The following is a 72,089-nucleotide window of genomic DNA, read 5'->3' as shown; positions in this document are numbered from 1 at the left end:
TTTGAGTTTTGTACTAACAGTTGTGAGGTTTTACCACATACTTGTGAAAATAGTACCAAAGCGAATAAAAAAAACTGTAAAGGTCACGGAAGAATTAAGAAGTTGGAATAATAATTAAAAAAAAACAGGAAAACAATAGAGCATTCTCACAATAAAGAGAAACAGGAACAGGAGGACCGCTTCTTAACCTTTGTCCCAAAGCTGACCAAAGCTAATAGTCTGACCTTTTTACTCATACATTTACAACAGTTGGTGTGTAGCAGAGAAGATAGAGGCTGCCTTGTAACCTTATGCTCATGAGTTCAAATCCCCATTCAGCCTATTGTAGTTGGCCCAACATGAAGTAGTTTTGCTCTCTTGTTTTCCAACTCTTGACCTTCTACAATGTACATTTTTATAATATTTTGCCATTTTGCGGAGGAACCCGCATCGCTGCTTGCAGCTATATTTAGGCTTCCTCCGGTAGGAGGAAACCTATTGTTTTTATTAGTATTCCTTTTATTATTATATTTCTCCGCTAAATGGCCCAATAGCTCAAAAAGTCCTGGACCCGATTTTTTCCAATTTGGCCCAATGATACAACAGGTCGCTCATTACTCCCAGACGGCTAGTGGCCCATATGCGCCCATAGGTGGCGCTACAAAACAAGCCCAAAGTCTACGTGATTTCCCCAGCGCCCCATTACTCCAAAATGCCTGAAAATTGGTATACATGCCTTATTTCTCATGGGGACAAAAAAGCCTCAAGAACCCATAAGGTCCGCCATGATAGATTTTGCTGTACTGTCCAAATGTATTACAACCTTCAAAACCCTTCTACTCATAAACCATAGACCCAATCGACTTGAAATTAATTCCAGATGTGTAGAATACATGTCTTTAGATAGGGTGACATGGAATAAGAAATACAATACAAAATGGCTGAAAGAAGTGTATTTATGTAAATGTCCAAATTGCCTCAATATCTTTTTTGTTAATAAATCAAATATAATTTTGACTGATTTTTTTAAAACCTAATAGGGTTCAAGACGACATCAATCTCTAGTACCATAAACAATTTCACCTTGGTATGTCGATATATGATTGAATTCAATTGAATTGCTCCACAGTGCGCGCGCTCCAAATTCTCACAGACTCATCCTGCCCCTTGACACTAGGGTGACCACCTGTCCCGCTTTGCGTTGTGTCGCACAGCATTTTCACAACTTGTTCCGCACGTCGCATATTGAAAATGCTGTGCTATACAGCGCAAAGAGGAACAGGTGGTCAACCTACTGACACGCGCGAGCTTGGCGAGACGCACACACATCCTTTTTGGAAATGGTGTGCTGACCAAGCCCCACCCTCACCCTCATTTCGCTTCCAATCACAGCTCGCCGTTACAAATATAAATTATTTTTTGGCGGCCATTGTTGTTTTCAACTGGAATCACCTGAAAGCCGTGTTGGACGCAGCCACGTTCGGTAAGTCCTATTTTTACACATTTTAAGCTAGAATCAATGATTGGGTTCGTGAAAGTACACTACTCTTGAATTATGGTGAAGGTTTGAGCACTTTGAGACCTTTAGATCGTGAGTTTGAAGTGACGGAAAACCGAACTTGAAAAGTAGCTAGCTTTTTCCCTCTGTGTAATTACTGAATCATGTAGCATCTCGGCGAATTCATCAGAAAGGTAGAGGAGGGCAGCTTTTAGGAGAACAAGCGATTCCCCACAGACCTGTCAGCTCAGAATTTTAATTTGGCTCGTGAAAGTCTTTGTAATAACTCTATGCGCCAGGGAGACCGCATAGGCTTAGGCGGCAGCCATGTTTTAGTCGCGTCATGTTCATAAGTTCACCATTTTACAGTTCGGTCGACACCAAAAATGTCGAGGAGGGCAGCCTGTAGGAGATTTGGGAATTGTGCTTTTAGCCAGATGCTCCGATTATTTTTGTGCTTTGTGGAAAACTTGCTAGTGGAGTGAGACTGCGTCCCAGGGGTATGTTGTTTTGACTTGGCCTCAGAGACATACTCGGCTCGCTCACTAGCAGTGTGTAAACAATATAGTATTTCACTCAATTCTACTCCTAAAACCCCAGGGAGGGCTGCTTTTTGTAGACAAGAGCCTGCTGAAGATATCCAGTATATAGGATCTTTCAAAACAAGCCTATTTCATTCGTCATTTGCCTGAGAAAGCGACTTACGTTAGCCAGGCTAGTTTCACTCGGTCAGCCTATTTAAAGGTCTCTGACAGTCAGAATCACTTTATCACTTAATCACTTTACAGGCAAAGGTCGAGCTGGTCTTTTGTCAGATGTGTATATATTGACCAGTTTAGAGCTAAATACTCTTGCTAGAGCCTGTCTTTTGAATGACTTTGCATGGGTTTCCAACACATTTGGATTCAAGTTCAAGTATTGCCACTGCATTTCACAGTCAAAACTGAAGTCTGTATCAAGTGTAGATGGAAAGAGCTTAATTTTTCACCACAGGGACTCTTTCTTCACATTTACAGGACAGGCAGAGGCCTGCTCAACAGAGTGCAACAGACCGTGCTGAGAGCAACAAGAGAGGATGATGAGTGTAACAGAGGATGCACGTTGCGAAAGGCTTGAAAACATAAATTAATATAAAAAAAAAAAAAATGTTGGCAAGTGACCATGGTATAAGCGGGATAATGCCCTTCGAGGTGTCCAATATCACCTGATAATCCACTGCGCTTTGGACGGTTCACACCACGCATCGTCCATTATAAGGTGATATTGGACAACTCGTCGGGCATTATCCCTTACTTAAAATGGAATTGCTATACAATTTCCGCATTTCTCGGTTTGCATTTTCCATTGACCTAGTTTAACACAGCCCGTTTTGTACTCGTTTTAATCTGACCCAGGGCTCCAGACTAACTTTTTTTACTAGGAGCACAGTAGCCCCTGACTGAAAATTTTAGGAGCGCAAGCAGAAAATGTAGGGGCACACCTTACCATTGACCTGCAATGCATTAATTAATGTAAATGGAGAGGGTACAATTCAGTGCCAATTTTAGACCCTTTTAAGGATGCTCAAGCACCCCTAAATTTAATTAGCCTGGTCCTAACCAGACCCTTGTACACTTCATTTGTACAGAGGGTCTGGGATCGCTCCATTGACAAACGTTAACTTCCTTGAAGGCGGGTCCTCTGTTGAAGTTTAAAACTATTGAATCTGCCCAGAGCCACTCTGATTTGCCATAACCAATCGCAAGCGTTCGCCTTAGCCAACTCCTTCACCACTACTGTGACGGAGCTAGCTGCCGTAGCTGGAAAATCTAACTTTTCCCGAACCCCGGGGGAGGAGGGCCACAACATCATGGCCACCAACAAAACTCAGCAAGGAATGTTCTTGCTCCGGCTTTAACCTATGGATATTTGGCAGCGTTGCTACAACCGCAGAATAGCTTCGCTCGCATCTTTCTCCGCCGCCATTACTGAACTGCTCAAACTAGTGCACCACATTAACGTCATCGTTCTCAGCCACTCCCTCTGTTCGATGATTGGACCTACACATTTTTTTTCTTCTGAAAACCGACTTCAAAGTCTAACTCCCAGACCTAGTACAGAAGCAAAATCCAAATTGAGCGGAAGTACGTAGTAGGGCAGAGCCAGGCTAAAATTAATTCTCAGCACCCCTAAAAATAATATATATTTTTGTAAATATATTGTTTACTATCATTTGATGCTGGTATTTAATGAAGAAAGGGACATCCTTAGTTTTTTCATTCAATATTTTGCACAATAATACATAAATGTATTAATTGTTATCCAGTGAAATTTGGGATTTATATTAGCAAGGTTTACGCTTAGCACTGTTGCAGGGCACTGTATTCATGTCATTCTCATTGGGGGCTGAGCACCCCTAAAGGTCTGATTCTAGAATTTCTGGGGAAATTGTGGGGTGTACCTGCGTCGGTTGCAGATGGGTCCGTTTTTTTTACTGTCATTTTTACAACTGATATACAGCGACGCACCATATAAGCTTGAGTTTAAATACATTATTAATGTGACATTACGTACTGTACATGCAAGTCTTAGTTAAATGACTTAAATGTATGATGCACTTTTCAATCAGTCCTCCGACACCACAACACAATACTTGCTGAGTATAACAGCGCAACAGCTCAAACACAGGCAGGGATACAGTAACAACGCTAGTGCTAAATAAGTGTTTAGCCTAGGCTCCATAACGCCGGGTAAGAAGGGGTTGTGAAACTGCTCACCAAAAGAACGAAGGGGAACCCACTTGTCTGGCAGATTAAGACATCGCGAAAAATAGCCAAAAACTTCCAAGACTTTTAGCTACGGTAATAATGCAGAAGGAACGCTGATATCGCTGTCTTACTAGAACGTCTTATCTATGCGTCTTTGCTAACGTGTGCTGATATTGTGCACACCCAAGCTGTGTCTACTACCGCGCACTTGTGCACTTCAAGCACTGACTTTCAGTGCTTAGGGCGCTTCACTCACAAAACCAGCAGAATTCAGTGCACTGAAAGTACCTGGATGGCGCACTGCAAACGGTCCAAAAAAGGTGTACAACGATGGACACTTCTCGCCCTAAACGGGCGCCATCTTGGCTAAGTAGTGGAAGAGGAGGAGCCCTTTCGGCAGCTTTTTCCACTTGGGGTGGAGAAGCGCGTTTATTTTGGCAGGTTTTGCGGGTGTCGCGAGCAGATTTGTGTCCATCACTTCCGCCAAGTGTTTAGCGTAAGTGTCCCATTTCAGACTGCACTTATCAGCGACGGAGTGCACTGAATATGTAAGTGCACTGAAATGACAAGACAGTAATGTGTGACTGTAATTATTATGGCAGGGGTCCCCAAACTTTTGTCTGCAAGGGCCAGATAATTTTCCTTTCTTTAATGTGGGGCCGGGTCGGAACAGAAAACTACTTGGGCCGGAGTAACTACCAGTATTATTGTGGAGATTTTATAATGATTTTAAATGTATTTATTAGTGCTGTCAAACGATTAAAATATTTTATTGAGATAAATCGTATTAATGTCATAGTTAACTCGCGATTAATCCCAATTAATCGCAAATTTTTGTCTTTTCTAAATGTCCCTTGATTTCTTTTTGTCCCAATTTTTTTTCTCATTTTAATGCTTTTATCAACATGGAAAAGTGGATCGGATTGCTTGGTGCAAATGTTTTTTTCAATTGAAAATAACATTGCAATCGCCTGGCTTTGACGAGGGGGCGGAGAATTCGCATCAGCTGTGTGCTTTGCCATCAAGTGGTATTTCTGACTGGACGTGCTGCGATGATAGCTCAGTTCACAACAACAAAACACATAGATCACTTTGCTCTTGTCAATGGGACCATTTGGCAACTTTTTAATAGTAAACTTTGCATTCAGAATCTTATTGGCATCCATTTCGGCGTCTGGCCCTCGCCATCTACTCAAAGCGTAAAGTTAGACAATACTCTTTAGCCGGCTCGCAAGCCCAAAAAAGTGTGTGCGGCGTGCCTGTTGTTTTGTTTCCGGTGTAGCTAGATCCGGTGTGGTGTTGTAGTTTTTCTAACATCAGTAGTTGTTGCAACAGCACGTGAAAAAGACTACAACAATTGCTGGGGCAAAAAGAACGTTAATCTCGCGATAAAAAATGTACGCCGTTAAAATGGGTGTGCGTTAACGCCGTTAATAACGCGTTAAACTGCACTAGTATGTATTATGCTAGATTAGTTTATTACTATGTTATGCACCGTACATTCGTACATATCACAGCATTATTAATATTGTAAAAAACTTTTTTCTTATTAAACTTTTTTGCTATTGAAATCCAAACATCTACTTAATAAAAAAAAATCTTTTTTTTTAAGACTGGCATTGTTCAGAGGGCCGGTCCAAATGCGTTGGCGCCCGCGGGCCGTAGTTTAGGGACCCCTTGTTTATAGGGTTATGAACACACCTCTTGTCATACCACTTGACTCCCTGCTGTTGACCATTTTCTATATATTGAACATCTCCCTTTCTAATTTTACAGGTGAATGTGAATGTTGGCCCGCACAGGCCCCGTTCCAAGAGACTGAAAATGTTGAAAGAGGGTTGCACTGCTGTACAAATTGTCCAGGTATAGTACTACATTGCCTTCTCTCAGGTGTGCAGAGCAAGTAAGGTCAGCACAAAGCGACCTGCTGAATATCAACTAAACCGTTGCCATCCCACATCTTCGCCACATTACATAGAGAGACTATAGAGAGCATCCCGAGGAGCTGCATCACGCCCTGGTTTGGGAACTGCACCGCTTCGAACCGCAACTCTGCAGAGGATAGTCAGGACAGCCACGAAGATAATCGGGGTTTCTCTTCCCTCCCTCACAAACATACCTAAAACTGCATCCGCAAAGCCACACGCATTGTGGACAAACCCATGCACCCCACAAACTCCACTCAATATTTTCGCATATGGATGCTACCTCAATAACTGATGTTCACATATGGTATTAGTATGTTATGTTTACATTCACATATTGTATATTTAGGATGTTCCCTATATTTTTGCTTATCATATATGTAATTCATGTTCTGTGTACTTATATGTTATCTTATGCCAGGTTGCCTTGCGTTGTCCTGTCCTAAGAATTTCAGTGCCCAGTCTTACCTTGTGGTGTTCTGTGCACCTGACAATAAAAGACTTGAACTTGAAGTCCACTTATTTGTGTCTAGGGGAATTTGTCACAAATTGATTCTCGTCTTGTTGGACCAATTTTATTTATCTAATTCTATTTAGTTGTTGTAGTTCTGGCAGAATATTGTTTCGTTTCATCGTGTAATGTAAGGGTATGATGATAAATGCCAGTTGACTTGTCAAGACAACAGACCCAGATATCCCAAGCCCATCATGATCCTGGATGTCCATAGTAGATCCTGTGTAAAGGTCCTAAATATAGCCAGTACATCACACAACTCAAACATGCTGTACATGTTTGAGTTGTGATATGATATTCCTTGATATGTAACGTGAGAGTGACGTGGTTCTACCCTCTCCTGGACTTATACCTGAAACAAATTCAAGGATGCTGTGGTAAAAATTAAGAATTGTGTTTGTGTGGGTTTTTTATAGGTTGTTGCGATTTAGGGGTATAAGTTATTACTGTCATTACTGTTCCGAATTTGAAATATTCACATAAGTGAATACACAGTGATCAAATATAGTATAGGATCGTATGTAGCTGTCGACAAGCTAACTTGGCTATAACCGATAGTGTGGGCTACCATGTTTTTTGTTTTGATCAGTATTCAATGCATTGTGGGTGTCAACGAGATAACCTACTCTTCGCACAAAAAAATAATAGGTGCGCTCAACATGGACTGCGGCTGCATGAACAGCCGACAGTTCTCGAAGCGATCTCACGGTACTTTGATGGCGACGTCACAGTGACGTGTCCTCGGCGCCGTCTCAAGTCGGACAAAAAGTCTACCAGAATTCACTGTTTCAAGTCAGCCGCCTTCAGCGCCGCATGAAGTCGGGTCATGTCGAACGCACCTAATGAGGTGTACGGGGTCAAGTGGTACATCATCAATGGGAGTCAGATGGCTGAGCGGTGAGGGAGTCGGGCTAGTAATCATAAGGTTGCCGGATCGATTCCCCACCGTGCCAAATGACATTGTGTCCTTGGGCAAGGCACTTCACCCTACTTGCCTCGGGGGGAATGTCCCTGTACTTACTGTAAGTCGCTCTGGATAAGAGCGTCTACTAAATGTAAATGTAATCATCGAAGTTCATCTTTGTTGCCGTAACACAAAAAATCCAAGATGGCCGCAAGTAAATACGAGACGAAAGACAGACGAATGTTGGATGTTTTAGATGCATATTTGTGAATGTATATCTATTATTTTCGATCTATGGTTGGTTGTACAATAGTAAAATATGTTAAAAGTGATAGCCAAGTCAAGGAATGCGGATAACATTATGGTTTACTAGGTGGCGTGAGTAAAAGTGTGAGTTATTTTTGGTTAGCGGTTAGTTAACATTAGCTAAAATACGTTGTCTGATCGTCTACATATGTATAATAAAGGTAAACTTTCTCAAAATATACAGAAAATTGAGTCTTATGTTCATAATATAAACGTAGGCTAATGTTGAACTGTCTTATGAAGTTTTTAAGCAAAACTGGACGTTCTAAGGACGCGTTCTAATCACACCTGTGTGATTGTATGCTCCTGGGCCCAGCCAGAACTGGGGCCTGTACTACGAATCAAGATCAACATGCTCTGGATTACTTTCAGTTACCCGGGGCCTGTACTACGAATCAAGATTTGGCGTTAGCGAGGTAACTTCAGAGGCCTGTTCCATAAAGCGAGTTTACCGAATAAGCCAGACTTATGTCAGTTAGTCGGACTCATTTCTTGTTCATTCGGTTCCATAAAGCTAGCTCAACGTAGTTCGAACTCGGTTACTATGGCAACTTAGGCTACGAAACTAGTCTGGTCAGGGTCAGACTAACTGTCAGGCTTAGCGTGACTTGGTGCTTAACCAGACGTCCCTGTAACACTGACCCAACGGGAAGACGATGATTTACCACGTATATTCTCATTTTCTTATTCTCATCAGTTAAACATTGATAGAAAATCAACGTAAATAGCCTACATAGGCTACAACATTTAGCCTTATGCATTAAACAATTATAAACAATGCTTTGATAGGCTACACTGTAGCCGTTAACGCTAAATGTATGGTTGTTAGTTTGTGATTTCAAATGTTTAGGCTTCAGGCATAGGCCTACATCTCAATCTAAATTATCGAGTACAATTATCATAGCAATATAATTGTTAACAGTAGCCTACAATTGCAAAACGAACCTAAATCCGCCCTCCATTTCCCTGACACAAAACCCATGTCAAAAAGTTAGCACTAGGCTACTGGATAATATTTTTATTAATAGTAGGCTATTTATTTTAAACAATGTCAAAAAAGTCCATTTAGATGAGTTTAGAGGGTATTTTTTAATCAACGAAGGTCTTATCATTCATGACGTCAATCATGGCGTGTCATTTGACTTTGATTGAAGCGGTGGATGAGGGAGCTGTCATTGTACACGATTTAAAGGGACGTTCTTTCTGGAATAAGTTATGTGGCCGTGTGTATTGCTTTTGCCTTGGTGGATTGTATGATCCATGTTTTACCTCTCGGGCTGTTAAAAAATAGGGTGCACGCGCAATTAGCTTGACTACGTAAATCTGACTTGAATTAGTAGGACTGCGTGAGCTGAAATTGGCCTTTATGGAACCGCTTAAGCCCCACTTGACTAATTAAACTTATTCAAGTCTGGTTTAGGACTTTAAGTCTACCTTTTTTGAGCGGCCTTTATGGAATAGGCCCCAGGTTCAACCCAGGATTTTCTGTACTGCGACGGTGGATCACTTGTTACCGGGGTATATCGTCATGGAAACACATGCTGAACGCCTAACCTGGTCGGGAGCAGGTTAAGTTGCAGATCAGAGATCAACCAGTATAAAAACCCCGCGCACTAACTCATTCTTGACGATCATGTCGTCACCGTTCATAGAAGATCCTGTGGAGCTTGGTGCGCTCAGAAGAGCCAGAACATTTGTCAACGGATTCAAAAAAGCTGTGGGACTCCATGAAGGCCATTACAAATATGAATACCACCAAGAAACGCCTCAGTACTGATGATGATCTGGGGAAGGCAAATGAACTGAATGACTTTTTTCTCAGATTTGATAGCCATGACTTTTCTGTGGAATCTAATAATATCTTAGACACTATTTTTACTGATGTTAGCTACAGGATTATAATTGATCCACTCAGGATTCAGTCTATTTTCAAACATGTGTGCACTAAAAAATCCACCGGCCCAGATGGCATTTCTTCACTGCTTTTAATGGCATGTGCAGAAGAGCTCACTCTAGCTTGGTGCCCCATCTTTCAGCGGTCTGTGGATTCACACACTGTTCCTGCTCTGTGGAAAAAATCCATCATAGTTCCTGTAGCTAAGAAACCGTGTCCAGTTGATAACAATGATTTTAGAGCTGTGGCCCTGACTTTGATTGTAATGAAAAGTTTTGAGAAATACATGTTATCTGTGCTTAAGGCAGAGGTCAACTTGGTACTTGATCCATACCAGTTTGCTTATAGGCAGGGGAGAGGTACTGATAACGCTTTTAACAGCATCACCCACTCCACTGTCAAGCACTTGGAATGCCCAAAAGCATATGCACGGATTTTATTTATTGATTTTAGCTCGGCTTTTAACACACTTCAACCCCACCTGCTCATCTCTAAACTAAGGAAGATGAGTGTTAACCCTTTTTAAATTAAGTGGTATTTTTCCTTTTTAACCAATTGGAGTCAGCAGGTCAGAGTCAATAACACCCTCTCAGAATGCAAATCAATCAGCACAGGTGCCCCATAGGGTTGTGTCTGCTCCCCGGTTCTTTTCACACTTTATACTAATGACTGTACAGGCAGCCACCCAGGGAACCTCGTTTTTAAATTTTCTGATGATACCGCCATCTTCAGTCCACTGCACAAAGATTTCAGTACCTCAGCCTATTTTTCTGAAATAGAAAACTTTGTGCAATGGTGTGATGCTCACTACCTCACTCTGAATGATCTCAAAACTAAAGAGTTGGTCTTAGACCCAAGATCAATAGGGGATCATAGCCCTGTCATTATACACGACTCACCCATTGAGCAGGTCAACTCTTATAAATATCTTGGAGTTCAATTAGAAGACACTTTTAGTTGGCATATGCATGTTGACATCTTGTGTTCCCGTCTACAGCAGAGACGGTGGCTGTTTATCAATCCGAAGAACGCTGAGAACGCAAGTACATTCTTTTGAAGAACGTTCTGGCAAGCGTCCTTGCGAGAATGGTCTTGCAAGGACGCAAGGACGGAGAATGAATTGAGATGGTTAGGGTTTTCCTGGACTCGCAGCATTATGATAACACTGACTAACTACAAAAACTAGATAACAAAGCTAAAAAATGGTCCGTCTACCTGTAATTTTACGTTTTCTGTAGCCCTTGCTAACTTACAGTAACTGTTAACTACACAGTAAAATTGGCAGTGTTGATCCAACACTTAAAGAGTCAATTTCAACACTCTTCCAGATAACATACGCTCCCGACCTACAGAGTCAAAAATACTCTTACCGTAGTGTTACATTTTTAGAGTTAATCCAACTCTGATAAGAGTTAATATTAGTGACATATAACACTGACAAGTGTTACTGAAGTTTAACACTATGACGAAAAATAACACTGATAGTGTTATTAAAATTTAACACTAGGTTTTTTAAGTGTTAATCAGAATGAACTCCTATTAATTTACTCTTTATGAGTGTTAGACCTACTTGACACTAAGAGATTACTCCCTACAGTGTTGATTTTTAATTGACTCCTACCAGTGTTAAAACATATACTTGCGTATTTACTCCCTGTTAGTGTTATTCTTATGCAACACTTATTATTCTACCTTAACATGTCCAGTTTACACTTAAGTTAAGGAAAAATAAGTGTCTGCAGGAGAAAAGCAAAACACAACAATATATACATGTCTTAGTACAAATTTATTGAAAAAATTAAGTTTAACAGACACTTTCAGGTGAAAAACAAATACATTGTTTTTAAGAGACGTCCTCCCTCCTACATACTCAACATGTATATAACACTTAATAATTTTTCGGCCTTGGGCTGAAGGAGGAATCAGGTGGAGGAGGAGGATAATTGAGGAAAGGTCACTGTCCCATCCTATACACAGAAGACAGAAAGAAAGAAAACAAAAACACATCTTAAAGCTAAAGCTGAACCAGGAATAAACCGGGGGAATCACAACAGGATTCATTAGATGAAGTACAACAACCTACCAGAGCCAAGAGACGCCTCATCCTCTTCTCTTTCATTTGATGTAGCTTCTGCACAATAAATCAGTTCCTTAAGGTCACTTGTTGTAGGGAGGGCCTTGCTCTGCTGGATGATCTTTTGTTTAAATGTAGTAGGCCACCTATATGGACAAATAATTATTTAAACCAATTTTCAATTCCACAAACTGGATTATTTCATATATTATTATCATTTATAAATAAAATATAGATTTTGAACCGACCTTTCCAAAAACTTTGCAGCAACATCTTCTCCAAACTGCAAGATGAAGTCTTGCTCAACCTGCAATAGATACATTACATAGCAAAAGTTTAGAAAAATAAAAATGACAGTTCAGGTTATTTGTAGTGATGTGTGCTTTAACACTTAATTACCAGGCCTTTGACATCTTGGAAGCGTGGAAATTCAGTCAAGACGTCTGAAGATTTCTCTTCATCGAGGACGATCTGACGACGATATTCAAATGTAATCTTCATCTTTTGCTTGACAGAAGCCTCATCAGAACAATACTTCATGAATGACATGGCCTCCTTGCATTGCTCTTCTGTCAGGGTCATCTCAGGACTTAATGATACGTCCCTTCTAGCTTTCGGCCCTCCACCAGTCTGACGAGGAGAAGCTCTGGTCTCTGATGTAGCATTGCTCCTCTGGATTGTTTTGAGCCTCCATGCTAAATAACCAGTGCCACTTTCACCATCATAGAAATGTTCCTTTAAATTAAAACAAACAATAATTATTAAGTAGAAAACTATACTTGTGTACACCCACCACAGTCAATATATAATTGCTTATTGTATTGTAGTTTCTGTATATTTGTTGGAATGCATAACAATACTTACGTATCCATTTTTGGAATATGGATCCATCAGGTACGGGAACATGGAAACTATGCCTTTGGCATACATCTCTCTGACATGGCGTGGCGGTGCCATCCTGCAGAGGGTAAAACAACACATAACAAACAAGTCTAACATTGAAGATTTAAAGTTTAAAAACTAAGTCTCTAAATAAACACAAAACTAATTGATGAGGGCAGTGAAGTGTGAATGAACAGCCAAAACTGATTTTACAAACATGAGTCCAGTAAAGTTTTTCTTACCCATGAGCTTCAGTCATGTTGGCAGCAAGGATGTTCACCATCTGTCGCCGTGAAGAGTCAGTCAGACTTTTTGTCCTGTTGTATTCTTTCACAATACGGTCTCCACCTGCTGTCTTAGCCAGGGCTGATTCAACCAACTGTGAAACAACACAGGAAATACAATAAAAAGTGAGCAATCCTCAAAGGAAAATGCCACATGAAACATTATACACGTCAACATACGCGTTTGGCATCTTGATCCTGTTTCTGCCGTTTTGCTGACGGACTTGAATCCTCCTCCTCCAGAATGATGGTGTCATCAGAGGTGCAAGATACAAGTTCCAGTGCTGCATCAGACAGTGAACTGCCTGTTGCTCCCTCGAATGCTACACGGATAGGAGAGGGATGAGAGAGAAACAAACACCTCCCATTTGTCAGTTTTCCACAACCTACATTTTTAACTGAGTCTAGCTCAGAGAATAGTCAGAAAGAAAAAAAGTCATGACAGGAACTTACTGTGTTTGAATCTGATTGTAAATACACCAGCGTTTGGCTGCTGTGCAACATCTTCAAAGACGTCTGCGTCCACCTCATCTCATCATACACTGTGACGCCTTCAGAGGGTGGCGGGATCGAGAACTTCGTGAAAGCTTTTTTGAAAAATACACAAACAGAGGTTTTAAACCCTTAAACATGGTCACTGTGTAGGGCACCTAATGTCATCATCATTATTATTTACATACAATTTTAAACTTAATACAAACTCCACTAAGCTGACCACCATTGGTTGCTGTCACCAGAGTTTCCGTTGTCCGGTAATTACCGGACAAAAATGGGGAGGACCGAAAATTCCAAATGTCTCCGGTCAGAATGACCAATGGAAATAATGATCTCTGCACAATTTGAATTGTGAATAAATATATTCAAATAAATATACTACAGTGGTCATTTATTTAGTTAATTCATGTAAAACAATAACAGTTTTGATTGTAGTGTAAAATCGCCGTTATGAATATAAATTATTTTTCGGCGGCCATTGTTGTTTTCAACTGGAATTGCTTGATAGCCGTGTTGGAGGCAGCCACGTTCGGTAAGTCCTATTTTTACACATTTTAAGCTAGAATCAATGATTGGGTTCGTGAAAGTACACTACTCTTGAATTATGGTGAAGGTTTTAGCACTTTTAGACCTTTAGATCGTGAGTCTGAAGTGACGGAAAACCGAACTCGAAAAGTAGCTACTGTAGCTCTAGCTTTTTTCCTTTGTTTTTAATTAGTGAATCATTTTGCATCTCGACGAATTGTTCATCAAAAAGGTTGAGGAGGGCAGCTTTTAATAGAAAAAGCAATTCCCCACAGACCTGTCGGCTCAGAATTTTGATTTGGGGCGTGCAAGTCTTTGTAATAAGCTGATGCGCCAGGGAGACCGCATATAGGCTTAGGCGGCAGCCATGTTTTGGTCGCGTCATGTTCATAAGTTCACCATTTTACAGTTAGGTCTACACGAAAAAAGGTCGAGGAGGGCAGCCTTTGTGTAAAAAGTCGAATTTCCAGGTCACATTACCGGCACCAATTTTTTCTAGCGGAAACCCTGGCTGTCACCCTATAAAAACAATTACAAAAGAGCTAGCTTGCCAGACAGCAAGACTAATATTTTCAATCATTAGAATATTTATGGCATGAAATGACAATATCCACTTTTCTTTTGTTTTTACAATATAGTATGACTTACCAGCATTCAAGAATTCTTCAAAGTTTGGCTCTGTGATCCTGACATATCTTTGTTCCGTATTTATTTTAGTTTTTATCAACATGATGGAACCTGTAAAATCAGAGATTACTATTGTTGGCTTAGACTGCAATGCCAACAATTCGGTTTAATAACCGATAAAAGTAAGTTTAACTTACCAAGACTTATCATTGATGAATGCCAGCTAGCTAGCTTAAAGTGGTTGCTAATTATTAGCCTCACGAGGCAGGCACATTTAAGATAGCTTTGGCCTTGGCCGTTAGCCCTTTGTAATTCGGTATTTGACGACATACAAACAGCTCATACACCACCTTCTTGTAAAATTATGTTTCGACTGCAACCCAAAAAAAATGGTTTAATAACTGATAAAGTAACTTAAACTTACCGAGACTTATCCTTGGTGACGACCACGGTAAAATGGCGATGTGAACGTGGTGGTCGTGAGTTTGGAAGAATGAGATGGGGGCGGAGCTTTCCAGAAAAGGCTTCAGAGTTGTTTCTAAGGAACACCTGCCTTCAACTAGTTGTCAGTCACTACTCTTGCTTTTGTTAAAATAACTCTGATAGAGTACATGTGCCTTAACACTGTACATTTTACACTGTAAATTTGAACTCTGAAATTTAACATTCACACTGGCTGATATCTTACTCTTGGTTTGTTGAAATTACTCTCACTGTTGTTGTAATAACTCTGAAGGAGTACATATTTTTTGACAATGCCTTTTTAACTCTTGGGAATTTACTGTGTAGTGTCTGCAATGCACTGATATGCTACTAGCTAGGTTATCGACAAGTCGGAGCAAATTTACAAATTAGCCGTTTCATCAATAAAATAAGAACATTTTCAGCGACTGAACTGCCTGTTTCTCGTCACATTTTAATTCAGATGCTGATTTACACGTCCCGTTAGCTGAAATATGAAAAGTAAAAAATTACAGTTGTGAGGTTTGTCCGCCTCGCTTGACATCTTGCAATGACTTCTGGGAAATCAGAAGCGTTCTCGCTGGTCAAGTCACCATCAGATGCATCCATAGAGTTAAGGCTGTTTATCAATCCACGTTTTTTTCCGTTCTTGTGTTCTTGCTAACTCGTTTGACGTCATCTTTTATTGCCCAAGTACGGTTCCAATCCAAAGAACACAAGTCACCAAGAACGCCAAAAATACCTGGAAATGTTCCTGATCCGCCCTTTTATCGAGGATGCATCGGATAGTGACTTGACCAGCGAGAACGCTTCTGATTTCCCATAAGTCTTTGCAAGATGTCAAGCGAGGCGGACAAACCTCACAACTGTTATTTTTTACTTTTCATATTTCAGCTAAATGTTAGGTGTAAATCAGCATCCAAATTAAAATGTGACGAGAAATAGGCAGTTCAGTCTCTAAAAATGTTCTTATTTTATTGATGAAACGGCTAATTTGTAAATTTGCTCCGACTTGTCGATAACCTAGTAGTAGCATCTCAGTGCAGTGCAGACACTCGTTAACAGGTACAGTAAGTTAGCAAGGGCTACAGAAAACGTAAAATTACAGGTAGCAGACAATTTTTTAGCTTTGTTATCTAGTTTTTGTAGTTAGTCAGTGTTATCATAATGCTGTGAATCCAAGAAAACCCTAACCATCTCAATTCATTCTCCGTCTTTGCGTCCTTGCAAGACGATTCTCACAAGGAGGCTTGCCAGAACGTTCTTCAAAAGAATGTACTTGCGTTCTTCGGATTGATAAACAGTAGAGCTGTCAAACGATTAAAATATTTAATCGCGATTAATCGCATTAATGTCATAGTTAACTCGCGATTAATCTCAATTAATCGCACATTTGTATCTATTTTAAATGTCCCTTGATTTCTTTTTCATCCATTCTTTTTTCAAATTGTAATGCTCTTATCGACATGGAAAAGTGGTTCGGATTGCTTCGTGCAAATGTTTTTTTTTAAATTGAAAACAACATTGCAATCGCCTGGCTTTGACGAGCAGGCGAAGAATTCGCATCAGCTGTGTGCTTAGCTGTGTGCCATCAAAATTATATTTTCGACTCCACGACGTGCTGCGATGATAGCTCATTCCCTCCGGCTCAGAACACACTAATCACTTTGGTCTTGTCAATGGAACCATTTGGCAACCTTTTAAAAGTAAACTTTCCATTCAGAATCTTATTGGCATCCATTTCGGCGTCTGGCGCTGGCAATCAACTCAAAACATAACGTTAGCCTACTACCAGAGAAAGTCTAATATCCGTAAACGGGCTCTGCTACGACTGTTTAGCCGGCTCGCAAGCCCAAACAAGCGGGTGTGGCGTGCCTGTTGTTTTGTTTCCGGTCTAGCTAGATCCGGTGTGGTATTGTAGTTTTTCTAACGTCAGTGGTTGTTGCAACAGAATGTGAAAAAAAACTACAAAGTTTGCTAGGTCAAAAAGAGCGTTAATCGCGCGATAAAAAAATTGACGCCGTTAATTTGGGTTTGCGTTAACGCCATTAATAACGCGTTAAACTGACAGCACTAATAAACAGCCTAAGCTACTTTTGTCTTCCAAGATGGCGTCCCCAATCATTTCTATGAAAAGTGCTCAGTGGCGCAGTGAAGCAAGCGAGAGCGCGAGGCTGGACGCGGCCATCTTTCCACTTCCGTGTCTTCCTGTCTAGCTTTAAACAGTGGCTCTTTTTTTCCCTAGTTCCAAGAGCTCATCGGCCAATGTTAACTTTTCTGCTCGTGCCCTCTTAGTATCCGCGAGCACATTTGCAGGCAACTTTCATTGACTAAGCAAATAAATGGGTTGCTAGTTTACCCATTTCGGATTGGTTTTAAACTTAGCAAAAATCGGGAAAACATTTTCTATGAAAAAGCTAGTAGTATGAGCCAGGTTCGAGAATAAAACAGAAATTATTGGGGGAGATAGTTTTGTAAATGTTGAATGGAGTTAATAGAATAAAAACGACCGGAAGAGTCGGAAACCTAACCGTACATGCAATACCACCTACATCCACCGGGGCCGTTGCTTCAAGCCGAGGGGCGAGGGGTGGGGGCTTGGATGCATCCTCGATAAAAGGGGCGGATCAGGAACATTTCCGGGTATTTTGGGCGTTCTTGGTGACTTGTGTTCTTTGGATTGGAACCGTACTTGGGCAATAAAAGATGACATCAAACGAGGTCGCAAGAACACAAGAACGGAAAAAAACGTGGATTGATAAACAGCCGGTATTTCCTAAGCAGACTGAGGGTATATGGGGTGAATAAAATAATTTTGGTTTTATTTTACCAGGCAGTGCTGGAGAGTTTAATTAGATATGGGATGTCATCCTGGTATGGCAACCTCACTGCAAAACTGAAAACTAAACTCACTCGTCTGGTGCGCACGGCCATGAAGGTCATTGGAAAAAGCAGCTACCAGACCTCGCAGTCTATTTACGAACAATCTGTTCTTAGTCAAGCCCAGAGAATAGCAAGGGACCCTTCTCACATTCTCCATTCAGAGTATGACCTCCTACCCTCAGGGAGGCGAGCGACATAGAGTCCCTTGCTGCAAACTCAACCGTTTTAAGAACTCATTTGTTCCAACTTCCTGGATAAAAGCATCTGCCAAATGACTATGTAAATGTAAACTGTAAACTTCCATAAAACTTCTCAATGCTGCTTGAGGCTGAAATCTATGTAATAATTTTTATAGTGCCTTTATTACGGTGATCTTTTAGCATGTATTTTTATGAGGTGTATGTATGTGTTATGTTATTGGATATGTGCAATACTGTTATGTAACTGTTTGGCTGAGGATGTATTGTTTGTTGTTACTGTGACTGTCAAGGCATTTATGACGCACCATAGAGACCAAGACAAATTTCCCTGAGCGGGACAATAAAGTTCATCATATTTAGAGACAGAACATTTAGAGACCGACAAAACCCTTTCGTGTTCACTCATGTTGATATGTTATCCCTATTCACTGGGGTGTCTCCCCTTAACCCTTTTGTCCTTGGGTTGCTTTGACCCATTTCCTAATCATTTCCATATCAGAAATTGGGGTTTCTTTCAACCAAAACCTTTCAAACCAAAAAGAAATAAGCGCAGCTAGTTCAGGCAGGGCAATCGGAGAGCGCGTGTCATTCATTTATCGGGGACGTAAGGCGTCTTACTCCACCTTTCTTTACTCCGCCCACTACCACACCCATGTTAAGTGCATATCCATTGGGCCACGTCCGATAAGGCGTCTTTAAAAGACGCGCGGAGAGGCACACACTCAGCCATTTGTTGTATGATCAGTGCTGCTGCCACCCTCCACCATCCCCTTCTCCCCCATGCTGTCTGTATGTTCTGTCCGCCAGGGGGATTATATCTCTATTGCTCCCTGAATCATATGTCATGTCATGTACTGTATGTGTTGCATCGAGGAGGCAGGGTGTGCTTCCCTTAGATCATCCACTCCGCCAAAGTAGATCTACATGTCCATGTCATGTAACAATAAATGCTCAAATCTAATACGTGATTGTCTTGACTGAACAATGGGTGTCTGTACAAAGCTCCTCACAAGTGATACATAAATGATCATTTTACTACTTTCATTGAATTTTAATGTTTCATTAACTTTTATAGCATTTTTCAAAAATAATAAATAGGACATTGACAGAGAGAAGTGGTGAAAACCCCCACAAAAGATTCAAAAGGCACAACAAAAAGCAACAAAAAGGTATAAAAAGATCAAATCGTAGACAAAAGTTTGACAAATATATCCTCATGTGTTCTCCCTCCCCTAGGAACACAGACAAATATGTCAGTGTAACTAAGTTTAGTGTCATTCAGTCATGTACTATCTCTTCTCATATTCCAGTTTTTCTGTCTCCAGCCTTGTTTTTTTTTTATTAAAAGCCACTTATAATCGAGCTCCAGGGTTCTTTTATACAGGGCCCTCACATTGTCTGCTCCAACCTGAAACAAATGAAGAACATTGTCCCTTTGCAAGGCACACTTGGAGAAAGTTGAAGGTATCCATTTGACGACTGTGGTTCATTGCTTAAACCTTGTGTCTTTGTCTTGGCCTTGAATTGGAGGCCCTAGGCTCAGGGGGAGGAAGAAGTTCCTCTTCCTGCTGAGTTTAACACCATAGCAATTTAATCAATTGAGTCATATTTGAAATGAGTACTTTAAGGACTTGTGTCTTATCTTGAGACCACCACCATTAGTAAGTCATTACAGACACTTCAATCACAGCCAACCGTTTACACACTCTCACCATCTGTGTTGCAAGTGGTAGATAAAACTCAAAAGTGTACCCCCAAAATGAGCAGGCAGACACAGTTTCCTGATCATCTAGGACCTCCACTTGAGAAAGTAAATGGTATATTTGATCAATGGTATATTTGATAATTGAGCAACCACATATGGCATACATACATGGCGTATGACTATTAGTTTCACTGTTACCTCTGTATGGCACAGCGGGACAACTGGAGAGGGCCAGCTCCTCAGCAGGAATGAAGTCCTGAAGGAATGAAGTCCATGAAGTCCACCCCCATCCCCCTTTGAAATAAATGTATTTATTTATTGATGTCGGTAATGGATTCAGCTATATCATTATATAATGCTATATTTATATATTTATTGCCATCTTTTTTTTCGTAATTTATTTCGTAGCCATATTTATTTATGTATGTATTTATCTATTTATTTACCTATTTATTTATTAAATTTTGACTAACTAGGCGTTCCATAGGAAACGCTCAAACCAATGAAAATCGATTTTCAGAGCCGAAATTACACGAACTCTCTTCATTCGGGTACGTCAGTTTCTGATTTTCTAGCCCGTGGTGTCCCAAGAACCGGGACCACGTTCCTCAATATTTGAAGAGTTGGGATAAGACTGGGTTGGTATACCAGGAGGTGGCAGTAACAAAACGACGAGAATGTATACCACGAATAAACCAAACACAAGAAGAAGAAGGAAAAGAAAGCCTGTGTGCAAAGTTAGCTAGCTGTGTAACCAATTTGTGAAACAGAAGATTCGCCAACTCAACTATGTCAAAGTGCGTCCTTGTTGGAGTTAAACGTGTAATTGACTATGCTGTCAAGGTACTTGTATTATTATTGAAATAATCAAACATATTATTGTAATTTGGGAAATTTCCATTTGCTGGCTAGTAACATATTGGTGAGCAACAAGCAAGCATGCTAACTAGTGACTTAAACTTGATTTAGCAAGACTAGTTCGATAGTGCTTGTTCTTTTGTCAATTGGTAGCTAGCAAGCTAGCAAGCTAGCAAACTTGCATATTCGCAAATAATTCACCTGTACACTGGCTTGCAAGTCAACATACTAGCCTGTGGAAAAAGACCAAGGTCATTACCAAGTTGAACAAACCCTTTTGTACGGAGGTCAAACATACTGCCATAGTTAACTGGGCATGTGAGCTCTACGTTCACCTTGCGCTCTTTGATAGAGGAGAGAGCCTTTTTTATTGTCAAACTTGATTTGATCCCAGACTGCTTTTGTGAAGGTGTTTTTAAATTGAAATAACGTAGCCTAGTGCTATCTGCTTGTCAAAAAGGAACAGCAAAATCTTCAGTGTTTCCCACAGGTTTTTGTGATACTATGGTGGGGTGAACCTCGGCCCCTCTAGTAGGGGGTCCGGGGGGCATGTTCCACCGGAAGGAAATTTGGTGCGTTTTTAAAGTTAAATCGATCAATCTGGTGCACTTTGAGAGCAAAATTGAGATGAAAGACTGTGCTTGTGTGAATTTTTCGCACTGTTGCTCAGCAAGTATCGTGTTGTGATGTACGAGGACTGATCGACAAGCGTAGCATACATTTAAGTCATTTAAGCTAAGACTTGCATCTACAGTACGTAATGTCACATTAAATAATGTATTTAAACTAGTGCTGTCAGTTTAACGCGTTATTAATGGCGTTAACGCAAACCCAAATTAACGGCGTCAATTTTTTTATCGCGCGATTAACGCTCTTTTTGACCTAGCAAACTTTGTAGTTTTTTTTCACATTCTGTTGCAACAACCACTGACGTTAGAAAAACTACAATACCACACCGGATCTAGCTAGACTGGAAACAAAACAACAGGCACGCCACACCCACTTGTTTGGGCTTGCGAGCCGGCTAAACAGTCGTAGCAGAGCCCGTTTACGGATATTAGACATTCTCTGGTAGTAGGCTAACGTTATGTTTTGAGTTGATGCCAGCGCCAGACGCCGAAATGGATGCCAATAAGATTCTGAATGGAAAGTTTACTTTTAAAAGGTTGCCAAATGGTTCCATTGACAAGACCAAAGTGATCAGTGTGTTCTGAGCCGGAGGGAATGAGCTATCATCGCAGCACGTCGTGGAGTCGAAAATATAATTTTGATGGCACACAGCTAAGCACACAGCTGATGCGAATTCTCCGCCTGCTCATCAAAGCCAGGCGATTGCAATGTTGTTTTCAATTAAAAAAAAAACATTTGCACGAAGCAATCCGAACCACTTTTCCATGTCGATAAGAGCATTACAATTTGAAAAAAGAATGGATGAAAAAGAAATCAAGGGACATTTAAAATAGATACAAATGTGCGATTAATTGAGATTAATCGCGAGTTAACTATGACATTAATGCGATTATTCGCAATTAAATATTTTAATCTTTTGACAGCTCTAATTTAAACTCGAGCTTGTGTGGTGCGCCGCTGTATATCAGTTGTAAAAATATCAGTAAAAACAACCGATGCAAGTGGTACACCCCACAATTTTCCCAGAAATGGTAACCTCTCTAGTTACATAATAATTGCATTGCAGGTCGATTTAAGGTGTGTCCCTAATTGTTTTGCTTGCGCTCCTAAAATCTTAAGTCTGGGGCTACTGTGCGCCTATAAAAAAAGTTAGTCTGGAGCCCTGCACCATGGGGCTAGGGCTGCAACAACGAATCGATTTTAAATCGATTATTAAAAGTGTTGGCAACGAATTTCATTATCGATTCGTTGTCTTGCGATTATTATGTTTGAGTATAAAAAAAAGAAAAAAGGTTTAGTCGAGCACGGAGCAGAGTGGAGGTAAAGAAAAGGCCATCGGAGAGACGTTGTTGAGTAACGTTGTTCTGAAGCACATGGCGGAGAAATCAGTACGACTTAAGTAATCTAAGGTGTGGGTGCATTTCACACTAAATACGTCGAAAAGGTGTGTTAATTGGCCGAGGTGAAGTTAGTTTCATATTCGACATTCGTTTCACATTCGGAAGACGCGACTTTGCTGCGTCGCGTTAGGGACCGGGTAAAAACTACCCATACCATTTGAAAAAATTTCGACTTACAATATTTTAATGACTATAAAACCTCAAACAGACACCAGAGTAAATGTCTGGTATACTTCCACAGCATTTATCAAGTTTCAAGTTTCAAATTAAATGATAGAAAATCACTAATCTTTGAAAGTAGCTTAATCCTTGCAAATCTAAATTGTTTTCAAAGTTGTGTCCAAAAATCTTATATATACACCAGATTATTCTAATAAGGTCTGGCCTACTTCAACAGCCTTTCAATTTTCACAAATGTTTCAAACAAAACTCAAATAAATTGCACATCTCTGAAAATAGCATTAAATCTGTGCTATTATTAATAACGTTTTCAAAATTGTGTGCCTGTTTGTGCACATTCTGAAGATATTTTGCACTGTGAATTTGCACTGACAGTTCTGAATAAAGGGTTGGAAATTCTTGCTTTTGTTTTTTTATCCGATTCATCGAAAAAAGAATCGACATAATAATACATTTCTAAAATAATCGTTAGTTGCAGCCCTACATGGCTAAAAATAATATTCCTTTAGGGTTAAGGGTTAAGTGTATTTTGATTGTAGCCTATTGACAGGATTCACAGTGACGATCTAAGTAGGGCTGTCACTATAACTACTTTTTATTGTGAGATATAGTGCACCAAAATTAATTGCGATGAACGATATTATTGCACACACGTCAATTGTAATTTTCAGTCCATTTTATGCCACTGATTACATAATGACACCCCCCCCCCCCCCCCCCCAGGCGAGTTTTCACGGCTGTTCGGTTATGTCGCTTTACTCCACCATTCCTTATTGTTTACAACGTTAACAGGGCTACTTGGTTGGCGTTGGCTTTTCAGCTTGAGATATACAAGGTGTGGCATGAGAGTGTGTGAAATGGTTGAAATGCGTGTGTCTCACGGCCAATGCTAAGAGTTGGCAGCCCTGTGTTTGTCAAAAGTTTGCAGCATATTTGTAAATGCTGTTTTTTCGACTGTGTTTAATGGCTGTATCTCTTTGGCTATATAGCGAGTTACGCTATCCGTGAGTGTGCGCCATTTCGCGCTGTCACGTTCATATTTGCACTGTCGAAAAAAAGGCATCTGTAACACAACTGTATGGAAGACTCCTTTCCAGCTGCAGTTGTTGTTCACAGGTTGAAAAACTGGGTGGGATAGTTGTATATTGCTAGGTGAGATGTTAGGTTAGTTGCTTATTTTCGTTTCCACTGTTTTTAAACAAAGTCGACATACCGACTCGTTCATGTTAATTGGCTCTCATCTCATTCGGCTTAAAGTCTAAATGTTCCCACACCGGAGCTGAAGATTGCGGCTTCGAAACCAAGTCAATTTTTAATTGTTCTTCCTTACTAGCTGTAGATGTCACGAAACAGAACACCTTATAACACAGTGAGTTCACGCCTTCTCTTCACCTGTCAATGTCTGCTCTGTGTGTGTGGAGACGCTAGTCCCGCCGACGCTTTCGACACAGAAAGCAGACAAGATGACTGAGGCAGCGGGATCGACTAAAATGTTGGTGACATTCGTTCTTTTGTAAAAATGTATATAATCATAATTTATTTTTGTAAAAATGATCAGTTGCAATATATCGCAGCACCAAAAATTATTGCGCTCATTTCCATAAACCGTGCGATAAGTCAATATATTGACTATCGCGACAGGCCTAACCGTAGCTGAAGATTGCGGCTTTGAAACCAAGTACATTTTTACTTGTTCTTCCTAACTAGCTTTAGATGTCATGAAACAGATCACTTTATAACACAGTGAGTTCACGCCTTCTCTTCATCTCAATTCATATTTATTATTGGTGGTAGGCTTTTCAACCAATGTCTGATTTCTCTTTCGTCTTTTAACTGAGAATTCAGGATCCGGATTTGTTGCTTGCTGTTTCTCCGCCATTTTTTTGCCTCTAGCTCAGTTGTTTACAATACCTCTGCCTATCCTGATTTAAATTGTTGTTTGTTGAAATTGTTACAGTAACGCGCATTGAGTGAAGGAGCAGAGTGCGCGCAAAGCACTCCCAGGCAGTCAGTCTCACTATAGCCTCGCGCAGCACCACTACTTTCCTTATTGAGGAGTTAGCAACACTGCTGGAGAGAGGCAAATCATACAAAGTTAGGCACATGTAAAGCATGCTAACCAGAGCTATTCCAGAACACTATTGGATACGGCACCTTTGTCACTATGGAAAATGATCTGCCTAAATGAAGAAAATAAATACTGTTTGTGTAGTGTTCAATGGTGTTATATGTCTTGTTAGGTCGAATCCCAATACTCCCCCTTACCCTTAATTTACCCCTAGCCCTTGGCCCTCGAAAGTAAGGGGTAAGGGCTACATAGCCCTAGGAAATGGGACGCCACTTGGTTACAGGTATGTCGTCTAGCACGTATCGATATCTCCAAAGTAAGTAGTGTTGTGCACTGATATTAAACGAAATTCGCTGCTAATGGAGTTTACTTAAAACTGTAGACATGCTAGTCAGAGAAATGCGGGACTGTTGTGCAATTCAACACTGTAGCATTAGCGTACCAAACTAGCGATTTTTAGAAACGTTTCGATTTGAAATATGGTTGCAAGGGAGGGTTTTCACCGACGCTTCATCAGACCGGAAGTCGCCATCTTGGAGGCACTCCGCATCACAACAAAGGACTGGCACTGAAGTATATCCCGAACGTCGTCAAGGAAAATTGTGAATTATTGCCGTGTTTCAGGTTGTACAAATAGGACAGATCGTGAAAAACATTTGGTATAGACTTCCAAAAGTTATTAAAAACCAGGTAAAGGAATGCCAGAGATTGTCAGAGGAAAGGAGGCGCTTGTGGGTTGGCAAAGCTCAACCAAGATCTACAAGGGAAAAATCTGGACAACATACGGATTAGTTCGGCACATTTCTTGTCAGGTATTGTGAAATGTTTATTTCAGCGGCTCAAAACACATTTTCTATTTTAATGATAATATAGTAAATAGTAAAAACAATTACTGCTTTTATTGTTTTTACTGTGCGCTTATTTTACTGTAAAGCTGACATTGACATAATATAATTCATATCAAACTACTGCATGTGTATGGGTTCGGCAAGAAAACCAGGTAGTTAACAATATCGGGATATCCAACTGAAGGCAGAATCACCGGGTCGTCACGGATCCAAGTAGAGGGAGCTAACTGGTAGGGATATGCACCGCCAATAAATCCTAATTTCTCAAAATATCGACCCTTTTCTTGTGGTCCAAGTCCTTCCCTATATGCCATTGGATCTTGGACGCGTTTTGATGACATTTTCGGTCGTTGAGACATGGCTACAGTTGTAGTACTATACGTGTCGCGTATGACACGATTTACTTCCGCATTCTTCGATTACAGTGGAAGTCTATGGAAGTGACAACTGTATAGAAGTACAAGTATAGAATATACGTTCTTTGGTTGTACTCCGTTCAGTTGTTTACACCGAGTGCCTCCAATGGTGGCTAATATCGGTACCACCCAGAACGTGACGTCGGTGAAAACCCTCTATATATGTTCAGGACTGTGTATAACACAAAACAAGACTGTCATAATTTTGTAATCAATTAATTAAGCCGAAAATATTACATTTATCGGACTCTCTAGATGATCTGGCCGCCATTGTTGCCGGTCGCGCAGGATTCACATTCACATGGTTTTAAGGGGTGTATACCCCTTAGTCTTAGCCCTACCCCTAGCTCCAAAAGAGTATTGGGACACCACTAGCTCTCACGGGAACGCGCAAAACTAAGGGTAAGGGGGAGTATTGGGATCCGGCCTTAGTCTTCATTCCCATTTAAGTTCCACAAAAATCTTGTGTTTGCATTTTTAATGCGTTTTGAGGTGAATTTTCAGGTTAAGACAGAGGGGGATGCACTTCAAATGACACTTGCGCTTGTGCTGGTTGAGTAGTTTAGCTTTTAGCCTCGTTTCTATGGAACGCCGAGTTAGGCAAAATTAAATTAATAAATAGGTAAATAAATATATGCCTATGAAAAAAAATTCTGAAAAAAATAAAATAAATATATAATTATATGGATGAATCCATTGACCGACATCAATAAATAAATACATTTCAAAATGACGTTTTTGTAAAGACAACATTTATTTATTTATTTCATGGGACTTTTATTTCCTAATGCCACATTTATTAATTTTTTGAGACTTTTTCACACCATTTATTTCCACACCACATTTATTTCTGTGCTGTATTTATTTCTGTTCTCACATGCAAACGAGAAGGGCGTCGTTATCTTCAGACCAACGCAGCTCCACACAAGGTCGAAGGTAGATAGGCACACCTAGATTCGATAGATTATGGAAGACATTAGTTGTATCAGAGATCCAGGGGCGGACTGGCCATCGGGGATACCAGGGGAATCCCCGGTGGGCCGACGGGGTTGGGATGGTCCAAAATACCGGCCCACTTCCATCACCAACCATCTGACATCTCCGGCACATCCAACTATTTTCCATATTACACGGCTGAACACGTATAATTTGCTCGAAGACCTTTAGTAATCTAAAATCACTGACTGACTGTTATACTCCTCCTCGCAATGTATGTATTCACACTCATGGTGCCTATTTTTTCTGTTCTGACATGTGTTCTAAAATGTGTTTTTACGGACTTCGGAAGTTCAACGCAAGAAAATATATATATGATGTAATTTCTTTGTCAATAATGTTAAGTGTATGGGTATTTTCCAGGTAGGCCACTCGATACGTCTGATGCATTGAGTGGGCAACGCGCTGTGTACTAAGTGGGCCGCGCGCCTTGTATTGAGTGGGCCGGTCTGACTAACTCCCGGGCCACTTTTTTTCACCAGTCCGTCCCTGCAGAGATCGCATGCTGGCCTTATAGATCAAATTGATCAGCATGGCTTGTCAGGATGTATTATTTTGGCACACGTAGATTTTGTAGAGGTACTTGGGTGGATAAGTGCTCTACACAGAACATAGATATTGAAGTCTTAAATAGCACCTAGGAAGACGTAGTGGTGGCAGTGATTGTTAGCTTTGCAGACGAGTTACACGTCACACAAGCTAAAGCAATGTTTACAAAGGTAACTTCAGCGCTACGTCGCAGCTATCAAAGACCAAGTCCTCAAACATAGGCTACTATAGGTCACCGCCATCACTCCCATTGGGAACCAATGATAAAAAGGCAGAGACGACACAGACATTGTGGGCAAAGCTTATCTACATTGTATGCTTTTTGGCAGTGCGATGCCACCGTCACCCCCCATACAGGTAGATCTACAGCTATCCCCTTAGCACAGGTGCTGGACACCCACAGTGTTATCGCCCTGGTTTCCAGACCACCTGGTTTCCGTAAGCATGCGAGCTGTGCGTTCACCTAACAGCAGCAGCTGCTGTTGGCCTCACAACATTCAACATTTTTCAAGTCGCATCTCATATTTGCTCTTGTAGGCTAAGAAAATAAAACAATTGCAAGCTGGCATGAAGTGGGATTCGATCGCACTAGAGGAAAAATACATGATTGTTGGTCCGTTGAAGCTATTCAGGACCATGGATGAAAGGAGCTTGTCACACATTTATTAAACCAACATTTTGTATGGCCTGGGTTCATCGAAAACAGCTGGTTCTCGTGGGCACACCAGAAAATACCCGAATGTGTAGGCTAATCGCATAGACCTATTTGGGCTTGTCTTGAGGCAATAGCCAAATTTCCCACGATACCACAGCCCCTTATGAAACTACATCTTACAAATTAGCCTACTTAAATCGTCACTGTGAACCCAGACAATAGGTTACGATCAAAATACGCTAAACCCTAAAGGAAGGATTCTTGTGGCTTTCTACACTTGCCGTCTTGCACACAAACACGGTGCTTGATAAGTCTCAAACCATTTAAGACTTGGCACCAAGTACCTCTACAAAATCTACAATGTGTGCCAAAATAATACATCCTGACAAGCCATGCTGATCAATTTGATCTATGAGGCCAGCATGCGATCTCTGACACGACTAATGTCTTCCATAATCTACCGAATGTAGGTGTCCCTATCTGCCTTTGATCTTGTGTGGAGCTGCGTTGGTCTGAAGATAACCACTCCCCTCTCGTTTGCATGTGATATCGGAAATAAATACAGCACAGAAATAAATGTGAAAATATATGTGGAAGTAATTGTGGTGTGTAAAAGTCGCAAAAAATTAATAAATGTGGCATTAGGAAATAAAAGTCCCATGAAATAAATAAATGTTGTCTTTACAAAAACGTCATTTTGAAATAAATGTATTTATTTATTGATGTCGGTAAATGGACTCATCTATATAATTATATAATGCTATATTTATTGCCATCTTTTTTTATTTCAGATTTCTTTTCAGAGCCATATTTATTTATGTATGTATTTATCTATTTATTTACCTATTTATTTATTTAATTTCGACTAACTCGGTGTTCCATACGTTTCCCTTAGGGGAAAAATTTCTAAAAGACAACAAAAAGTGCTTAACTTTTTCAAATAAGTTCCACAAGTAGCCTGTGCTGTTTACATGGTCATGGTCACATGATGGACTGTTTGTCTCATTTTTGGACTTTTTTGGTTAATTTAATCCAATGGGTAATTGCTGCTTGTAAAAACGATTGTTGCAGTGTTTTTTTTGTTTTTGTTTCACACCCATGCAGTGCATGTTTTGAAATGAAAATATACATTGCCCTGATGTACAAGCAGGTTTTTTTTGTCAAATTATCTATGTAGGCAGTGTGTGTTCGGTTTTTCAGTTTCCTCCAATCCCCGTTTTGAGTTGCCGGATCCACCCCCCTTCTGCGCTCCGGAACCTCCCACTTCTACGCCGGACATACAGAAAATACAGAGAGAACACTGAAATTATGATGTTTTTTTCTTCCCCCTGGTTTGCTAAATAAACTGAACTGAAACTGACCCCAAAAACCGGACCGAACCGTGGGCTTGTTGAATTGTTGCACCCCTAGTGGGTATTGACACAAATAAATGTGAAAGGTTAAATTGATTCAGTTGTTTTTGTCTTTAGGATAGAAAAAAAAACAGAAACTTTGAAACAATGTTATATTAACCTAAATTCGATGTGCAGGTTCCATTTAGACATTGTAACACAACGTTAATCCAACTAATGCCTGTTTTCGTAAGAACAATGGTGATCAGTGCTTAGTGGAGCTCAGCTCAACACTGTGATATGTGTTTCTCGCATGATCCATAGTGCCAACTCAACATGTCTGAAAGGTATCCATCACAAAAACATGGTGGCAAATAACTTTTTAGTGATCCCAAAGCGCTCATCCAAACAACATCAACTGCGGCACCCGCAAAATTACAACTTTGCACAGTGCCAGTTCTCAAGCTAATCATTCCACTAAAATCCCACAATAAAACGTCCACACACACACTCCTTGCACAATAGTATAGATAACTAAGTGTGAAGGGAAGGGGAAAAAGTTAATGGATCTAAATACTCACAACACATACATTCTTGTTTCTGCATGCTCTCCCTCTCTGTGACCCTGTGACATCTGTTTCTCGTCTCCCAATGACGGTTAACTGTCCCCTTCCTTCACTCAGATCCGTGTGAAGCCGGACCACAGTGGTGTGGTAACTGATGGTGTGAAACACTCCATGAACCCCTTCTGTGAGATTGCTGTGGAGGAGGCTGTCAAACTGAAGGAGAAGAAGCTTATTAAGGAAGTGGTAGCTGTCAGCTGTGGCCCTCAGCAAGTTCAGGTGAGTAAAGGGCTGTGCGATATAGCTGAAAAATGTATCACAATAGAATGTATTTATAGTGTTGTTATAAAAGGTTGCGTCTCTGCGTCTTTTCAGAGAGCCAATTGCGATTTCTGGTGAGTTTTTGGGCAACAGTGGTAGACTGGCACACAAACAAATTATTTTAACTTAAAACTGGGAAAAAATTATATTTACAAGCGTGTTTGGAACTGTGGATGTCGTACCAAACGGTTCAATATTATATTGAAAGTTGTGGCATCCATAATAAGTGTGTGTGTGTGGGTGGGGTGGACGGTATAGAGATAAACTGGTATGCATTTGGTCTATGGTATGAATTTTGACTATACCGTGCATCGCAGTGTTTCCCACGTAATTAGAGTCCATCTGTGGTGTTAGGCAGGGCGGAGTCAACATTAGGGTCTGTGAAAGAATTTGAGGGTTCGAGAGTAATTCGATTTACAATAGATTTTATGTCTATTGTTAAGGAAACCCTGAGGCTAGCTTACAGCTGGCAGAAAAGGTGTTAGGTCAAGAGGGGGTGAAGGATTTAGAGGTATGTCTGTTTGACTTAAGGCTTCTGAACCACTCCTTGTATGACAGTAGACCCTGAGGGGTGGGTGGAGCATCTTATTCTAGTTACTAGTACATTTTGTAATGCCGAGGGAAGCTGTGGTGCTAAAGAAAAGAAAAAGGCATTGTTCCATTGTCTTTTGCAGGAGCGAAATAAATGACAAAACCCACTGAGTTGTGCCTGTTCATACCCTGAACACATCTGTCACGTGTGTTACTGACAAAAACAAAATATAAAAAGCTTCAAGTAGAATCTAATATAATAATCATATATTGTTTCTTCAACTTATTAAAATATCTGACTTAACTGCTTTCCTTGGCAAAGCATTGCAAAAGTTGGAAAAATTCAAGTCATGCGACGCACCTTCTGTACCCCATCCAAATCCAGCAGAGTGCGATTAGGGTTGGGTACCGAAGCCCGGTTCCACTATGGTTCCTACACAACCGGTAGGAATCGTACCGGATTAGAACACAAATTTCGATTCCTCATTTCGGTTCCACTTAATGTGTCGACTGAAATATTTTCCCTCAGTCGCTCCAAAACGGACATGAAAATATCACACTTTCTCTGTAGTCTACCGTTAGCTAGCTACCGTAAATGTAGGCTACTTTTAAAATGCCATATTTTTCCTCTGGGCTCACCAAAACGGCCGTAAAAGCATATTAACCATTCACTGCACATGATCGCTAGTAGACATATTACACTTGCTCTGCTAGTCTATCATTAGCTAGCTAGCTTTTAGTGCATTTAAAATGACTAAAGCGAAGCGGTCGAAAGATTGGCTGTATTTCAGGACAAGACCCTGTAGCCTGGTGGTGGGTGAAGCGGGACAGCCTCCCCAATTTGTCTGCCCTTTCAAACTCACACCTGTGTGTACAGGTCTCTTCAACACCATCTGCATCCTGTGCAGGACATGCCATAAGTCAGGAGAGGTGTCGTATCTTGCCAGAGAAGGCAAATATCCTTATTTTCCTTACTACGAATTCCGGTGCGTTAAGGGCTTAATTTAATATAACTGTGAATGCCTTTGTTAATTGCATTAGTTCATTTACTAAACAAAGTTCACTCAAGCTATCATACAGCCTCCTACCTCTTGTGCACATTAGTCCAAGCGCTCTGTGACGCGTATAGCCTAGTGCAAGCTCAACATGGCAAATAACTTAACTCAATAGAGATGCTGTGGAATGACCTTGAGAGCTGTTCATACCAGACATCCTACAAATGTGTTGGAGTTTTGTAAAGAGGAATGGTAACAAATGTGTCCTGAACGCAAGTCCAGAACGCAGGTCTGATCCAGAGATTAACTCCAAGGGTTTACTTACATTTTCCTCTAGCACTGAATGTTTAATGGGAGTGTTCAAATGCAATTATCACAATAATTTGCATTTAATTCATGGGAATTTGTGAATAGACTATGTAACTGCACACATTTATAATTGATAAGTGATATACGATGTAAGGCTAAGGCTCAAACAGCAAATACAATTTTGTCAAGTAGCCTCCGCTCCATTAATTTTTTATTTTTTTATTATTTTTTTTTATTTCACCTTTATTTAGCCAGGTAGGCTAGTTGAGAACAAGTTCTCATTTACAACTGCGACCTGGAACTCCATGGAACTCAAACAAACAATCTTCTTATGCTCTCTCTCCGATTGGAGGATGAGCAACTGAACAGTGACAGGACATCAATCACTCAGTCATGACAACTGAAAAAACCAAAGCGAGAGTACAGCGGAGCACTTTCTCCTCTCCACTCAGCCTGGCAGTGACGAACAGGGTTTAGGATAGATCCTCCAGATAGCTCATGAGAAAACGTACATTTAACTTGCTAGCTAACGTTAAGTTAGCTATATTTTTGTTCACAATGTAATATTTGTGATGTTGATGGCCAGCTAATTATTGTTATTAAATGAATCGTGAAACAATGTTCCAGTAGTCAAGTAACTTTAGCTTGAGATAGAGCAAGCTTGTACTCAAGCTAGACTAGGGAACTCGGTGAACGTAACTTCAGTAAAGAAAATAAATATTCCTTTACTTAAGCTATGTGTGAAAATATTCATGTGTATTTTCAGATGAGTCTATTTATGCCCCAACAATTTGAAAGAAATAAACGCTAGAGGAAACACTGCTGTCATAACATTATGACCACTGACAGGTTATCGTTATCATGGTACCTCTCAGTGGGAGGGATATATTACGTAGGAAAAATGGAAAAGCATGATGATTTTTGCTACTTTGACAAGGGCCAAATTGTGATGTCTAGATCTTGTGGGGTGTTCTTGGTCTGCAGCGGTCATTACCTAACAAAACTGGTCCCAGGAAGGAAAAGCGGTCAACCGGTAGGTAAACGACAGGGTCATGGGCTCATTGATGCACATGGGGAGCGAAGGCTGGAGTTACTGTAGCTCAAATTGCCGTAAAGGTTTATTCTGGTTCTGATAGAAAATATGTATCAGAACACACAGTGCATCACAGTTTGTTGCGTATGGGGCTGCGTAGCCGCAGACCTGTTAGGTTGACCCCTGTCAACTGCCGAAATCGCCTACAATGGGCACTTGAGCATCAGAAATGGACCACGGAACAATGGAAGAAGGTGACCTGGTCTGATGAATTGTACATACTTCTTACCCAATTATTTTACATCATGTAGATCAGTGGTTCCCAACCCTGGTCCTCAAGGACCCCCTGTCCTGTTCCCTGAGAAGGGATGTCCTGTACTGCATGTTTTAGATGTTTCCCTGCTCCAACACACCTGATTCAAATGAATGGGTCGTTATCCAGCTTTCCAGAAGCCTGCTTATGACCATTAATTTGAATCAAGTGTGTTTGTGCAGGGAAACATCTAAAACATGCAGTACAGGACATCACTTCTCAGGGAACACATGGCACCAGGATTCACAATGGGAAGAAGGCAAGCCGGCAGAGGCAGTGCGATGCTTTGGGCAATGTTCTGCTGGGAAACCTTGGGTCCTGCCATTAATGAGGATGTGTATTTGACACACAAAAACTACCTAAGCATCATTACAGACCATGTACACCCTTTCATTGAAACGGTATTCCCTGATGGCAGTGGCATTTTACAGCAGGATAATGCGCCCCTGCCACATAACCAAAATTGTTCAGGAATGGTACATAAAAAGTTCAAATTCAGTCAAGACAATCACGTATTAGATTTGAGCATTTATTGTAACATGACATAGACATGTAGATTTGACTTAAGCAGAGTGTTCAAGTCAAGTTCAAGTCTTGTATTTGTCAGATGCACAGAACAACACAAGGTTAGACTGGGCACTGAAATTCTTAAGACAAGACAACGCAAGCAACTGGCATAACATAAAAGTACACGGAACAGATTTACATCTATGCTGAGTTTAGATAAGTGAACTTCCTAAATATACAGATAGCAATAAATAAACGACTATACTAACCCTAACACTAAAACTTCCTAAATTACAGATAACAATAAATAGTATGCTATACTAACCCTAATGCACAAAAAAAAAAAAAACTGTTCAACCCTATAACCTATTCTAACCTAAGTGAAGTACAGTGCAATAGTGCAAATTTGCAGATCAGTGACTATGTCAATGACCAACAGGAGCCTGGTGGCGAGGTACAGTAGTGCAATGTTACTGAAGAGCAGTAACGAACACTTAAATGACAAACAAAAAGCTGGGTTTTTGCGGAGCTCTTGTCGACGCGGCCATCTCTTAGGCGCACCGGAAGCCATTTCTATGTGTTTTCTATGTGTGAATGTGTGTCCTTTTTGGTTAACTGCCACCTGGGTGTTACCACCCTCTGGATACATTAGGTCCAGTGAATTTACTGTCTGACATTTTGTGTGTTTTTGAGATCCCCAAACACTATTGTGTGGAGTGTGTTTGAGCCTTGACTCACATTGTTCTGGATTCTGTTAGTCCACTTAAATGGAGTGATTTGTAGTGTGTTAATCCAGGTAGTGTTGCTTTCATTGGGGATTGGTTTGTCAGACTGTGTTTACTGGTTACTCGTGGCCTGTATACCGTGGTGGGGAGCTACTTTGATGGCAGTGTGTGAATGTATGTGTGTGAATTATTGTTCTGTAATCTCATTCAACATCAGCGACCAGATATTTATTAAATAAACCGTACTGTATTTTGCTATATGTCTGCCTCTGCATAGTCATTCATTTGATTAGCCTGCGTCCTGTGGACCTTCGTAATAAGTGACAGTCAGGGTCTGTCACGTTTGGCAGACCCTAATAATGGGAATTATGTGCCATTATGGCAGACAAATGCGATGTCTGTAAGTGGACTAACAGAATCCAGAACAATGTGAGTCAAGGCTCAAACACACTCCACACAATAGTGTTTGGGGATCTCAAAAACACAAAATGTCAGACAGTAAATTCACTGGACCTAATGTATCCAGAGGGTGGTAACACCCAGGTGGCAGTTAACCAAAAAGGACACACATTCATACAAACAAAGGTAAACAAAAACCCCAAAGAAATGTGTTGGTTGTGTGAAATATAGAGTGGCGAATATAGAGTGGTTGATCTAAGGGAAGCACTCCCTGCCTCCTCGATGCAACATATGCATACATGACACATGAGGCAGGGAGCAATAGAGATATAATCCCCCCTGATGGATAGAACACACAGACAGCATGGGGGAGAAGGGGATGGTGGAGGGTGGCAGCAGCACTGATTATACAACAACCGGGGTGAGTGTGTGCGTATCCGCGCGTCTTTTAAAGACGCCTTATCGGACGTGGCCCAATGAATATGCGTTGCTAACGTGGGTGTAGTAGTGGGCGGAGGAAAGGTGGAGTAAGATGCCATACGTCCCCGAATGAATGACGCGCGTTGCCCGATTGCCCTGCCTGAACTAGCTGTGCTTATGGGTTAACTTGAAATTAGTCCAATCCATTAAAGACCCACCTCACAACTTACAGGACTTAAAGGATCCACTGCTTACATGTTGGTGTCAGATACTACAGCACACTTTCAGAGGTCTAGTGGAGTCCATACCTCAACGTTCAGGGCTGTTTTGGCAGCAAAAAGGGGACCTTTTAGCCAGGTGGTCATGTTATGACTGATTGGTGTAAGGGGGACCTACACAATATTAGGCAGGTGTGTGTGTTTAACTGTATATATAATGTTGTCATGGTACAAAAAATACATCACATATATCATTGTGATTCAGTTTATAGGGTAGTGTTTTGTCTATTATATGCAGGAAACTATCCGTACTGCCCTGGCCATGGGGGCGGACCGAGGGATACATGTTGAAGTTACTGGGAATGACTACGAGACACTGGGCCCCCTACAGGTGTCTAAGATCTTTGCTGCCCTGGCTAAGAAAGAAAACGCTCAACTTGTCATCTTAGGAAAACAGGTGAGAGATGCTAGGAAGTAGCTATGGTTCCTACCGGATTTGTCCACACAATTTCTCTTTTTTTTTTACGTTACTTTCATTTCCACATAACAATATATTCTGTTCATGTGTTGTTTTCCTGCCAGGCAATTGATGACGACTGTAACCAGACAGGTCAGATGACTGCTGCCTTACTGGACTGGCCCCAGGTCAGTGTTGTCCAATTGGCTGTTTTAGCTTTCATAAGCAATATTCATGAAGTGAATTGAGAGCAGGAGGATTTTAGTAAAACAAGGAGGTTCATTTATTCAAAACAATGACATTTGTATAAACTTATGACCATTGCCATCATATTGAATCAGAATGTGCTTTATAAGTGAGAATGAAACAATAAGATATGTGAATATGTACATTTGAAAGCCAATTTGAAGGCAGTTTAAATAGGAGGCACAATTCTGGAAGTTGTGGTGTTTCCAACCAACAGATGACATTCTTCCGTTATGTCATGACATGACTTAACAGATGCAAATGCATGAGAAACAGTGGAAATGTTCTCTTTAATCATAAGATGTTTTGTGAATGGGAATTACCTTGCCAGAGAATGTAAACAGAAGGTTTGTTAGACGTGTTATCTGAGGGTGGATAAGAACAGTCATTCTGACATTGCAGGGCACTTTTGCGTCTGAGGTGGCACTGGATGGAGACAAGGTCAAGGTGGTGAGGGAGATTGATGGTGGACTGGAGACCATCAAAATCAATATGCCAGCAGTAGTGACCGCAGACCTTCGACTCAACACCCCCAGATATGCCACTCTTCCCAACATCATGGTAAATAACCTATTAAACACACACACACTTAGGATTGACTCTTCTCATCCCTCATGTGCCTTTGTATTCCTTTTGCAGAAAGCAAAAAAGAAGAAGATTGCCAATGTGAAACCATCAGACCTGTGTGTGGACCTGACTTCACGGGTGGAGGTGGTGAGGGTGGATGAGCCACCACAGAGACAGGCGGGGGTTAAGGTGGACACGGTTGATGACCTAGTGGGCAAACTGAAAGAATCGGGGAGGATATAAACAGCATAGGCACACATTGAGGAGTGAGTGTCCAGCCTGTCCACATGGATTTAGAGTTAAGTCCATCAATATTTGGAAAATGACACACTTTTCAAAAATTTGGCTTTGTACGCCACCACAATGGATTTACAATTAAAGAACCAAGATGCAAATTAAAGTGCAGACTTTCAGCTTTATTTCAAGGCGTTGAACAAAAATATTGTATGAAATGTTTAGGAATTGAAAAAAAGATATATACACAGTCCTCTTATTTCAGGGGCAAGTAATTGGACAAATTGACAAATCATAAAGGAAATTTTAATTTGTGAAACTTTGTCATGAATCATTTGCAGGTAATGACTGCTTGAACCCATGGACATTACCAAACATTAGGTTAACTTCTTTGTGATGCTTTGCCAGGCCTTTACTCCATCTGTAAAGTGAAGTGCCATCGAATCAACTTTGCTGAATCTTCACAGACAATATATCCCTATACACTTTAGAATTCATCCGGCTGCTTCTGTCACATCATCAATAAACACTACTGTCCCACTGCTATTGGAAGCCATGCAGGCCCATGCCATCACACTGCCTCCACCGTGTTTAACAGATGATGTGGTATGCTTCAGATCATGAGCCGTTCCAAGCCTTTGCCTTACTTTTTCTTCCCATCATTCTAGTACAGGTCGATCTTAGTTTCATCTGTCCAAAGAATGCTATTCCAGAACTAGGCTGACTTTTTAAATGGTTTTAAAAAATCATTTCATTTCTAATCTGGCCTTCCTATTCTTGAGATTTATGATAGGTTTGTACCTTGTGGTGAACCCTCTGTATTTGCTCTCGTGAAGTCTTCTCTTTATGGTAGACTTGGATGATATCATATATATATAAGCGCTCTGGATAAGAGCGTCTGCTAAATGACTAAATGATATGCCTACCTCCTGGAGAGTCACTTGGCTGTATTCTGTGAAGGGGATTTTCTTCACAATGGAAAGGATCCTGCAATCATCCGACACTGATGTCTTCCTTGGACGTGCAGCCCTTTTTGTGTTGCCGAGCTCACAAGTGCATTATTTTTTCTCAGAATGTACCAAACTGTTGATTTGGCCACTCCTAATGTTCCTGCCATCTCTCTGATGGATCTCCTTTTTTTGCAGCCTAATGATGGCCTGTTTCACTTGCATTGAGAGCTCCTTTGACCGCATGTTGTAGGTTCACTAGCCTGACGTTGTCATACTCATAATTCTAGTCAGAATATGAGTCTGAAAACTCACCGTTGGGCTGTGACTACGGGGCGTGTTTCAACCGAACTCGTAAAACAAATGCCTCTTCGCTCAATTGGATAGACCTACAACCAATCAGAGCAACGTAATATGTTGTTTGTTGAAAACGAATTCAACCCAAGCGCTCTTTCGTGACATTGTTGATTACGTTACTGTTGATCATCTGTCCATCGTATAAAGCCCGCCCTGGCAATTTTATTGGTCCGTCCCGATTCTGGTTTTCTGTAGTTGTCCTCAATACGAAACCCTCCAGACCCTGGCTGGCAGCCAGGCTATAGGTTCACAGCAACAGCTTCCAAATGCAAATGCCACACTTGGAATCAACTCCAGACCTTTTACCTGCTTAATTGATGAAGACATAACAAAGAATAGCCCACACCTGTCCACGAAACAGCTTTTGAGTCAATTGTCCAATTACTTTTGGTCCTTTGAAAAAAAGGGGGCTACATATTATAGAGCTGTAATTCATAAAGCCTGCCTGCAATTTGGATGTGAATATCCTCCAATTGAAGCAGAGACTGCACTTTAAGCCCATATTAATTATTTAACGTGACTATGTTTTGGTAAACAGTCAAAATCTCGGAGTCAGATGGCTGAGCGGTGAGGGAGTCGGGCCAGTAATCAGAAGGTTGCCGGATCGATTCCCCGCCGTGCCAAATGACGTTGTGTCCTTGGGCAAGGCACTTCACCCTACTTGCCTCGGGGGGAATGTCCCTGTACTTACTGTAAGTCGCTCTGGATAAGAGCGTCTGCTAAATGACTAAATGTAAAATGTAAATGTAAAATACAACTTGTGTCACTGTCTAAATATTTATGGACTATATGTAAAGATTTGAAACTTGAATAATTTTGTCAGATAATTTATTCTAGATCAATGCCATGGTTGATTACATTTTAACATGCATTCTTCTTCCCTTGCAGGACTTGTCTGTTTGACCAGAATGCTTATGAAATAAGAAGTGTCCTCTACCGTACACCAAACCCATCTGTGTGTAATACTTGTGTACCGAATGGTGACGTGAGAGAAACACTGTCCAAGAGGGAGAGATGATTTATGTGTATTGTAGGTTATGGGATTGTGCCTGTGAGCCAGTCATTTTTCTTTAATTCATGCATGTATTCCACAATCAGCTGAGTGTCAAAAGGGCAAAGTAATTACTCATACGGTTTGTGTATATATAAATATGGACCTAACCATGTAGTGAATGTGCATTTCAAGTGTGAATAAACCATTAACTTGGTTGCATTGCAAATGAGTTTGGACAGTGTCTTTCAGTCCCTAAGGAAAATGATTAATGACACACAAAGTTGACTTCTTACCCTCAGCGACTGTATTTTATGTTGTAAAAAATCTACCTTTACATAAAGAAAACAGACATTTCTTACCTACATTGTTTGATGTGTTTTGATGCAATATTTGCAATGAGGGCAAGTTTAACAAGAAATTAAAGTGAATAATTATGTGGAACCGCAATTTGGCTGACTTAAATCAACAAGGCTGAATTTATTTTTGGGTAAAGATACACCACCAAGTAGCCTATAGATGGTTTCTAGGGGGGTGTTCCATCAACGTTGGTTAAAGGTCATATGGCAGGTTTATTTTTCCAACGAATTTGCGCTATGTGGTTGTTGATAGTAAACATTTAAACTGTTACCCAACAACATCAAATACAATGGATGTCACAAAACTAACTCACAAAAGTAGCTACTTTTTGCAACGATTCTTCTTTCCCCGAATGTCTAATATGGGCTCTACTGGTACCATCAAAACTTGGGACATCTTATCGGAAATGTGTTTACAACGTCGGGGAAAATAGTTAATTAGGGATGATCTTGGGGGGGATTTTACAGGTGGGACTGGCAAGTTAGCCCATAGCTTGTCTATAGCTAGCATGATGTCTTCTATTTCTAGATCTAAACTCCTCAAAACATTTCGGAAACGTTATTTCGGTTGATTATTCCTCCCCTTCAGTAACAATATTCAACATTATACTGTAATGACCAGCCTTGGTCCGAAAGCAACAGGCATGCGACGACGTTACAGAATTGTTTATTCAAATTAACGCAAGCTACTGTTTGGCCGTAGCCTACGCCAAATCAACTAACAGAATCGTAGTAGGACACACAGAACAATAGCGACGACTCTTGAAACCCAGGCATAAGAGAGAGAGCTAAAAGGTTAAACCTGGTCCTAACAATGCCCCATCCTTTCAGCCCCCCCCCCCATGGGGGGGGGGGGGGGGCATGTCCCTCCACCTACCACCAGGATGCCCTGCAACCGAACATTCTGTGCATTCCTGTGATTGGCAGATAGCAGGTTGATCGGCATGGTAGACCCTGCGAACACTGAACAATGGCCCCAAAACACAACAGCCTAACGTGCCACACACATCTGTCTGTGCGGGTCGCTACAATACCATGGTCTGGGTGAATGCTCGATTCTGATTGGCTGCAGGGGTGTCCATCATCGGGTGATTACTGACACCTGCTGCGTCATTGCAGCAAAACTGTCTTTTCACAGTTCAAAATTATTCCGCTGGCAACATAGTATAGAGGTCCGGGGGAAGATGTAGTGAGTGACAGGAAACCGTGTGCACCGCCATTTTGGCAGCATTCGGCAGACTGTTGTGGTGAAGGCAGCTAAACATGGTCGATAACTGTTGTGCACCAGGTTGCACAAATAAACGAGCTAAGTGGATCAGCGCCATTAAAAGAGCCAGAAGCAAGTCAGAAAACAAGACTGAAAGATGGGACCCCCCAGCCGTTGGATTCCGCTTGTGCAGCGATCACTTCATATCAGTATGAAGATACTTGTAAGGTAATATACCTTATATTACCTTATAAGTATCTTCATTATTTAATAGGCTATAATTGTGGTTTCGGATCAGTTTAATACTAGCTAACGTTAGTTGAATTATAGCATGCAATTCGTGGGGCTAACAATGTCATGTAAGCTTTTTTTTTTTTTTTCACCTTTATTTAGCCAGGTAGGCTAGTTGAGAACAAGTTCTCATTTACAACTGCGACCTGGCCAAGATACAGCATAGCAATAAGACACATACAACAGAGTTTCACATAGAATAAACAAACATGATAAGCACAGTAATTACAAATAAAACAGTTTAACACTGACGATAAAAGTGCAGGTAGAAATACTGGAGTGCAATGGAGCAAGATTAAATAAATAAATCAATACACTATTGGTGTGAGGTAGATAGATGGGCTGTTTAAGTAAGCTAGCAAGTGCTAACGTAGTAAACAAAACCCAGTTCGATACTGAAATGTTTCTATTTATTTTGTAGGGAGAAAGAGTGATAATCCCTTAAATCCGGACTTTGTTCCATTTATTTTCAACTACGTTCCATCTCCAGAGAAGAGGAAAAGAAAAATGAGACTGGAGGTTTTCAACAGACGACAGAAAGCAAAGCTACAGAAGATAGAGCAGACAAAGCTATCAGCCAAAGCCATCCCTCCCAGGTGAATATATCAAAGTTTCTTAACCTGTTCAACCCCACTTCCATGGACTTTAAAATTATAAACCAAAAAGTGTTTGCACAATTCATTGTAGGTTTAAAAACAACCAATGAGCTAAAAACCATAACATCTGTGACTGGTTTGAAATCATCACACACCTCTACCGACTTGCATTTAGCAACAACTGACTGCATGTGATTGTCACTGTCATTGTCAATATGTATCTAGTAGGCTATCGATAATATATATTATCTAGTATATAATATATATTATATATATATTATATATATAAAATATATATATTATTTATATATATTATAAATAATATATTTAAAATAATATATTTATTTATTATATATATTATATTTTATATTATCTAGTATATAAAGCTAGTATATACTGCAGAAAACAGAGTGATTGACAAAAAAATGACAAACTGTCATCAGTTGTGTATACATACTCTTAATCTTCTACTTTTGTGTTTTCACCAGAGCATCAACCGATTGTCCCCAACAAGGATCCTCCTGCAGACCAAACTCCCACAACAGAGCCTTTGAAGGAATCTACTGTTGTGGAAAAAACATCACACTGCTGTAATTATGAAGATGGAGAAAAGGGTATAGATTATATGACTGAAAATGAACCTCTTAATCACCTTTTTAATTTTATATGCTATATTATTTAAAACCAGATGCAAAGCTGTTGACTGATTAGTATTACCACTAAAACAGAAGACATAGAGGCCAAATGTGGAAGACCAGATAGATAGAGTTTGAGAGCAACAGAGAGAAGTGTGTGTGTAGGCCTCTCCCATGAAAGACTACAAGGCCCAGATATTGAGAACTACAAGCGCCAGACATCAGGGGACAGATTTATGTCCTTAAACTCAGTTTAACCTGTGCAGCTGGGCCACAAGGCCTCACGTGGGCACTGGATGGGAGAAAGTTAGGGAAAGTCCAGGCTATGCAAATTCAGTGACAATGGACCAACCGAGTGTGAAATGCATACATGAATCTGTGACCACATATAATGTACCAATGATAAAATGTCATAAAATAATGGAGGAAAAATATATAAGCAAATGTCCAGAGAAAAATTTCAGTCTGATCGAGACTCCGGGGTCTACTCACGTTTGTTGGAATCAATCCTTTGTGTTGGATTCGAATAAACACTTTGCATCATACTTTGCTGCCGTTTCAGTGCTGTTTTACATTTTTATATTGGTTAAAAACGAGACTATTATTTCGACGACAATTGGCGAGCTGGCATCCAGGAGATTGATGAGACCAGCCTGGATCCATGGGGGACAAGCAGTCGGGCTCCGCTTTGGCCACAAAACTTATAAGGTACGGCAGAACCTTTTTTATCTGCTTATTCTATATATGCGTTTTTCCAAGTGCATGTTCATTCAAGGACCAGGTTCCGGTAAGTCTCTCCTTCAAAAGAACCTATTTATTTTAATTAAATTAATAAACTAGAGCACTGAAACCGAAGTTTGATGCAAACATATTTGTATGTTTGTCATTTTGTATGTCTGTCCATGTATTGTGTGTGTCTCGTCCGTGTGTAGAAAAATAGTTTAGCAGTTTCTTTAGTTTCCAAAATAATATGTTGTAAAGATGCTTGTACAGTTGATGTATAGTTGATTATCTGAAGGACAAGAGGTCCTTAGAGCTAGTGAGGCTCTAGAGCCAGCATATTCTCAAGGGAGAGAATAAACGCACAGCGATATATTTGCCAGAATTCTTGCATGTAGATTCGCTTCAAAAATAATGTGTTATAAGTCCTAAAGATAATGAGGCTTTAGGAATATAATACTTGCATGTAGATTCACTTCAAAAATAATGTGTTATAAGTCCTAAAGATAATGAGGCTTTAGGAATATAATACTTGCATGTAGATTCGCTTCAAAAATAATGTGTTATAAGTCCGAAAGATAATGAGGCTTTAGGGAATATAATACTTGCATGTAGATTCGCTTATGTTATAGGTCCTAGAGATAATGAGGTTCTAGGAATATAATTATTGCATGTAGATTTGCTTATGTTATAGGTCCTAGAGATAATGAGGCTCTAGGAATATAATTATTGCCTGTAGATTCGCTTCCAAACTAATGTGTTGTAAATCCTGGAGATAATGAGGCTCTAGGAAAATAATTCTTGCATGTAGATTCGCTTAAATCCGATCGAGTAGAATATTAGATACAAGACATATATATAAGTATTACTGTAAATCTTGATTAAATAGAGAAAGCCAAACAACTGGACCAGCCGCACGAGAGTCCTTCAGGCGAGACAGCTCAGCGCGTCCCGTTTAGGGCACACTGGAGGCGTTGCGGGACAGACAGTGTCCCTTTCTCTTTGTGTTTACATTTTTTAAGAATAGACTCATCTAATTGGTTAAAAAAAACTTTCCCCTGATTGTCCCTCAAAGATTTAGTATTAGTGTGGCAATATTCAAACCGCAAAATAACTGCAAACGAAAAAACTTGTGTAATTTTATCTGTCACTAAAAGAGCAAAAAAAAAGGTGTAAAAAACATAAGCTGAGCATCTTATTTTCGGATATAGGCTAGGAAAAATATTACCGGGCTACTTCACATGAGAATACTTTAACTATAAAACGGAGAAAATTAGGCTGACATATTTCTCCAATTTATAACGTTTAAATAACATCCCCGACCCGCAAAATATTAGTTTTAATCACAAGCCGCCCCGTAAATAGAAATAAGTGTTCCCTTAACCCGAAGAAGTCTATTTTATAGAGAAACGCCTGTAAATCTCTGGAGTCGAGTCCGTTCGGCTTGAAAAAGAGCAGACCGCTAACCATCGGAACACTCAGGAGACAGAGTTGGGCTGTTAGGGAGAGAAGTCTGAAAGATCTTTAAAAAGCCCTGCTTTCTCTGCCCCAGACAGAAAATGATCTTTTTGTGATCTTACGGAAAGCTCAATTCCAATGTTTCTTGGGTCCTAAGTTGTGAGGCATAGGCTATACAAGTCTAAAGCCTTTGGGTGGGTGATTGAACAAAACTCGGACTGGGAGCAGAGACAGCTTGTGTGGAGATGTCGTATGAGCGTTTTTTCTTTGCCACTTTTCTCTCTCAGCACTGGGACCCCTTTCACTCTCTCCCACTCACTCAGCGCAAAGCTACGCCCACATGATGACTCAAAACTGGAGTTGTTACACTCCCATGTTGCCCCCACCCTCTCTCTCTTTCTCTATCAGAACTCTCAAACTCTATCTAAACGTTATCTAGACTATCTAAACTCTCAACTCTCGCTCGCTCTCTCTGTCTCTCTCTCTCTCTATCTCTCTCTCTCTCACCCACACCTCACACACACACACACACATACACCTCCCTCACACCACCACCCTACCACACACACACTCATACACTCACCCCAACGCCCACCCCTTCACCCATTCACTCCCCCCCCCCCCACACACACACACACTCGGTCACCCACACACAAACACACCCATACATACACACACTCCAACGCACTCTCTCGCACTCACGCACATACAAACACTTCCCGCACATCACCACTCAACAACATACACACACACACTACACACATACACACACACTCTCTACACACACACACCCACACCCCTCACACACACACATAACGCACACTCTCATTCACACACACACGCTCTCACTACTCACATATCCTCACTCACATTCACACACACACACACCGCACACACTCTCCCACTCTCATTCATTCACACACACTCTCGCTACTCACACATACACATCCTCACACACACTAAACACACACTCACACTTTCTGTGGCTCTCTACCTCTCGTTTTCTCGTTTATACTGTAGTTGTAGCTGATTTACGTATTGGGCTGCAATAGATAAGAGAACTTGGACCTTTTATAACAAGCTGAGAGGAGAGACGCTAGAAACTGTGCTTGCATTTGCAAGCTAAATTATCATTGAACACATCAAATACCCAAGAAGATCCAGTGGTAGTTGGTGCGTCACTAACGAATTGACATACTCGATAATAGTGACAAAATTCTGCTTCTTACTTGTTTTACCTTGATTGAAATAAACACACACACATATTTATTAATTGGGAACTGACAAGATGCTCAGCTGAAATACTCAAAGGTGGCCAGATCACCAAATCATTGATACAGCCCCAAAATATTTTTTTCCCTGGTGTGTCTTGGCAACAAGCATTATATAATTTGTTTGATTCTACAGGTCTGGCCCAGAGTTTGGAACAGACTGTAGCCTCTATTCTGGTGACTTCCGTTTAAAAGTGCCCATAGGGCAGACCATAGCAGTACGGGAAAGGCCAGCCACACATCCATCCCTCAGTATTACCGTTGTTCCCAGTAGGTTAAGCAAGGATTATAAAACCAAACCTTTAAGTAACAATATATCAAAGAAGCTGGTGTAGGACCTCAACCAAGCTTCAGAAAACAAATTAGGACGACTAATAAGCTATTTGGTAGAAATTAAGAAAACCAGGGAAACCGACTACCAATCAGAGTTTCCCAGGTCTTTGGTCAAACGAGCACAACAAATTAACATGGGGAATGCTCACGGGAACAGCAGTGGGAAAGCTGCGGAAGTTCCAATGGAGCTAATAGTAGGACGCCACCCAGACGATAAAACGTTAATTACATGGTTAATGAAGAGATGGCATGCGCGCAATCCACTTTGGCCGAAAGAAGGATCCTTTGATTTGGCGTGTTGTGAGGAAATGGAGGTCAACATAAAACACCACAAATCTAAAAACCATAGTGTCAAGAGATTAGGCAAAAAGAAAATAGAAAGAGAAGTATTAAATTGGTTTAGACGAGAAGGACACAGACGTCAGATGGCCAGAACAGAGCAAAAAACACAAAGCAATAATAAAAAAGAGACAGAAAAAATAACCAACCCAAGAGAAACAGGAACAGAGAAACTACAGGGACAGAGCCCCACTGCACCAGCATGGCCTGTGGAATCACCCCCATATCAGGACAGTAAGAACCCATTCAGAGTGGGACGAAGCGCCCCGAAGTGCCCCGAAGGAGAGAAAGTGAGAGGACAACTACAGGGAGATTTCACTTTCACTCTGGACAAAGCACCAGAAGTCTATGCTGGGTGCAGGAAAGCGGAAACACCAAATAGGAGAGAGCAGGCCGAGACAGGCATGGGACAAAAATATGGGAACTCAACATGCCACAGCGAACAGTCACAAGACCATTTAGACAGATTGGAGTACCAAAAGAAGACGGCAGAAAAAGCAGAAGTGGCTCATTTGGTTGACAAACTGAACTACCTGGAACAAATAATAAAAGAATCCAAAGAAAAAGAATGGGAAGAGCAAAAACATAATGAACATCAAGATGCTAGTCAAAAGGAGTGTGAGGACACCGACATAGCACCTCCAATGCAATCCTCAGATCAGTCACCTGGGGCACGCCCAAAACAAAAAAGCATAGATCAATCACTGACAGAATGGAGCAAACAAAAATGCGACGACATGGAAAAATCAATACACAAAATGGAGAGAGAAATACACAACCTAACAACCAAATTAAGAGACCACAGAAATAAAACGTCTGCACCCAGGCCAACATCTGAGATCTTACCAAACCAAGACCCCCACAGTGTATGGCAACATCAAAGCAGCAGAGGGGCGATGCGTCTAAGTCTGGAAGGCATGATAGTTCCACAAAACAGTGAAGGTGGGGAAGACTACAGACGAAAAATAGCACCACAGGAAGAACGAACGCAGCACTGGGTGAGAAATGGAGGAAGGTTGGGGAGAAGATCTAGCCTAAACGACTACCCAGAAGAAAGAGGAGCAGAGGATCTAAACAATCCATTCCTGCAATGCCCCCTAGTGGTAAAAGGAACTGGACAAGATCCCATGTACGTGCCATGGTCTTTCATGGACATGATCGGCCTGGCAGGAAGGCTGCCTACACTCACCGATGGAGCCAACAAATGGATAACAGCATTGAAAGAGAGCACAGCAGGGGTGACCCTGGCTCTGGGAGACATAAAGGCTCTGTTGATGCACACTGCCGGAAAACAGATAACAGAAGAAGTTTTCCAGCGTGCAAAATTGCCAAGAGTGGTGACCGGAAATCAAGTGGACGGCGTAGGGTTTGGAGGCCACCGCAACCAAATATGGGCAGAGCTAAGAAAGCACTACCCAGAGAAGATGGATCCCTCCAAGTTAGATGGCGAAGCGCTGAAAGACGACGAATGTCCAACTAAATTCCTGCATACCTTTCAACGTAGATGGAGAGATGAGACAGGGGGTGCCTGGAACACAAACAACACCACACAGAGACTGTTCATGCTCATGGTAAAAAAGGCCAAGCCACAAAACGTACAGAAATGTCTGGACGGTGTGGTGGGCCTGATGAAAATGGACTGGCCATTGTTCTCAGAACATATAGTCCACCATGTTGATAACTGCAGAAAAGAAAAACGAGAAGCAGAAGAACAAAAAAACTACTTATCAACAAGTTAACGCAACTACAACTGGGAGAGCTGTGTAAGCAAAAGAAAGACAAAGCCAAAACACAAAACCCAGTTATAACTGCACCGGGCCAGGACCCGACAGTCCAGGCCCCAGTGATGTTCCAGCCACCACCCCAACCTCGTGCTCCACCTGGACCAGTGCAGGCAACACCAATCAATTTCCCAGCCACCGCCCTGCCGCCAATCCTTGTACATGTTGGTCCCTCAAATGGCTATCAACAACATTGGAAGGGAAAGGGTACAGTCAGCCTACAGTCTGACTGTACCCAGCAGGGGAAGGAATGCTGGGGATGTGGACAACCAGGACATCTCAAAAGGGACTGTCCAACAAATCCATATGTGAAACCAACAAATCAATATACGGCGCCAGCCGCGAACTGGCAATAGAGGTGCCCAGAAAAGCCTGAGGGGGAAACAATGTCGCCAGTTATCTCACTACAACCACGAGAAGAACCCACCATATCAGTTACATTGCGAGGCCGAGAACATGACTTCATGGTGGACACGGGAGCCACATATTCATGCATCGGAAAAAATTGCTTCAACCTCCCCCATTCAAGTTCATCCATCCGAACCATTGGCTGTTCTGGGAAAACACAAATAATACCACTTACGGAGCCACTCACAATGCAAATCGAAGGAAAAACTATTGTGGCACATCTACTGTACTCAGCACACACTCCAATCAATTTGCTGGGAAGAGATATTCTTTGTATATGAAAAGCCAATATCGAGTGCACCCAAAGTGGCTTGCGAGTGGAGTTCCAAGAAAGTCCCACAGCAAACTAGATGATGCCAGTTATGGCAGAAAACATTACAGAATGCCCTAAGCTCACTAACGAATGCGACAGCAAAAGACAATCATCATCAGACGCCACCGCTGGCGTACTGGCTACAATTGGTCCCACACGAATCCTCACTAGCCCAATTATGGGAAGAGTGGGAGCCGTGGGTCGAAGCGTTAGTAGGGAAACCCAAAACGCAATTTATGCCGCTCCACTGCACTCTTCTGTACGACGAACATCAAAGCCACATGGACTATGCTGACCGTTGGATAGAGATGATCAATAAAAAACAGAACTCTATCATCAGCCAGGATATCTTTGTAGGCCCCGAGGGAGCCGCCGCTGCTATAACACTCCCACCAGAATTACAAGAATGGTATTAAGTCAAAGACTCTGTCCCCCACATAACACTGATGACAACTGAAGGACATAGAACTAGAGAGTTAGGACCAATGGTTAAGACAGCTTTACAGATATTAGACTGGAGACCCACAAATAATAAAAACATACACATATCCCCTGACACGCTTTTATAGAATTTCAGCAAAAAGTTACGACGTAGATAAGGCTGAGACAGTGAATATAAAAACACCAACAGAACTAGGTAAATGTAAAAATATAATGTAATGTCAACTTTCATTGTCAATATTTGTTAGGACAGGTATCCCCAAAGTTATGGTACCCCACCAGAGACCTTACCCACTCCGACACCACGCTATAGGCGGGATTAGACCCACTTAGGGTCTATTGACTGCAGAAGCACCAATGGAAACAAAAAGCTCCTGTAATACACCCATCTTTCCAATAAAGAAGCCACACTAATGATTATCAATTGGTACATGATCTACAGGCTATTAACTCCATTGGAGACTTTCCAGAGGCGATTGCTTTTGATCCACACATATTACTTTCCAACATTCTGCCAGGCACAAAATGGTGCACAGGTCAAACAGTTGTTGACCTGTGCACTGCATTCTTATGTTTCAGTACATCCAGACTCACAATGCCTGTTTGCTTTCACTTTTGAAGGAAAACACAGTACTTAAACCCTGTTACCCCAAGGATTCCTGGACCGCCAAGCTGAGTTTGATGTTGGCCCAGGACCTGCAGAATCCGCAGGTTACCAGTACCGTCCAGTAGACCACATAAAATAAGTAGAGCCAAGTTACAGTTTAGTCAGACAACAGTAAATCATCTGGGGAGGCTGCTCAGTGGGGATAGGAGACAGATTGCCTTGTCACAGATAGAAGCCATAATTACTGCTCCAAAGCCTCAGACAGTGGGACAGATAATCACCTTGTTGGGAATGGCGGGATACAGTAGACATGGATTTGTGATTATGCCCTCAAGACAGCACCATTGCGTGCCCTTATCAGGGCTGCAGGGCAGAATAGTAATTCTGCTACATTGCAGTGGACCGGAGAGGCGGAGGGAGCTTTTTTAGCTCTCAAAAGTGACATGCAATCAGCCCCCGCCCTTGGCAATCCCGTTTACTCAACACCATTTCATCTATATGTTGCAGAACGATCTGGATATGCTACTGCTGTATTGTTACAGGACACGCCCATGGGGGAACAACCTTAGCCATAACTAGATAAAGGCAGGACTGCCACCCTGCTATCAGGGACTGGCAGCCGCTGCTTTTGTTTTCAAACAAGCATCATCACTGACGATGGGACACCCAGTAACTTTCTACACATCCCATCAACTATACGCCTTACTCACAAACTCACATTTTGTCTTAACCCAGGCCGGAAGACCTGATTACGAGGTCATACTGTCAGCCCCAGAACTCACCATACAAAGGTGCAACACACTCAACCCAGCAACTAAGATGGTGTTACCAGTAGATGGGACACCACACGACTGTGTTCAAGAAACCGACATCTTTATGCGTGCATGACAATGCCTGTTCAATGAACCCTTCACAGCAGACCTCACTCTGTTCGTGGATGGATCTTGCTATAGAGATGCTGTGGGTTACCACGCTGGCTACAGTGTTGTACAGCTCAAAGATGTTACCACATTTGAGATCATCCAATCTGTAAAGGTTGACCAACCATGTTCTGCCCAATTGGCTGAAATAAAGGCACTTACAGAAGCATGTCAGTTGGCAAAGGGCAAGAGTCTTGATGTTTACACTGACTCTACATGTGCATACGGTGTCTGTCATGTGTATGGTAACATATGGAAGCAAAGAGGCTTTCGCAGAGCCGATGGCACTATGGTCAGCCATGGACAGTCCATTTCGCAGCTGTTAGATGCCATGCACGTTCCAACAGCCCTGGCCATTATTAAATGCCCAGCCCACCAACAGACTGACACTCTCATCGCCAGAGGTACCAACATGGCAGATGAGGCTGCCAGGCAAGCGGCAGCGGGGACTGGGGTAGTGATGGGACTTATGCAGGTCCAGCCCCACTCACCACTTTATCTTCCCTTGTGCTAGCGCAAGACCGAGTTAGTCCTCAAGACAAAGATATGTGGTTAAAACGTGGGCAATACAACACACCCAAGATGGACCCAACAAAGGTCTATGGAGGAGTAGTCATGGCCATTTTGTTTTACCAAGTACGTCGCTGTGCTTTGCTATTAGGAATGCGCATGGTGGTCACCATTGCGCCATTGGGATAATTATATGTCACCTTTAGGTCGTATGGGGGACACCATATTTAGAAGCTACAGTTGATAGTGTACTTTGCACATTATAATGTTTCTCAGTTCAGTTTCTGCTCCCATTTTCACACAGTCCAGCACCTGACAGACCATTTTACCTTATAGACCTGTGCTTTTCAATAAAGTACCCCCTATACATTTTTACTCAGCCAAGTATCCCTTGACTGGCCCCAAACATGTTTGATAAAAACAATATAAATAATATATATATAGGCATATCATGGTCAGGGTGAATACTCGATTCTGATTGGCTGCAGGGGTGGTGGACACCTACTAAGTAGCTCCAGAGAAACTGTTCATCGTTCCAAATTATTGTGCTGGCTACATAGTATGAGCCTGTTACCATAACAAACAGGGCAACAAAGCCTCCATTTACAATTTTGAAACACTTTAATAAGCTTACATGTAATTACACCAATGAGTGACTTCAATATTTCTTTAAACTTTTCTGAATCTACAGTGTCAGTGTCACATAACTGCTTATCTCACATCCCATTCACTATTCACTGCGCTCGTCAATTTACTTCAGACAGGCTGCTGCACAACACAGCAATTATTTTGTTCGTAAAAATCTTGATTTGGAAAAAATGACATGGCTAGCTAGTTAGTCTTCATGTCAAACATTGTAGTAACATTTTAGTCATCATGGAAGATTTTGTATTTATTTTTCAATAAACTTGTTTACATGAAATCTCACTTACCCCTTACAGCACCGCAGCGTTCCCCCATTTGAAAATCCCTGCTGTAGACTGTGTTGACAAGATTCAACAAGCCTATAGGAAGACTGAGATACATCTTGGTACTAAGTGATCTGTTGGGTCAGTAGATGGGTAGAGAGGCAGTGCCAACTGCCTCTCCAGACTTCCGATCAGTAGCAACATTTTCTGTGTAGAGGTTCTTCAAAGATTTGAGATCGCAATGGACCGCATTATGTGGGCAAAACATTTAAATTGGCATTCAAACTGTTAACAATCAGCCAAAGGTCTGGCTGTGCTTATCATCCACAGTCACAAGGGACAGTCGAGAGAGCCAACGGTACCTTGAAAATCAAGGTAACAAAGATCATGGCTGATGGCAAGGTAAACTGGGTAAGCCTACAAACCTTACCGCCGGCACTAATGGTAATGCGCCCGAGTACCAACCGCCTGAATACCAACCGCCCGAGTACTAACCACCTGAGTACTAACCACCTGAGCACTGACCACCTTTCTAACATTTCTAACACTGCATGAGATGCTACTGGAAGACTCTTTCCAGTTCCTCATTTAAGAGGAACCCTTGAGAGTCCTCCCCTCAATGGAATTGGTGAGAGAGGTAGTGTTTCAACAGGCAAAAGGTGCCACAAAGGAAAAGGAACCAGAAATTCCAGAGAACCTGCAGACGGTTGCACCTGGAGATTGGGTCTACGGCTGAATGACCAACAACCCAGACCGCCGGCAGAGACCCATCTCCACCAGCCCTACTGGTCCAAGCCCGGTGTGGCCACCATCATTCAGTTCATCAGGACCATCTCACCGAATCCAGCGGCTTGATGACCCAGGAACCACCAGGCTACGATCCAATGACCAACCACCACCTTCAGGAGTCCAGACCATGGAAGTTGAAGCAGAGGATCCAATGGGAGGAGAATCCCAGATGGAGACACGGATGAAGATACGACAAGCTGCTCACCGGACCCTGAACCGCCGAGACCACACAGCGGATTGGAAAAGTGGCACTGGCTAAGTTTAAGAGCCTCCAGTGACGAGGGGTCCAGAAAAGATGTTGCAACGTTTCATTACTGCATTGAGAGGACACGCAATTCTAGGGTGGAGGTGGGGTGAATACCAACCCGTGCACCCCATGGTTCCACCAGCACAAGCTTATTATGAGTACGAGTGATTGTATTCCTAAAGAGAAGCCTTGGTTGTGGAGGAGTCTTCCAACCACTTGGTCTGTCCCACCCTGGACAATTCTGTTCCCCAAAGCATATACTGCCCACTATTGGACGCCCCTCCTTGGAGAACTATCCCCTTCCCCAGAATCTCATCACACATCCCCCTTCCTCAGAATCTCATCACACATCCCCTTCCCCAGAATCTCATCACACATCCCCCTTTTCCCTGGACATCATCAGACATTCATCTTCATCATCCAGTATTAGTCACAATGTTTCACAGTCACGCACCGTTATTATGTATTGCATGGAGCGCTACCCCACTGTCTCAATTAATTTAAATTCAAGTATATGTCATCTTCATGTTCTTGTTCCCCTGTTTTGTTTTGTTGTCACCATATTGTTTTGTTGTCATTGCAGCATTTTTGTATTAATGTGATTGTTTGTTTTGTTTGTCTTGTATGCTATTCAGAGATGCCCTTACAGTTTAGGCCCTCAGCACAAGGATGCAAGGTTATGTGGGATGTGTAAATGTGTTATTGTTAACTTCAACTTACTTCTGCAGGGTACAGCAACGATACAAGACCCTGTTGCTCACAAGCCCATCATTGGACCAACAGACCTTGTGTGCGAGATATTAGCTGTCATGATGAAACGTAACAAACACTTACGCTAATGAAACAGACCAATTTTAATATAAGTATTAGAACCTCAGTGTTGAGCTACTCAATGTGGATAGTGGATGGATCGTCACCCCAAACCCTTTCACTTAACACCCCGCTATGCTTTGCAATAAGCAGATAAGCTTAATCAAGTATTGGAAAATAGGAAAGTCCACCAGGCCACGACGGTTGAGCTTTGCACATGATGACATTTATATATAAGATGGAAATTGACAATACTCTGTTATGTATTTGTGATGGTTCTACTGTTACAATGCTTATTTGGAAAGTGTATGATTTAGTAGCCTAAGGTGTTAATGAAAGGTTTGTATACTATCAGCACTTATGTTCTTCCAGTTCTGTTTCTATTGAATATTTACAGTAATGTTTCCAGTATGGGTTGTGTTGGGACTTTGTCAGTCCCACAGGGGGAAATGTTGTGGAAAAAACATCACACTGCTGTAATTATGAAGATGGAGAAAAGGGTACTTGTGTATACATACTCTTAATCTTCTACTTTTGTGTTTTCACCAGAGCATCAACCGATTGTCCCCAAGACAGCAACAAGGATCCTCCTGCAGACCAAACTCCCACAACAGAGCCTTTGAAGGAATCTACTGTTGTGGAAAAAACATCACACTGCTGTAATTATGAAGATGGAGAAAAGGGTATAGATTATATGACTGAAAATGAACCTCTTAATCACCTTTTTAATTTTATATGCTATATTATTTAAAACCAGATGCAAAGCTGTTGACTGATTAGTATTACCACTAAAACAGAAGACATAGAGGCCAAATGTGGAAGACCAGATAGGTAGAGTTTGAGAGCAACAGAGAGAAGTGTGTGTGTAGGCCTCTCCCATGAAAGACTACAAGGCCCAGATATTGAGAACTACAAGCGCCAGACATCAGGGGACAGATTTATGTCCTTAAACTCAGTTTAACCTGTGCAGCTGGGCCACAAGGCCTCACGTGGGCACTGGATGGGAGAAAGTTAGGGAAAGTCCAGGCTATGCAAATTCAGTGACAATGGACCAACCGAGTGTGAAATGCATACATGAATCTGTGACCACATATAATGTACCAATGATAAAATGTCATAAAATAATGGAGGAAAAATATATAAGCAAATGTCCAGAGAAAAATTTCAGTCTGATCTCGAGACCATGCTCACGTTTGTTGGAATCAATCCTTTGTGTTAGATTCGAATAAACACTTTGCATCATACTTTGCTGCCGTTTCCGTGCTGTTTTACATTTTGATATTGGTTAAAAAAAGAACTACCCGTGAAGAACCTGGAAATGATGTCCAGCCTGTTCTCCATGAGGATGATCCAGCAACTCCACCATGCAGCACTGAAACCTGTGGTAAACACGTCCAATCTCTTGAGCAAGAATGCCAAGCTCTGAGGACTGAAAATATATTGTTGAAGGAAAAAATGAATAGGACTACACTGAATGAAATGAGCTTTCATAACGATGATAAAAGGGTTAATACTCTCACTGGTGTATCAACATAATCCATTTTCATGATTTTTTTTTATATTGTGGCTCCTTTTCTCAAACTTAAGTCTAGTTTAACATGTTTTCAGCAGTACATGTTAATTTTAATGAAGCTTAGAATGAACTTGTCCTTTGAATTTTTGTCTTTTTATTTTGGCATTGACTCAACCACTGTTTCAAAGCGCTTCAAACACTGTATTAGTGTGATGCATTGTAGACTGGTGCCAAGTCTAGTGTTTTGGCCTGACAGAGAATACTTAAAAAAATCTCCATTCCATATGCATTTCAAAACAGTAACTTTGAAAAGACAGTTTGTATCATAGATTGTTTTGAAATATTTCTAGAGAAACCCAGTAGATTGCTAGCCAGTGTGTTACTCCTCGTACAAATCACACCACACAATGAATATTTAATTGCAATTTGCCCTCAAGGTTACTTTTGTTTCATTTCCACTGGATGGGGAGGTTGCACAAGTGATAAGTTCATCACAGAACAAAGTAACTTTTTATCTCATTTTCTCCCAGGGGATGTACTTTTAGCGGACAGAGGTTTCCTGGTTAAAGAGTCCATTCAGAGATGCCAAGCTGAATTAAAGATTCCAGCATTTACTCGTGGAAAGAAGCAGTTAGATCCTGTTGACTTGGAGAACACCAGATGTCTAGCCTCTCTTAGGATACACATAGAAAGAGTAATAGGAGTTCTCCGTCAAAAGTGCACAGTCTTGCAAATCACTGTCCCCATAAGTTTCAGACATAGACAGAGAAAATGATGTTACCTACCTACCTTGACAAGATTGTGAGCATATGTTGTGCACTTACAAATGTGTCTTAATTTGTGGTGCCCTTCCATTGATGGGATGTACAGTAAATTGAACTGATGTGGCTGGCTACAGATGTGCTCAACCAGGAAATAAACCTTTTTGACTCTCACTTCCTGCTTCCTTTGTTGAGACATTACTTTTGATCATTTTGATCACTCACTATTCTGATGCGATCACATTCTGTTTACAGATCAAGCTGCACATCCACCCATTCTAACTGAGTTCCACCCAAGCAGATATATGTTCTGGTGTGTTTGATATGAATGACCTACCCATGTTTTATATCCTTGATTGCTACAGATACTTAATACTAATGATGGGGAAGAGAACAACATTGGTTTAACAACTGTTTATTCATAAATAAGAGGGTACAGTCATGGGGAGTCAGATGGCTGAGCGGTGAAGGAGTCGGGCTAGTAATCAGAAGGTTGCCGTATCGATTCCCCGCCGTGTCACATGATGTTGTGTCCTTGGGCAAGGCACTTCACCCTACTTGCCTCGGGGGGAATGTCCCTGTACTTACTGTAAGTCGCTCTGGATAAGAGCGTCTGCTAAATAACTAAATGTAAATGTACAGTATCAGCTACTACAATTAACTCATTTCACAGTATCAGCTACTGCTATTAACTAATTTCACAGTCTCCTCACTAAGGTTTTTTTCTTTTTTGGGCATTGATTACTTTTCGGCAGCTGGGACATACCCACTGTTTTGGGACCCTTTTCATGTGAAGGCAGGTTTGGTGAAACTTTTTAACTAAACAAAACCCTGATGCACAGACCAACATGTTCCCTGCTTCTGGCTCACGGCAGTAGCACCACTGTTGTTGACTATGATCAGCAAATACTGCTGGTTTTGGTGCAGAAAAATACTTGGCTAGCAGCTCTGGGATGATACATTATTTAAAGAAGTCACAAGCACATTCCAATTCTTTGGCAAAGAATGCCACATCAGGTGTGACACGTTCAACCAAAGGTAAAGTACTTTCTCTTTCAGTCCACAGAATGAAATCACAATATGGTTTGTCAGTAACAAATAGCTGCATCTGCACTTGATAATAGTACGCATGGTCCCGCTTCAGTCTAAGTTTTTCTTGCTTATCTTTTTCAAGGCAAAAGTGTGCAACAGAATTTGCTATCTCATTAACAGAAAGGTCCTTTACAGAAAAGGGGCACTTAATTTCAATGACACCTGAACCACAGCAGCTGCAGGAAACAAAGCCATCAGATGAGGCCCCAATAAATGGGTGCAGGGGTGAAATCCTGAATCCAGCTGTTCCTACTATGACATCCGTGTGAGAGAGGCAATGCTGCATTTCATAGTATTTTCTTGCCAATTCCTCGCGCTGACATCCCCATCTGAAGAAACAACAATAACATTAGTTTGGAGCTGGACAATAGTAATGCCACCCCACATTGGTACCTCCCTGCTCTTTCAAATTGATACTACTTGATTTTACACTCATGCTTTTTTAGAATAGTACTTACTGGATTTACCCTCCCTGTTCTTTTACATACATAACATTCACTTGATTGTACACCATCTGGAAATGACAATTTTATACACAGGAGCAGTTACACACTGCATGCCCCATTTTACCCTAACTCTTCTATGCTCATGAATACCTGGTAGCCTCACTGGTGAAACTATGGGACTTTGGGTAGCATATTTGTGTTATCAGAGACACTGCAGGCTTTCTGATGTCTGTCTTTGTGGCTGATCTGAAGGTAGATCCTTTTACCCTACCACTCCTTTGCTCAAACCAGATTTTGGACTTGGACTGGGCTTGGGTCTCCTCCTCTACAATATCACTCCGAAAACACGACGATCAAAACTGTTACACTTAGCATTTTAAGTTAGCACAGAATTTAAAATTAATTTGCTATGTTTTTTTTTGTTTTTTTTTGTCCCAGAGCATGGTTTTATGTTTCCACTGTTTGACCATGCCCATGCATCTCTCGCTCTGACACAGACACAAACACTTTCCAGCAATGATAGATAAAATTATCTGTACCTGTTCTTTTGTCACAGTTATGTCTTCAAATAGTGCTTCTGCTCGATCTTGTAACTCTGCCAGGTTGAGGTCTCTTATCTGCTTGTTATACAGGTTGGTGAGGGGTTCTGGTAGATCCAGCATGACAGCCTTGGCACATAGGATGCTGCATACTCTTTGACAACAGACAGGACTACTGGTTTGATGATCTGCTCCTCTTGTGTGCAGCATTGGGAGAGGTTGTTGTACAGTTGGGCTTGCTCAGCAGCGGTCAGAGGTGGGAAAGCTTGGGGGGCAGAATGACCTTTCAAAGATTTTCCTTTTTTTACATTGTTGAATGTTGTTAAAAATGATGTCCTTGGCCTGCTGATACTCCACTTTCCTTAAAGAGTCCTCACTTGGGGTGGCCCACTTGCATTTCTTAGATGTTACAGCTATCTCTTCTTTTCTTCCATTGTTATGCTACCATATGCTGAACAACACAGCTGACACATGGGAGCAGCTCTCACCAAGTCCAGCTGTGCAATTGCAGTGGGCTCCCAAGACAACCCCATCATTCCTTACCACCATCCATGGCTTTAACTGAGGGTCATTAAGCCTTTGGGAATGATTAACCTATACACAAAATAAAAAATGTCAGCTAACCTGGTTGAGTACATTAAAGATACAAACTAGCTACAGATAGCCAGACGCACCGCGGTAGCTACCCAAGCTAACATAAACAAACAACTAGCCATGTTAACGTTACACTGCTACCTATTAAACTTGGACACTTACCCTTCCAGTGATGATGCAGCATTTTTTTGCTTGAAGATTCCACATCTGGATGTCCGTTACAAAGCCAGACTGAGTCCATTTGTAACCCTCCAGGCTTTTGTAGGCTTTTAGAGAGACACCCGAGTTGGAAGATGGGAAGTTTATCAGGTAATTATATATATCCGGATACTGCAGATCTGGGACGTCTTCTTCAGCGGAGATACTTGTGAAAAGCACCCCGGAGGCATTGTATGGGTCGGTAATATTTAACTTATTAATTTTTTTAATATAAAGCTCAATGTTATGCGAATTAAAGTGAGATGAGTACTCCGATGGCTTGAAAGCTTCGGCGGTGGTGCTTGTCATTTTACTGCCAAAATGGCGGCCTGAACACTGGTGGTCACCTGGGGTCCGGAGCTCTATATGACCCTGTACAAAGTATCTGAAATAAGTAACCATAACAACAGTGATGGAGTCAAAGCCTCCATTTACAACTTTGAAAGACTTTAACAAGAAGCTAACTTGTAATTTACAACGAGTGACTTCAATATTTATTTTAACCTATTTGAAAATTTTACATTTCTGAATGTAGGCTACTGTGTCAGTGTCACATAACCGCTCATCTCACATCCCATTCGCTATTCACCTCGCTAGTCAATCTACTTCAGACTGGCTGCGGCCAACTCTACACATGGCCGATTATTTTCTTTTTAAAATCTAGATTTTATTTGGGGACAATGACATGGCTCGATAGCTGGCTAGTCATGTTGTTAAACATACTGTCAAATTATAATTACAGTTTGGAGAATATGTCAACTTTGATGCGGTCATCTCGCATCCATTTGCTACTCAACTCGCTCCACAGGCTGCAGTCGCACTGTAGCCTACAGTATACGACCAATACTTTTGTGAAAATCTTAATATTGATTTTGGGACAGTGACATGGCTGGTTAGCTAGCAAATCTCCTTGTCAAACATACTGTAAAATTATATTTACTGTTTGTCAACCGTACACAATGTTATTGCCTTTGAATCCTGCTAGCATAATGTTAGCTTTTGGGCTAATAGCTCAGCCAAAGGAAAGCCGGTGTTGGTGCTATGAGCTGAGCGGACTAGAAATATCAGAGTTGACTAACGTTTAATAACGTTAGATTTCTATTGCAAAACGCCTTAAAACGTAGTATTTTATTGAGTTTAGCTAAAAGTTCGTCTCTTGGGCAGAGCAGAAGGGTCAGCAGTTAGATAACCAGTTCAAACTGGGCATTAGTATATTTAAGGCGGTTAGCATTACAGAGGCAGCCTTGCCTGGCAGCCTCGGTGCACGAAGACTCAGTCGAACAAAGACAAAGGAGTCTACCTGCGGAGTCCACCGAGGAAGGCCGACGGGGCCGGATCACCTCTTCTGATAAGAATCAACCTATTCATATTCATAATTACATTATATTCTACCCAGAACGTATTCATAGCTAGCATGTGTTTCTTTATCATTCCTGTTCATTACACTACCCGTAGACGTAGATTTGTCACAAAGTATATTCGGTCAACTTCTAACCTTCACTACCTATCCAGATCTTCTCCACCTGCCCTCTCTCTTTCTTTAGGGCTCTGGAACTGCCAGTCTGCTGTGAACAAGGCAGACTTCATCCCGGCGTTTGCATCCCATGCTTCTCTTCATGCCCTTGCGCTGACAGAGACATGGATCCGCCCAGAGAACACTGCAACTCCAGCTGCTCTCTCCGTCAACCACTCCTTCACTCACTCACCCCGCTCAACCGGGCGGGGTGGTGGGACAGGTTTACTTCTTTCCCCACATATTACATACACATCCACACCACTCTGGATGATGGAACCCCCCTGATAGTCCTCGGGGACTTCAACATCCATCTCCAAGGAACGCAGGCTGTTGACTTATTTTCTCTCCTGACCTCCTTCGACCTGACGCTGCTGAGCACACCGGCGACCCACAAGGCAGGCAAACCTCTAGACCTCATCCTGACACGTAACTGTTAGCCTGGCTCTGCCCTCCTACGTACTTCCGCTCAATTTGGATTTTGCTTCTGTACCAGGTCTGGTATGTCGGTTCTGAAGTCGGTTTCCAGAAACAAATTTTTTGTAGGTCCAATCAGCGAACAGAGGGAGTGGCTGAGAACGATGACGTTAATGTACTTGCTTGAGAAGTTCAGTAATGGCGGCGGAGAACAATGCGAGCGAAACTATTCTGCGGTTGTGGCAACGCTACAGAAAATAGGTTAAAGCCGAAGCAAGAACATTCCTTGCTGAGTTTTGTTGGTGGCCATGATGTTGTGGCCCTCCTCCCCACGGGGTTTGGGAAAAGTTTGATTTTCCAGCTACGGCAGCTAGCTCCGTTACAGTAGTGGTGAAGGAGTTGGCTAAGACGAACGCTTGCGATTGGTTATGGCAAATCAGAGTGGCTCTGGGCGGATCCAATAGTTTTAAACTTCAACAGAGGACCCGCCTTCAAGGAAGTTAACGTTTGTCAATGGAGATATCCCAGACCCTCTGTACAAATAAAATGTACAAGGGTCTGGTTAGGACCAGGCTACGTAACTGTATCACTGACTTAACCTCTGTAACCCCACTGCACATTTCTGATCACTACTTTATCCACTTCTCTGTCTCTCTCCCTCCAACCCCTCCTAACTCCCCTCCCCTCGTAACTTTCCGGCGCAACCTCCGCTCCTTATCTCCCTCCCATTTCTCCTCTATTTTAACATCCTCCCTCCCTCCCATCGACGAGTTCTCGTCCCACCCCACTAACACTGCCACCGACACCTTGTTAACCACTTTAACTGCATCACTTGACTCTCTCTGTCCCCTGTCAACAAAGCCTGCACGATCTTCTCCATCCTGCCCGTGGCTTACGGATGTTATTCGTGAAGAACGGTCCACCCTTCGAGCAGCTGAGAGGAGATGGCGTAAGTCCAAAGACGGTCTGGACCTTGATAAGTATCACTCCCTCCTTAAATCCTTCTCTTCTCACATAACTGGTGCTAAAACCCTCTACTTTCTTAACAAAATTACCTCTGCTTCAAACCCCCACAAACTTTTCTTTACCTTCTCCACCCTTCTTAACCCACCTCCCCCACCCCCTCCCTCCACCCTGACAGCAGACGACTTCTCCTCCTTCTTTGAGAAAAAAGTCGCCGACATTAGCAGTCGGTTCCCTAAACCCACCTTTCCTACCACCTCACCCTCCATGACTGACCCAACTAAATGTCTAAACTCTTTCTCTCCCCTGTCCGAGGCAGAGCTCTCTGACCTCATTCTCTCTCATCGCCCCACCTCCTGTCCCCTTGATCCTGTCCCCTCCCCTCTCTTTCAAACCATCTCCCCCTCTATTATAACTTTTCTGCTCCATGTTCTAAACTCCTCTCTTACCTCTGGCACCTTCCCCTCTGCCTTCAAACAGGCCAGAGTTACCCGTCTACTCAAAAAACCCTCCCTTAACCCTGCCGTCCTCCAGAACTACAGACCGGTATCACTGTTACCCTTCTTCTCTAAAACAATTGAACGTGCTGTATCTAACCAACTGTCTAACTTTCTTTCTCAGAACAACCTGCTTGACCCCAACCAATCGGGCTTCAAGACCGGCCACTCCACAGAGACTGCCCTCCTTTCAGTCACCACTGCCCTCCAGTCTGCCAGAGCGGCTTTGAGGTCATCCGTCATCATTCTGCTGGACCTTTCTGCGGCGTTCAATACGGTTAACCACCAGATCCTGCTCTCCAGACTTTCTGAGATGGGGATCACTGGCACTGCACTCCAGTGGATCTCATCCTACCTGTCGGGAAGATCCTACCAGGTCTCCTGGGGAGGCAAACTATCAGACCCTCGCCAGCTCTCCACTGGTGTCCCACAGGGCTCTCTCCTTGGACCCCTCCTCTTCTCTCTGTACACCACCTCACTTGGACCAATTATCACCTCCCATGGCTTCTCCTACCACTGCTACGCTGACGACATGCAGTTGTACCTGTCATTACCCCCGACCGATCCGGGGATCTCAGCTAGGATTGAGGCCTGCCTCGCAGACATCTCCGTCTGGATGACCGAGCACCACCTCCATCTGAACCTTGCCAAAACGGAACTTCTCATCATCCTGGCCAAACCCTCCATCTCCCACGACCTCTCAATCACCCTGGGATCTGCGACGGTGACCCCCTCATCCTCTGCCAGGAACCTTGGGGTTACCATGGACGACGAGCTCTCCCTCACGGCCCACATTGCTGCGGTCTCCCGGTCGTGTAGATTCACCCTCTATAACATCCGGAAGATCTGTCTGAGCACTCCACCCAGCTGCTTGTCCAAGCAATGGTCCTCTCCAAGTTGGACTACTGCAACTCGCTGCTCGCCGGTCTCCCAGAAAGCGCAACCCGCCCTCTTCAGAGGATTCAGAACGCAGCGGCCCGCCTGGTCTACAATCTACCCAGACGCTACCACGTTACCTCGCTCCTCATCTCCCTCCACTGGCTACCCATAACGGCCTGCATCAGATTCAAGACCCTGGTACTGACCTTCCGAGCAGTGAACGGGACTGCACCCCACTACATCAAGTCTCTCCTGCAGCCTTACACCCCCACCCGCCACCTACCTTTACAACATAAGCCATTCAAAGTCTATTAGCCGCTTAAGTAAAGAAGAGACGTGAGGGTTAATGGAGTTTCTCTTCTTCTCCTGTACCTTCCCACTTTTTTGGGTCACCATCTTGGTTGCCTTGGTCCCACTGGAGGGGTTAATTCCGATGAAACATCTGAAATCGGACTTAACCCCTCAGGTGGTTGTGTGGTTGCTCAGCATCCAAACGGTTGCTGTGAGCAACTCACTTAAACATAAAAATAATACAAAATAATGGTTAACATTTTTTTTCTATGGCCTTCCACATAAACATATCCACGTTAAACTAATCTGTGTCCTTCATAGTCGGTCTATGCAATGCTTTACAACTGATAATCAAAAAAAATACACTACCTAAGACAATCAGTCTTGGAGAGTCAGGAAGCTGCAGTGTTTGTTCAACGTCAGCAGCTGTTGCCAACACCTAAAAAACAAAAATGTACAGTAATTTTCCTAAGCTCAACTGTAGACTGTAAACATAAACCTGTGTCAAAAAAAGTTAAGGGAGAAAACGGCATTTAATAGATTCCACTCAATTTAAATTCTAATTCTATTGTGGTGCATGAGGGAAACAGCAACGCTCAACTCGACTGTTTCAAACAGATTGACAATCAGTTTAACTACTAGGCTACATTATTAGCCTAACTTCTCAACACGTTTTTTGTTTGTTTAACAGCCTGACATCATTGATCAATTGTTTGGGCTGCTGCAGCACTCAAAATAGAAGGCAAACGGAGCATTTGATTTGACATGGCTTGAAAATCTTGCTAGCTGACCACCACATATAACCAACCCTGAATATTACTAGTGCTTCCCTACCCACACCCAAACTGTAAAATGTATAAAAGCCACTGAACATAATTACACATTCAGGCATAATTGCATAACTGACAAACGTTTTTACCTGAAAATCGTCTTCAGCCATGTAGCCTTTGGTTGTTCACTGTGCAGCGATGGCGCTCCCTTAGGATTTTTTTCCTCGACCTGTAGCTAGCTATGCTAAACAATGCAGCAGTTGAAAAACACGATTAGTACTTCTACTTCCACTATATGCTCAGTTCAAAATAAAATAAATATGAAAAGGATTAACGGTAACATTATACCCACTATACTTTTACTTCAGTACTATTACCATAAGCTAAACTGCTTCGACTGGATTGCTTGTTCAAAATGTCTTCTGAAATTTCTCCAGCTAACGTTAGTTACCTAGCTATAAGTGAACTTTATATTGGGGCCTGCACTAGACTGATACACGGTCAATGTAGGTTATTTCAACCAACATTAACAAGTTAAACCACAATTTAATTATGTAAGCTATTTATAGGTATGTATAGCTATTATTTATAGCTATGTATAGGCTACTTACATATTATAGATGAGGGGAGTGGAAATGTGGCTGCTCCTCTGCAATCCGCCATCAAATGGTCTTTTGTCAAGCTAACCGCCTCGTGCAACGCATTCAACAGTAAATAACTGTATTACTGCATCATTTACAGTCAAGCGCAAATATGCCTGTAATTTCACAATTATTATTGTAATCGTTTTTCGACCCGCAATGCATTGCAATATACATGTACACTTTGTAAAATGACAGAACAAGAAGTTACTGTAAAATGCTGTAGAAATTACAGAAATGTGTTACAGTGTAGTCTTCCCTATACTATGGTTTGAAAAGGTGATTGCTCCTGTATGATGCCACTAGTGGAAACAATAGGACAGATAAAGACAACACCGCTGAGAAGAGCAAAACAAACTAGTATTAAGAACTGGATTTACTGACTGAAAATTAGTGGTTGGAATGGATGTTTACTGCAAAAATAAAAGGAAATGCTTAAGCAGATGTGGCAGCAAAAGAGGCAGCCATACAGGTCTGTCTTAACATTAGGAAAGGTATAATGGGTCTTGAGGGATATGCAAGAAGTGTCACCAAAATTATGGGTTGTGTAAATTCACAGGAGGAACTTATGTTACTGAAGAATCTATTTCGTTATGCTATAATATTGAGCCATGAGATTTAATCATGTCTTAACAGGAGGGAGTGATGACGAAAGAGTGTTCACAGCATATGGATTTGCAAACTATTCAAGAAAAACTTTGAGAAAAAAACTTTTATAGCCTACTTTATTTTTAGAGAGAACAAGATATGCATGAACTTTATTGAGCTAACGAAATGTTGTAAAGACTTAGGTATGGACCAACGACGAGTCAGTTGCTTTCAACTGACCTCTGTGAGAATGTAATTTTAATTACTGCGTAGTCTAATTCTTCTGAAATTCGCAGACAGGAGAGAGATGCTGTCTCAATCCAGTGAGAGGTCCCTGACCTAAGGAGACTGGATTGTGGTGACCGATTTGACACGTTAGGTCCTGGAAAATGACCCGAGGTGAACAGGGTCATTCCTGGCTAGTGTCAGAGGAAATGGCATGGTACACGTGAGTCAAGCGTGCACTTTGTTTGATGATGTCAAAATAAGGAAAACTCTGCGCTGTGTCTATAGTACAGTGCGTTGAGGTTGCCGTTTTACATTTACATTACATTTACATTTATTCATTTAGCAGACGCTTTTATCCAAAGCGACTTCCAAGAGAGAGCTTTACAAAGTGCATAGGTCACTGATAATAACAACAAGATAGCCCCAAAGCATTGCAGGTAGCCAAAAACAGAAGTACACATTGTGAACAACCAAAAAATAAGTGCTAAAGGGAATAAACCATAAGAGCATGTAGTTAAGCAAATTACAATTACACAACATGAATCTTTAAGTGCAAGTGTACCTGTAGGAAAGCAATAAAAACAGGATTAAATATAATACAACAGTTTAAATCAGCTACCACTAACCAACAAGAGCAACAGTCTAAGCAAGAGTCATTGTGATCCTTGAGGAAACTAGCGTTGGGTTCAACAAACCATTCCTAAGTACCGTTGTACTCCCGGAACAAGTGCGTCTTGAGTCTTCTCTTGAAGGTGGAGAGACAGTCTGTGTCTCAGATGGAGGTGGGGAGGTGATTCCACCACTGGGGGGCCAGGAAGGAGAAGAGCTTGTGTTGGGACCGGGCAGTCTTGAGCGGTGGGACCACCAGGCGGTTGTCTGAAGAAGACCGTAGGTGGCGGGTGGGGGTGTAAGGCTGCAGGAGAGACTTGATGTAGTCGGGTGCAGTCCCGTTCACTGCTCGGAAGGTCAGTACCAGGGTCTTGAATCTGATGCGGGCCGTTATGGGTAGCCAGTGGAGGGAGATGAGGAGTGGGGTAACGTGGGAGCGTCTGGGTAGATTGTAGACCAGGCGGGCCTCTGCGTTCTGAATCTTCTGAAGAGGGCGGGTTGCGCATGCTAGGAGACCGGCGAGCAGCGAGTTGCAGTAGTCCAACTTGGAGAGGACCATTGCTTAGACAAGCAGCTAGGTGGAGTGCTCAGACAGGTATCTCCTGATCTTCCGGATGTTGTAGAGGGTGAATCTATACGACCGGGAGACCGCAGCAATGTGGGCCCTGAGTCTATTTTGATCAAATAGACTACATTTTCTATGAGAAGATTACACAATCACCATGCATACAATCATGGCATGACTTTCAGCAAATTGGACTTTGATAATAATGGGAATTGTCTTGGGAATGACGTCCCGTTTTGTATATTGAAATATGTAGGAACTACATGGTGCTATGACTACAGATATGATTTAACTGTTTAATTGATAACAATGCAAATGTTAAACAGATTCAGAAGTGAAGTTTTAATCTTGAGATAAGTGAGAAACTTTTCTGTGGAATAAAATGTAGGTACAAACACTCCTATCATGATACGTCCTACCAGTTATGTAAAGATGTTCCAGTTGATTTGTTATGTTCCAGGGCAGAAGTTTGAATGTTTTGAGAACAGTTATTGACTGTCGGAAGAGGAGATAACAACACTGTGACCGTGATACTACAATACTTCATTTATGTGACTTGATGAAGTATTATTTGGGAGTTGCATTAAAGCTTGATGTTTAGTTTTTGAGAAACTTGGTTGCACCACAGAAAGTTGATATTAATTTGAAAACAGAAACTGAGAACATGTAAGGAGATTTCAGGAGATGTGCCAAAGACATCTCTTATCATGAAGAGGTTGTAAAAGAGTTAGCAGTAGGCTGGAGAGAAATGTCTGTTGATCTTAAGTCCTGACTGCTCTGTAGGAGATCACCTTCGGGGGAGGGTGAGCTTCTTTTGCCATCTATAAAAGGGAGATAAGTTGTGGGGGAGTGCATTTGGAGACAGAATCTGGGGTGACTTAGGGGTTAAACAGGTTTTTGTTTGGTTAACTGAGGCTTATGACTCCCTGACTTGGAGATAAATGCTTATCACCTAAACTGGAGAGGAAGAGCACAATCAGGGCCTGTCTTAGAAAAACCTGACTGACAGTCTACTGAATGTTTGATGGTTTTAGAGATGACCATGTAGACAACAAGTAGGCATGTTCTTATATCCTGATCATTTCTGTATTGATGTCTTTTTCGCAATGTTTGTTTCCATTAGATTTTGTGTGGAGGAGATCTGAGATGAGGTCCAACTCATCAGACGTCAAATGACCATTCTGCTGCGTGATGACGGGTTTTACCCAATACCATGGGCTTCCGTCATGTCCAAGTATTCACACAACTATACTATAATGCTATGTAGTCTTATTGAATATTACACATTTTGTATTTTTATGAATTACTTTGATTCTCAAAAAACCAACCATGAAGAAATACAACAATGGTTCTCAGTTGCCCCTGCCCGGAAGCGGGTCACCGGGGCCCCCCCCTGGAGCCAGGCCCGGGGGTGGGGCTCGATGGCGAGCGCCTGGTGGCCGGGCCTTTTCCCATGGGGCCCGGTCGGGCACAGCCCGAAGAGACAACGTGGGACCCTCTTCCAGTGGGCTCACCATCCGCAGGAGGGGTCATGGGGGTCGGGTGCAGTGTGAGACGGGCGGCGGCCGAAGGCGGGGGCCTTGGCGGTCCGATCCTCGGCTGCAAAAGTTAGCTTTAGGGACGTGGAACGTCACCTCGCTGGCGGGAAAGGAGCCTGAGCTGGTGCGCGAGGTAGAGAGTTTCCGGCTAGATATAGTCGGCCTCGCCTCGACGCACAGCGTGGGCTCCGGAACCAGTCTCCTTGAGAGGGGCTGGACTCTCTTCCACTCTGGAGTTGCCCTTGGTGAGAGGCGTCGAGCTGGGGTGGGAATACTGGTTTCCCCTCGGTTCGGCGCCTGTACATTGGGGTTCACCCCGGTGGACGAGAGGGTAGCCTCCCTCCGCCTTCGGGTGGGGGGACGGGTCCTCACTGTCGTTTGTGCTTATGCACCAAGCGGCAGCTCAGAGTACCCACCCTTTTTGGAGTCTCTGGGGGGGGTGCTGGAAAGCGCTCCTCCTGGGGATTCCCTCGTCCTCCTGGGGGACTTCAATGCTCATGTGGGCAATGACAGTGAGACCTGGAGGGGCGTGATTGGGAGGAACGGCCCCCCCGATCTGAACCCGAGTGGTGTTTTGTTGTTGGACTTCTGTGCTAGACACGGTTTGTCCATAACGAACACCATGTTCAAGCATAAGGGTGTCCATATGTGCACCTGGCACCAGGACACCCGAGGTCTCAGTTCGATGATCGACTTTGTAGTCGTGTCATCGGACTTGGGGCCGCATGTCTTGGACACTCGGGTGAGGAGAGGGGCGGAGCTGTCAACTGATCACCACCTGGTGGTGAGTTGGCTTCGATGGTGGGGGAGGACGCCGGTCAGGCCTGGCAGGCCCAAACGTAATGTGAGGGTCTGCTGGGAACGTCTGGCGGAACCCTCTGTCAGAAGGAGCTTCAACTCCCACCTCCGGGAGAGCTTCGATCATGTCTCGGGGGGGGCCGGGGACATTGAGTCCGAATGGGCCATGTTCCGGGCCTCCATTGTTGAAGCGGCTGACCGGAGCTGCGGCCGCAGGGCGGTCGGTGCATGTCGCGGCGGTAACCCTCGGACCCGGTGGTGGACTCCGGAGGTGAGGGATGCCGTCAAGCTGAAGAAGGAGGCCTATCGGACTTTATTGGCTGGTAGGACTCCAGAGGCAGCTGATGTGTACCGGCAGGCCAAGCGGAACGCGGCTTTGGCGGTCGCGGAGGCAAAAACCCGGGCATGGGAGGAGTTCGGCGAGGCCATGGAGAATGACTTCCGAACGGCTTCAAAAAGGTTCTGGACCACCATCCGGCGGCTCAGGAGGGGGAAGCAGTGCTCTGTCAACACTGTATACGGTGGGGATGGTGCGCTGCTGACCTCGACGGGGGACGTCCTGGATCGGTGGAAGGAATACTTCGAAGACCTCCTTAATTCCACCAACACGCTTTCCGACGTGGAGGCAGAGTCTGGGGACATCGGGGGGGGCCCTTCTATCTCTGGGGCTGAGGTCGCCGAGGTGGTTGAAAAGCTCCGCGGTGGCGGGGCCCCTGGGGTGGATGAGGTCCGCCCGGAGTTCCTTAAGGCTCTGGATGTTGTAGGGCTGTCTTGGTTGACACGACTCTGCAACATCGCGTGGACATCGGGGACAGTGCCTCTGGACTGGCAGACCGGGGTGGTGGTTCCCCTCTTTAAAAAGGGGGACCGGAGGGTGTGCTCCAACTTTAGGGGGATCACACTCCTCAGCCTCCCTGGGAAAGTCTATTCAGGGGTCCTGGAGAGGAGGGTCCGTCGGATTGTCGAACCTCGGATTCAGGAGGAGCAATGTGGTTTTCGTCCTGGCCGTGGAACAGTGGACCAGCTTTATACCCTCCGCGGGGTCCTGGAGGGTACATGGGAGTTCGCCCAACCAGTCTACACATGTTTTGTGGATTTGGAAAAGGCGTTCGACCGTGTCCCTCGGGGGCTCATGTGGGGGGTGCTCCGAGAGTACGGGGTACCGGATTTCCTGATCGGGGCTGTCCGGTCCCTGTACGACCGGTGCCAGAGTTTGGTCCGCATTGCCGGTAGTAAGTCGAACTTGTTTCCGGTGAGGGTTGGACTCCGCCAGGGCTGCCCTATGTCACCGATTCTGTTCATTACCTATATGGACAGAATTTCTAGGCGCAGCCAGGGTGTTGAGGGGGTCCGGTTTGGTGACCTCAGGATCGGGTCGCTGCTTTTTGCGGATGATGTGGTCCTGTTGGCTTCATCGGGCCGTGACCTTCAGCTCTCACTGGAGCGGTTCGCAACCGAATGTGAAGCGGCTGGGATGCGAATCAGCACCTCCAAATCTGAGGCCATGGTAATCGACCGGAAAAGGGTGGAGTGCCATCTCCGGGTCGGGGAGGAGATCCTGAACCAAGCGGAGGAGTTCAAGTATCTCGGGGTCTTGTTCACGAGTGAGGGAAGAATGGAGCGCGAGGTCGACAGGCGGATCGGTGCGGCGTCCGCAGTGATGCGGGCTCTGCATCGGTCCGTCGTGGTGAAGAAGGAGCTGAGTCGAAAGGCGAAGCTCTCTATTTACCAGTCGATC

At 42.4% G+C, this 72,089-nt stretch overlaps 2 protein-coding genes and 1 long non-coding RNA gene across 5 annotated transcripts; all 3 read left to right on the top strand.

The window, feature by feature from the left end:
* Window positions 1-20,592: 20,592 nt before the first annotated feature.
* Window positions 20,593-40,333, top strand: etfb (electron transfer flavoprotein subunit beta). Of its 2 annotated transcripts, none has more exons than XM_047033047.1 (7): window positions 20,593-20,747; window positions 30,519-30,677; window positions 36,468-36,626; window positions 36,752-36,814; window positions 37,275-37,433; window positions 37,512-37,705; window positions 39,866-40,333. In XM_047033047.1, exons 1-6 carry the CDS (start codon window positions 20,694-20,696, stop codon window positions 37,680-37,682), a joined length of 765 nt encoding a protein of 254 aa, XP_046889003.1. In that variant the 5' UTR covers window positions 20,593-20,693; the 3' UTR covers window positions 37,683-37,705; window positions 39,866-40,333. The 2 variants fall into 2 exon arrangements, with proteins under 2 accessions (XP_046889003.1, XP_046889011.1); XM_047033055.1 differs by having other exon boundaries at window positions 20,624-20,701.
* A 1,061-nt stretch (window positions 40,334-41,394) lies between these two features.
* LOC124476106 lies at window positions 41,395-44,366 on the top strand. Of its 2 annotated transcripts, none has more exons than XR_006957003.1 (3): window positions 41,395-41,762; window positions 42,247-42,421; window positions 42,910-44,366. It is a non-coding gene; the product is annotated as an uncharacterized LOC124476106 (long non-coding RNA). The 2 variants fall into 2 exon arrangements; XR_006957002.1 differs by having other exon boundaries at window positions 41,407-41,762; window positions 42,316-42,421.
* A 1,785-nt stretch (window positions 44,367-46,151) lies between these two features.
* On the top strand, window positions 46,152-56,154 carry LOC124476005. The gene is made up of 2 exons (XM_047032943.1): window positions 46,152-55,411; window positions 55,461-56,154. Exon 1 carries the CDS (start codon window positions 46,973-46,975, stop codon window positions 48,914-48,916), a length of 1,944 nt encoding a protein of 647 aa, XP_046888899.1. The 5' UTR covers window positions 46,152-46,972; the 3' UTR covers window positions 48,917-55,411; window positions 55,461-56,154.
* Window positions 56,155-72,089: the final 15,935 nt, after the last annotated feature.

This window comes from Hypomesus transpacificus, chromosome 2 (assembly GCF_021917145.1).
Source record: "Hypomesus transpacificus isolate Combined female chromosome 2, fHypTra1, whole genome shotgun sequence".
Taxonomy (NCBI): Eukaryota; Metazoa; Chordata; class Actinopteri; order Osmeriformes; family Osmeridae; genus Hypomesus; species Hypomesus transpacificus.
The sequence above is the reverse complement of the archived record's forward strand: the minus strand, read 5'-3'. Positions and strand labels throughout refer to the sequence as shown.

What these genes read in the sequence shown, in the direction of transcription:
- etfb (XM_047033047.1), top strand. Translation starts at nt 20,694, where the DNA reads ATGTCAAAGTGCGTCCTTGTTGGAGTTAAACGTGTAATTGACTATGCT. An exon ending in CCTTACTGGACTGGCCCCAG is followed by an intron (nt 36,815 to 37,274) that starts GTCAGTGTTGTC and finishes CTGACATTGCAG; the next exon opens with GGCACTTTTGCGTCTGAGGT. An exon ending in CCACTCTTCCCAACATCATG is followed by an intron (nt 37,434 to 37,511) that starts GTAAATAACCTA and finishes TTCCTTTTGCAG; the next exon opens with AAAGCAAAAAAGAAGAAGAT.
- LOC124476005 (XM_047032943.1), top strand. Translation starts at nt 46,973, where the DNA reads ATGGGGAATGCTCACGGGAACAGCAGTGGGAAAGCTGCGGAAGTTCCA.